This window comes from Lepidothrix coronata, unplaced genomic scaffold, assembly GCF_001604755.1.
Source record: "Lepidothrix coronata isolate B3197 unplaced genomic scaffold, Lepidothrix_coronata-1.0 Scaffold69, whole genome shotgun sequence".
NCBI classification, from domain to species: domain Eukaryota; kingdom Metazoa; phylum Chordata; class Aves; order Passeriformes; family Pipridae; genus Lepidothrix; species Lepidothrix coronata.
This window is the reverse complement of record NW_016690249.1, coordinates 4,520,892-4,589,097: the sequence shown is the minus strand read 5'-3', so window position 1 is coordinate 4,589,097 and position 68,206 is coordinate 4,520,892. Positions and strand designations below refer to the sequence as shown.

Below are 68,206 nucleotides of genomic sequence, written 5' to 3'. Positions count from 1 at the left end.
CCATCTGCCCGGGGGGCTGGGAATCGAACCCGGGTCGCAGCGGTGAGAGTCCTGCACTCTAACCACTAGACCACCAGAGAGACCACCAGAGCAGATGGAGCTCGTCAGCCCTGTAAGGCAATCCATCTAAGAGAAGGTCACTCTAAACAAACCTACGTCCTGGGGACCTCACTGCCACTGTCCAAGTTTGCTTGGCCCCGGCAGATGAACCTCAGGATTAAAGGGTGGGCTCAGTTCAGCGCACGCTGAGTCTCACCTAAAAAATCTACTGCGCAGGCTCGAAGGGTTAATGACCTTTCCCAAATCTTCGCTCGCGAAGACTGGCCATTATTTTTAGCATGATAAGTAAACATCTGGTGATGTCTTCTTAAGAAAAATTCTTCTTTTGAATCATATGCCAAAGGTTGGAAAGAGGGTGCTAAATATATTATTATTTAATTTTTTTTGTAATTTCACAGAATCGCGGGCTAGTTAGGGTTGGAAGGGAACTCTGGAGATCATCTGGTGTTGTGGTCTGCAGGGGCGCTGTGGGATCGCTGGAAGGTGCGGGACCTGCAGTGCCGGCCGTGGTCGGCAGGGGGCGCTGCCGGGCTCCGGCAGTCACCACGTGGCAAACAAAAGGGGTCTGGGGGGGAGCAGTCCCGGTCCGCAGGGGAAAACCGGGAGGGGGAAATAGGGGGGCCCCTTTTGTCCTCAACGGAGGGAAGGGGGTGAGGAGAAAAAAAAGTTCACCCCCCAAGAGGACCCACCGCTCCCAGATGGCAGTGTCTCCAAGGCTCCCCCCCCCTCCTTTCCCTCCCGGCAAGCACCGACCTCTCCGATGAAAAGGGAGCAGAAAACAACACTCGTCGGCCCCGGTGGGAGTCACGAGGCACCGGTGGCGCAGGGCCGGCAGTCAGATCTCGCCAGGATGAAAGAACCAGGGGAAAAAACAGCTGGCTCCCAGACTTTCCTCCAGAAATGCCCGAAAGCAGTTCCCCCCCCACACCCCGTCTCACCTGGCCCGAACACTCTGCCCTCTCTCCAGTCATCCCCCACCCCCTCCCGTGGCAATTAACCTAGGCTAGCCACATCCTTTGACACGCTAATGACCTCCCTTCCCCCTCTGAACTCTGTTTCTCTTACAGGGAAAGCAGGGGAAGAGAAAATTCCTCTTTCAGATTTATAACCCAGGACAGGTTACCTACAGCAGATTACACAGGAATGTATCTGAGTGATGTTTGAATGTCTCTAGAGACTCCATGGCCTCCCTGGTCAGCCTGTTCCAGTGCTCTGCCAGCCTCAATGTAAAGAAGTTCTTCCTCATGTTGAGGTAGAACTTCTTGTGTTTTATTTTATGGTCACTTGAGCATATTCTACAAACTTTTTTCAAAACTTTGCAGATAAACTCTCCAGTAACTCTCTCCTTATTGAGCAGTCTCCTTTAGCAACTGTGCATATGTCAGGCCAACAAAATACTCAATTCCTTCCACTTAGAGATGTAGAAGTAAGACACATTTAGTCTCAGCGCTTTGTGGAGTTGGGTGCTAGAACTTGTTTGCAGGGAATTCTCTTATTGTTTCGGTGGATTCGAGCTGTAGATAAAGGTCACTACATCTCCATAGTCCATAGACTCTGAGGTGGACAGACATGGCACTGGTCACATCCCTATGTCCCTTCTCAGCTGCCTGTCAAAGCAGGCTTGCTTCTTCTAAACTGCCTGCTGGGGATAGTCCTTGACCTGCACTGACCACCACACTGTGCCCAAAAGTATTTTGGGAGCAGAGATAGACAGCTGTGAGACACCTGCTATAGTGTGGCTTGCTTCTATAGGTGTGGTCTGATGCATTCCACTGCAGTGGAGATAAAAGCTGAACTGGAATAAAAAAAGGAGTAAACTGGGACAGAAGGAGAATGCGGAGAAGTAGAAAAGGAGACTGATCTGGGGCTGAGATTGACAGTCAGAGAGTGAAATAGAAGACTTACTTTACCTGAGAAGGATGGTTAGCTTCACCTTCTGTCACTCATGTACCAATCAGAAGTCTTCTAGGTAACATACCTAATTCCTGCCTAGTATTTGGAGCTTATGAAATACAAGACACACAGGCTGTCACAGGTGACCAGGACACCACTAGGCACATGCTCTAACAGAAGTTTAGACTCACACTTGGTTTTAGGTTTTTGCTCTGCTCTGTTCTGTGTTCCTTCAGGCTCAACATACCTCAGCAATCCCAGAATCAAGGGAAGATTATCCTAAGCACCATTTCACAAGCAGATGTACTGGTTTAATTGCACACAGCCATAAAGAGGAGTGTTCCTGCTCCCTCTACACTGTTCTTGGGCTGCTTAGAGGCTCCCTCAAGCCACTTCAGCTCACTAGAATGGCAGGATGCTGTCTTGTTTGCTATTTTTTTCCTTTCTTCTGAGGCAGTTTTCTGCCATTTCAGTGACCCCTGAGTGGTCCAGCAGGCACAGGTGCAGCAGCAAGAGGAGGGCTTCCCCTTCTCACAGACGTGAACTCACCACAAGTTTAAAGACTGACTTGTCACCTGGAAGCTAGTACACTTTTCAAGAACAGGGAATGTGAATTTAAATTCCCCCTTTTTTAAGCCTAGGTAAGACCTGAGGTCTTGTTGCCCTCTTAAAATGAGACTTTTAATTACTAAGCAAGAAAGTCCTGGCTCTGGCTCATGATGTATTCCAGGGCCCCCACTTGATTTTAGAGTGTCACAACATGGAACGGGAGGCTACGCGGACAACTTCCCTGATCACCAAAGCTGTCATTCAAATCAGTTCTCTGCCTAACTGGTCCTCACTCTTCTCTTTATAGATTTGCAGAGATACATTTGTATTTCAGTGGACTCTTAACCTTTACTATTTCTTCCTACCCTTGCATTTGCAGAGGTGACCCAGAGAGGTGAAAGTATTCTATGTTACTGTCCTGCATGATCCAGCCCTCCACAGACACATCAAAACAAATTATTCTCACAAACTTTGAAAAGGAAATAAAAACAAATAGAGAAAATCTACATGATAATTTTGCAACATTCTTACCAACATCAGTGTCTGCATAGTGCTTTCATAAATAGAAATTTCAATGTTTAAAAAAAATATTTTTATATCTCTGCATAAAAGCCTTACTTTTCTGCACCCTTTAACTAATACTTCATAAGAGACTTTTTCAAGGGGTGACTTAATATCAAAGAGCTATCTTTGAAAAACACATGCAGAAAAAGCAAGTTACTGAAAAAGATTCAGTAGTTTACACAAGTTTTCTTCACTATTGTCATTTTTTATCACAACCCAAAGCAACAGCAATGCAGTATCCCTTGATATATGCTTAGCTTTCATCCTTACAAGCTATTTTTTTAACTCATATTTTAAATATGGATTGGGAAACCAGTAAAAATATCTCTTTTTACTCTCAGGCATGTCTGCAGATGTGCAGTATGTTTTCTTTGACAACTCTAGCAGTTAATATCGCAAACAGGTTTCAGAAACACTACAGTATTATCACAAGGCAGGGTAACTCTTAAATGAGTAATAACACAGCTTTAATCAGTTTTAACCTGTATAAAGTTCTCAGAGATCACTGTTGTGAAGTGTAAGCAGTCAAACGTAGAAGATGGCTCCAGCTCATTCTACAGAATTGCATTCAGTAATACATAGATTTGCAACTCTCAGAGCTTCTGTGCGGACCATTCCACCACTGCCAATGTCCAGGATAGTTTTTTCACCATAGGAAATTAAATTATATCAATATGTATAAGCACAGCAACATTTCCAAGCCATTGAATAGTCCCAGACAGTATTTAACTTGAATTCTCTGCTAATGTTTAAGGCTCTGGAGACCTATCCATAATTATTTATGTACCTATTGTCCAAGTGTTCCTTGATTTCACAGTCATAATGCTGACTGCAAACTAAAAATAGTTGAAATGAAGAGACAGGCAAAGACAGAAGGCTGCAATGAAGCTTCTGTATCTCAATGTTTATTACTTAAAATAACATCTAACCTTATTTATGATCCGTGTATGTTTCTTAGGGATGCAGTGGCATGTCTGTAATAGCTCAAGGGGTATGAATTAAAGTAGTGTTCCAGCATTGTTGAAGACTGCACCCTGCCAGTTGAACCATAAGTTATCTACCTCTTTGGGACAGGGATTTAGAGGTTAAGAACTGGATGCTACTACGACCTGCCTATTGCATTAGCCAACGGCACATGAGAGAGTCTTGAGCACACAAGCCCTCAGGGGCTCAGGGGAGAAGCTACAGACAAACCTTTGTTTCTTACTGGGAAAAGAAATGGCATTTTCATATGACCAAGCTTAACTAATAGTTGTGAGATCATAGCTGAGAGTTGTGTGCTAGAATATGATTTCATTTAACAGATCCATCAGAAAAGAAAGAGCTAACTAGCCTCCATTTTCCTGGATATTTTTTAATCTATTTTTCTTTATACTGTTCATCGAGCTGTTCAACTGCCCAAGCTGCATAATTAGGTATTTCCCTGATGTAAGAAAGAAACAAAACTTTTCCAGTCCTGCTTCCTGGACGCAGTCTTCCAAGTACTTGTACACTCTTGCAGGTGTATCAGTCTGTAAATCAGTCTGTAAGTTGTTGGTCTGTCTGCCAGATCCTTAAACTACACACATTTACATACACTAACACAAACACAATATGTTTGTGTTAGTGCAAAAAGTAGACCTGCTTTTTGCTAAAGCAATGTTTTCAATGTTTCCCTTTCTGCAGAAGGAGATGAACTCTTGCTGGATGTGGAATCTGGTGGTAATATCACTCCACACCTGAAGTTAAATGGTCTAGCCTGTTTCAGATCAGCAGCCAGGTCAGCAGTAGCTCTTCAATGCACTGTAAATGCATGACTGCAGTTACTAGAAATATTCTGACTTACTTGAGGCAAACAGCAGCAAGCAAGCTGCAGGAGCACGGGCTGTGGGGCAGCTGGGCATGTTGGCTAATTGCAAAATAAGCATTTCTACAGCAAGGCCCAGGGGAAATGCTTTCAGCTTCTCTTGAGGAAAGCCACTACAAGGAGGGAATACTCCTTTTCAGACTTTCTGCAGCTTCCAGATATTGCATTAAGGCCTCCGAATTCTCAGACCTTTTCTAAGGACAGTCTACCATCAGCAAGCAGTATTCAGTCATAAGAGCTTTAACAGGTTGTGATAGGTTATCCTTTGTCTACATTTACTCTACTACACTTCCCAGCACTCCCATGCAAGCAGCAAATTCTATAATTTACTTGTACTCACATTCTCTTTCTACATATAAACTCAGTCAGTATTCAAGAAACAGCTGCAGACCAAACACCCTCCCAGACTGGCTTAGCCACAGGTGATCCTTCTTACCTACATGACCTTAACTCCCTCTCAGGTCCATGCCTTTGCATCCGTCAGGCTCTGCTTTCCTTGAGTCTTCACGTTTTGCTGTCAAGATCACTTTCCTCCTCTGAATGTTGATCAATTTGTCATTTTAGCAGAGTGAACTTCAACATCTAGACTGAATCCATGCCTTTGTCACTGGCATGTTCTGTGCAATATTCTTGAAGAATGAGGTGACATTAATTCTGGCATTCCCACCTGGTTTTTGCCATGTTCTGATGTTTCATCTGGGATTATTCTGAAGCTGTAGAAAGATCCCATTACAAAACAAAGGGAAATATTGACTGTCCACTTTTGGACTGGACATCAGAAGAGTTATTTGAACCACACAATGATGAAGAATCATTGAGTTCTGCAAACAGTTTTGGCAAATTCACTTTCCATGGTCTCTGGAAAGCAGCCTTCCACATGTGGGACAAATTCTTATCTTCCTGTCTTTGTAGAGTAGAAAAAGGTTTAGCTAGTTATGTCAGACAGACTTCACCCAGTAGCCATATTATAACCTCATTTGTACAGGCTGTCATAAACCACCCACTGCATACTCTGAATCATCTGCTATCAATCTAGGAACAAGGTTAAAACCACAAGAAATTTCTAACTCCATTTGGCTGACTAGGTCTGATGCTATCTAAGGTCGCAAAAACAGAACTTCTGATAACTTTCATATCTTGTTGCCAAAAAAACAAAAACTCAAAACTATATCCATGGCCATCTTCCAGTCTTTAAGCCAAGTCATAAGTTCTGGAAATTGTAATCAACCGTGTCAGCTCTCCCTCTGGTTGTTTTGCAAGTCTGGCTAGGTTCTGCCTGCTAGAAGGTTTCATGACAATGAAAGCTTAAGCACAGACGAGGTTAGAACCTTTACTGTTTTTTCATCAAACAATAAACTTCTGGTCTCACAAAAATGTTTTCTGATGTTATGTCTGATTTTACTATTCTTGACAATTTATTTTCTAAATAAAAAGCTCCATGAGAACAGTAACAGAAGAAAAAAAACAGTTTTCTGCAGGAGTACTGCAATGGGACTAAAAGAAGGATCAATTATTCTCATAAAGGAGACAGCAAGCAATTTTATTCCAGTATTTGCTAGAAAAATAGAAAAAAAGGAGTGGTTGACTGCACAAGAATATATTAGTTTTAAGCAACTGCTGCATGCACTGTTCATGTTTTCATACATTGCCTCAACTTCCATGATACCTCTAAAATTCTTACACCCACACTCATATCTGCATGTAGTGACCCCGTGGCAGAAGAAATCTGGACCTTATCAATTCACTTATAAAATGAATTAATTACTTTAAAAGTCTGTTTACCAAAATAAATAAATACAGCTAGACAACTTAATAGATCCATTCATTTTTAAGTATTAAAAAAGGAATAAGGAATTCTGTGATTTTTCAGATCCTACAGAAATACTACAGAGTGGAGATGTTACTTGCCATTTTGTCTACATGTGTGATGTTTGTCCTTCGCATACTTGACAGTGCCTTCCTAAGTCTCATGATAACCAAGGAATAGTGAACTTCATATCCTGGACATTACCTTCCCCAGAAAATAGAAGAGAATCATCATAAAATCCCAAATACAGGATCACTGCTCAGGTACCCTGGAAATTAGTTACACCTGAACAGTCATTCAAAAGAGAGAGAACGTGGTTGCATCCTACACTGAGAAGACTGAAGGAAGAAAAAATCAGTGTAAGGCCCACTCCATTCCCTGAAACCATGGATGCTCTGCCTCCCATATGGAAAGGTTTTGGAGAAAATAGCAAGGGATGATTATCTTGCTGTGTGCCTCCTCCTACATCATGAAGGAATTTCAGGAGTGGCTTGAACAGACCTGCATGGTTACAGGAATCTAATTTCACGTGTAATGATTTCTCTGGGTTGTAAAATAATGAAGCATTCTTTCTATTCCTGGCTACTCCTGATTTACTCAAGATTATACAGTACATCAGTCTAGCCCTAATCTGGAATATGGGCATGATAATTTATTTACCCTCAAAAAACTCCTACTGAATTTTCCAGGGGTAGGACAAAAGATTTTAATATGTTAGAATAGAATAGAATAGAAGCTCCTTGCTACGAACAGCAAATATTCACAGGGGATATGACATAATTTTGTTGATTGCCTAGGACCCCAATTATCCTGTCTGCAGGCTGCACTAAAAATCCTGGGGTTTAGCTTCTCTCCGCCGAAGATGTTCTCTATTAGTGTAAGCACTAGGCATATAGTTCTGTAGGTGTGCAGTCAACACCAAGCAATCATGTTCCCTGCTTTAAAGAAGCTTTATTATGCACAGTGATTACTTTGGGGAGAATACAGTCTTTGCTACTAAGTGCAAATGTAATGCATAATATCACTGTACAAGTTTGAGCAATGTGCAAGAGCTTTTATTCCCCCATCAAGCAAAATGTTTGGGGAAACCATTTGCAGAATGATCATTTGTAAAGCCTCTACTGCACTCACTTCAGATATTTAAGAACTAGGAAAATTCAGCAGGTAGACTGCTATTCTCAGCTGTGTCTAGATAATAATTTAGGAGGACCCTAAAAGTTTCTTAGGAAACTCACATCCCTACCTCTGCAAAAGGTTTGTTCTTTCCATGTTTCTGCTGCAGACTTGTCAACATTTTGTCCATAATTTAATCTGCATTTATATCCACTCAGAGTTGAATCCCATACAGTCCTTCTAGATGGGACTGTGTCCTTTAGAGACAAATTCTTCATTCTCAAAGAAGAGGATAGACCAAAGTGAGCAATACACCTAAGATGGCTGTTGCCCTTGTAGTCAGTATCACACTAAAGAACTTCAAAATAAATGGACTCACATTTCCCAGGGCTTTGCTTAACACAGCAAAAAAGTTTATGGGGAAACATTCAGTGGATGTAAAGTCAGTGGCAAACATAATCTTTGATATCGGAGAGATAATGTAGTTAAAAAAAAAAAAGGAAAAAAGAAGATATAGTTGTCATTTTGCTAAGATGCAAACCTGACATCAAAATGTTATGTGGCAGCACACCGTTTGTGTTTGATAAGCACCACTAAGTCTGAGGGAACAGACCTTCAAGTAGAAGAAGGTTTGCAGCACAGAAGTAGTTTCACACAAAAAACTCACCAAACTCTGGATTAGAGCCAGAACACAGTAATGCTACTAGTATTTTGTTTTCTATTGCGAGGCATTATACATGCACACAATATTTCAAATATAGCTGTCATTGAGTAGATTGATTACATTAGTGCAAGGCTTCTCAAGTTTTATGATGCCATGGCTTTCTCAACAGCAGGGAACAGTCAGTCTTACAGATCTACTACATTTTTGCCAGAAAATAAGAGGATAATGACTTGAAATACGAATGCCACAGTAAGGCACATGATTAATAGCTACTGAGTAATAAAATCATTGCTGACAAAATATATCCAATGACAAGTTTAAATCTTTTCCAATGAAAAGTTTAAATATCCTCTTGGGAAAGGAGTCCTCTGTCTTGTTTCCAGTGCTGCAGAGGCGTTTTATTCAATGGCTTCTCAGGCGAGTGTTGTGAAGCAGTTTCCAGCACACAGACAAGAACCAAGACTTCCCATTCTCAGACACATTCCTCTGTTAGAAAGGAGGGTGTGTACCTCTTCATTTAGTCTGTATCCTCAAGAGTCTTGCACTCCTTGCTGAACAGTGGCCCAATTTCAAACAGAGTTTGGTGGCCTCATGCTAGACTTTTCCATAACTCAGTGGCTGTTTCAGAAAGGAGGTACCACAGATTAAATTCCTTTAAGCTAAACTGGACTCAGAGCCCCTCTTCTCCATTTTGCTGTAACCATTACATTGCTGTGGTAACGTAGTTCCTACTTCCTACCTTCCTCAGAATATGGTCTGGTGTTCGCTCTCCTACAAAGAGGTGCAAGTCTCTTGTGAAGCCCTGAGTCAACTGCCTCTTGAAGCACACATTTCAAGGGTATTGTGTGTTTTCTATGAGCTGACTCCAAATGACTTTGCTCCTACACACATTAAAACAAACCCAGAAATTGCCATGCAGAGGCATATGGAGCCCCCATACCATGAAGAGGTAGCCTACATAAGGTTCCTGTACTGCTGTAAGGTGGAGTCTTGATCTTCTTGTTTGTCATCCTCATCTCTTCCTTCATGTCACTACCGCAAAACCACACCTACAGCAGCATGTTGCCCAGTTGTCCATTCGAAGCATGCTTCATTTTCAGCAGGACCTTTTACCCGTCAAACTCCCCACATGGAGACTCAATTACAAATGCCTGTGCAAGGGAAGGGACAAGAAGCCACAGCCAAGGGAAGGTGGATTGGTCCCTACTGAGAGCAGTCCTGCATTCATCAGCTGGAGACCACCATGGAGTCACACACACACTTCACTCACCCTCCTGTGGGAGCACCCAGCCTTGTCCATTATGAAGAGCCCGACCACCTGCCTTCCACTGTGAGAATCACCTCACTGTGACCGAGTACCATCTCTTATGCTCAACAACTTTCAACTGAGGGACTAAGGCAAGGAGGGAGAATGCTATTACTATCATCAAAACTTTACCAAAAAGGGATTATACAGCCATGTTGTGGAAATGAGATCTATTCCCCAACTCTTCATTAAGACATAATTAATTGGGATGTTTTGTAGCATAAGACTAAAAGCAACAGAATGATTGGTTACTTCTCCTAGAGAAAATTAGATTGGGAGTATCATGGGAAAATACTGAACAAGGAAATTTTTCTAAAATACACTCAGTCCATGGTCTCATTTCTTCATCCCCTGAACTATGTGGTAGTTGTTTATAGTATTCAGTCTTAAGTCTTGTCTTCACAAGATACACAGTATAATACCCCAGTAAGTGCCACCAGCCCACTGGAAGTACCAAATTACCTTAAAGAAACCTGAAGGGAGAAGTTGCTTCAGCCAAGAAGAATATGGGCCAGGTGATGGACTCCAGCTTTTGGAGTTGCTGCCCCCACCAGCAGTCCTGTCACTATCCATCACGTGGTCAGCCAGAAAACAGCCCTCTAATCCAAGGCAAAGACTCAATCTGACATCTAGAGATGGGGGTATGGGGGGAGTGTGGGCATTACACCACCACACCCTGGCCCCTACCCTCACTATTTTCATGTTCTTAGCATCCTTGACTTGGTACCATCCCAGTTGTAGGCGCAGCTGGGCTATAAAGGGAAAATAGCATCCACCTTTTCTTCTAAAGCTTTTGGTCATTCTTGCTCTTATCATTAGGCCTCCTGGATGTGATATAAGAAGGTACAACAAGCACTAAGTGCCTGTCCCTCATCTTTCCTGTCCATCTCTCTTCCCAGCAAAGCCCGACAAAGCTACACCAGCCCCAGTACTGGTTATTCACAGTGCAAGCAGCCTGGACAAGAATTACTGCTGGATCCTCATTGCTTTCAGTAGACCTCTGCAATGACTGTCACTCTTATTACTGGCCCAAAGCACACAGCTACTGCTCCTGCTGCTCTTCCCACATCAGTGTCTCTGAGTCCTTATTTCCCTAAACTGCAGCCTCTCAACCTGAATTCTCCATGACCTGGAGGCTGCCAGGCAAGACAGCAAATATCTCACACAGGCTGGTGAAGAAAGTCTTCATCAATTTTATCTAAAGCCACAGAGGAAAAGGACAGCCCCATCCAAATGCCAGTTGAAATACACAGCACAGCACATTCACTTGCCCCATTCACATTAGAAGTGCTGCCCTTCTAGGCAGCCCTCTACTTTACAAAACTTCCCCATATAACCTTCAAAAAGCAACTAAACCAAAAATCATTCATCCCCAGAAAACCTTTGAAAATATACCAGCTAAGACACAAATTCCTGCCGATTCTTCAACACCTGCAACCCAGTTTTCCAACACAGCTGGACTGCTGGTGGATTATTAGAGGCCCTAGACACCCTAATGCAGGTACATGTCAGTACAGACTGACACACAAACTGAATTAGATATACAGCCCTTAATGCAGCAAAGAGTAACAGAGCAGTAGTGGTGGTGCTGCAGTATATGTTTAATATAAGGCATCTTTGCCTGCCACCTGGTATTTTACATAGTATTGTGATTTGTTATCCACACCAAGGCAGAGATACCCAGACCACATGATATTTTCTCTCTCACAAGAGCTTAAGAACTCTGGCTTCCCTAAATGTAAATGGAGAGTTTGAGGAAACACAAGCCTTTGATGTGTGTGGGGAGATGTAACGTATTTAGGCAGAATATTTTAATTACGTGAATTACAACAGGACAGCCTCCTCTTTCTTTTTAGCATACTGAGTCATTTCCACTTGGACTCTGCAAACATGGACCCTTGCACTGAGTGTTTAAGTCTTTGGAATAAACAATTAATGTTGTGCTCCAGTTTTCGCAAGCCTTAAGCAGAAAAAAGAAATCACTCCTTTTCTTCTTTATTTCCCTGTGCTTGTTAGTGCCTCCTTTGGCAGAGACTAGACCTAGCTGAACGTCCCAGTTTGAGACACACAGTGCCAAGGACCAATTTGCTGAAACTATCTCATCCTGTTCCCAGAGACTAACTTCTGAGCCTTCTCTGAGGCTTTCGGTTGCCATCCAGTCTCATTTGTGTACAAAATATGGAGTGATGAGTCAGAGTAATTTCTTGCCCTTTATGAAGAAAACCTGATACCTTGTGCATAGTTGTGGTATTTCTATACACAGTTTATATACTTGCCACCAACTTAGTTTTGAGTCTTTTGATTTTTTTCATACAGTAATTGCTCTGCTGAAGTCTGTAGCTAAATGAGGTGTTTATTCAGCATCTGTGCTTTCTAAATATTTACTAATTAAGATCTTTTTTAAAACTTTTTCCCTCAGCCTGCTCACTAGGCAGCGTAACTTTTTCCATTTCTTTGATCCTGAAGCCCCCTTTATTTTTAATCATTCTCCTCTTGGCAGATGAAAGAAAATGTGGCAATATATACCAAGCTCTTCCCCATCTCTCCAGTTAACAAAGATACCAGTTGTACATCAAAGAATCCATCAGAACAAACTACTTCCTATGCAATAAGCCCTCTGTCTCTGGAATAAGCAAGTTTATCTTCATTGTGCATTCCGATAAGATATTATTATAGTAGTGACTTTAATTACATTTCTCGTTATTACATTAGTGTGCAGTAACATAGGGTTTCATTGAATCTAAATGTGTTAGATTGTAGAATATGGTGCCTTTAAGTCTTGTGATGGGGGGAAGTAAAATTCTGGAAGCCACAAAACAACAACAACAACAAAAAAAGGTCCATTTTACAGTTGGGCAGATGTCTCTGTGGAAGGAGTGAGGAAATTTTTCTGGAATATGGTCTGGAGGGTGGAAAAAGATGAAGAGACATCATGAAAAGGCAACAGTATATGCATCGCTGTCTATCTCTGTTATGCAAATGTGGTAAGACTCTAGAAAATAAGTAGCTGCTTTATGACTTAAGGAATAAATACTTTTCTGTCCAAAGTTCATATAGTGATATACCTACAGGTATGTTTTAGTGGCATCTCTTTAAATGTTGATCTATTTTCGTCTATAAGAAATAGCTTCTTCTCCTCCTATTTCTGTTTTGGTTTGGGTTGAGTTTTTTTATTATAAGACTAAAGACTCTAAGACTAATGCACTATCTCAAAGTATTTCATCCTAGGCACTGAGTCGGTTAAAAATATTTGTAGGCATAAAAATAATCTTTTAAATTTCTGTATTTTGGATGCTGATAATCACTGAGCAGATATTCAGTAAAACAGATCTTCACGTGTCTCAGTTTCTCTGATAACTTGATTAAATGTGAGGCTTGGAATTTGGTGCCAGGAGATTCCCAGGGGAGTGAATTTATCACATGCTTAGTTTTGCAATCCTTACTTAATAACTGCTAGATCTATAACCTAATGAAAATGGTGGTAGTTCCTATGAACTACAGTCAACTTTAAATTAGGGTATAAATTACCAAATGCATCTCCCTTTGAAGGGTACAGACCTCCAGATTACTGCTACTGGTCATATGGAGCAGTAATAACTTCATGATCTCCAAGACAACTGCTGTTAACATATTTGCAAGAAGTGGATTGGAGTGCAGTGGTCTCCTTTTTGGAACTCCTAAGCAAAATATTCAGTCAGTACCTAACTTGTGTTAAAGCAAAAAGATGGTAAAATGATGTATTGCTTGACTCCTATTGCTTGAAGCAACTATAAGTTTATGGGGTTCTTTTTACTTCTGCCAGATAATGAAAATACAGATAAATTCGATCCATATAAATCAAGTTTTAATTAAAATATATCCAGTTTTTTAACACAAATGGCACTTTCCCTTCTCACTGCATCCGGCTTTAATGCCAACACTGAACAAATAAGCTGTGCTTATCAGTACAATGTTTTTGTCTGCCAGATATCACTGAGGGTTTTTTCCTCTTTTTATATTTTGAGTTTTAAATAGTCTAGTTTATAAAGATGTCTTTTTTTCCTCCCCTGGCAGGCACACATACAATCTTTGTTTAAACCGTGGGAGTGTTTTAAAACAAAATATTATTAAGGAGATGTTTGCCACTGACATTAATTGCGAACATCTTTTCATGTTTTCATCTGGAGAGGGAAGGTCAAGATGGGCCTTCTCAGAAAGTGATACACATCTTTACAGTCTCTGTTTTGAGACATTTGTTAATGAGTTTGTAAATCCATGAAAAAAAGGAGGGGGGAATTACTGGCCTGTTGTTGTTGTGACCATTCTTTTCCCTTTCTACAGCAATAATATTAAGAAACCATATAAGCATGTGAAAATCCAAATAACCATACTTTCTAAATTAACAGAACACACGAGAGCATTTTAGGGATTACTGCTGCACTACGACAGAAAAAGACAAAACATGGTGAGAGATATGGTTGCACAGGTGGCTAAGGTAATGCTTCTATAACTCCATACCTTGACATTATAAAGACAAAAGTATTTTGTTTCTATTTTGCCCCAAACTTCTGTACATCATGGAATACCAGAATGGTTTGTGTTGAAAGGGATATTAAAGATCATCTAGTTTCAAAGCCCCTGCCATAGGTAGGGACACCTTCCACTAGACCAGGTTGCTCAGAGCCCCATCCAACCAGGCCTTGAACGCTTCCAGGGATGGGGCATCCACAGCTTCTCTGAGCAACCTGTTCCAGTGTCTCACCACCCTCACAGTAAAGAATTTCTTCCTAATATGTAATCTAAACGTACGCTCTGTCAGTTTACAGCTATTCCTTGTCCTATCACTTCATGTCCTTCAAAAAGTCTTCCTCCAGCTTTCTTGAAGGGCCCCTTTAGGTACTGGAAGGTTGCTCTAAGGTCTACCCAGAGACTTCTCTTCTACAGGCTGAACAACTCCAGCTCTCTCAGCCTATCTTCATAGACAAGGTACTCCAGCATTCTGATCTTCTTCAGAGTCCTCCTCTGGGCTTACTCCAACAGCTTCATGTCCTTAATAGACCATGATTCTGAGATCACAGAATCAATAAGGTTGGAAAAGACCTTCAAAATCACCAAATCTAACCTTCAACTGAATACTGCCATGCCCACTAGACCATATCAAAAAGTGCCATGTCTTCTTGGTTTTTGAACACTTCCAGGGATGGTGACTCCACCACTTCCTGGGGAACGTGTTCCAATGGCTAGCCACTCTATTAGTGAAAAAATTTTTTTCTAATATCCAACCTGAACCTCTCCTCATGCAAGGTGATGCCATTCCCCCGTCCTGTCACTAATTTCCTGAGAGAAGAGGCCAACCCTGCTACAGCCTCCTTTCAGGTGCTTGTAGAGAGCCATGGAACTTAAGCTGAGTTTCAAATGGAAGAAGGCGCACCAGAACCGAAATTAGCACATCAAGATGACCCCACTCAGTATTTCCAAAACCTGCTTATCTTCTTCATACCTCTTCTTCACTGTCAACATGGCCAAGAGAATAATCTTTTCACAGACTCACTTTAAATCTGCTTCCAGGAAGGGTCAGGAATGATATCCTATCAGGTTAATAGTTTCTTGTGAAAAGTTCTCCTCACTAAGGAAGGCTTCCCTGGCCTCAAAAATTCAGCATCTAACATGAAAGGAACATGTGTTAGACTTAGTCTTGATTGGTAGAGAAATCTGTCACTAAATTATAAAGATTGCTTAAGTCCAAGGCGTTGTGACTTGATCATATTTGTGATGTGTGACCAGAAGACAGTTCAGACAGCTATACATGTTCTTGGAAATAATAAAAAAAACCCTGCACAAAAAAACCCAGCCATCCAGTCTCACAAAGCTGAAAACAGTTAAAAGCAAAATCAGCTGAAAAGAAAGCAAATAAATAGAAAAGGGAATAATAATTAGGAACTGCTAAAACATTCTAGGGGATGCTTTCAAAACCACAATCCAACTGAGAACGGAGGCTATTCCGGTTAACAGAGAACAGAAGGACTCAGAACAAGTACAAATACAAATATATTCTATAAAACATGGCAGATAACAAAGTAATAGAGATTTTACGAAAAAAAAAACATAATGGAAAAAAGAGGAGGACAAATCCCTGGCTAGAAGAAGTAACAGTAAGAAAGGAGTTAAGCACTCCAGAAGTTAAAGTAATTCAAACAGTTATTTGTATCAGTACTAGGTGGAAATGATAGAACTGAGTATAAAAAAGGAAAGATTTCAAAAAGTATCTGGAAAAGAAAAAAGGTTAAATTATAAATTACTTATACTGCAATATAGTAACATATTTTCTATTTTAACAATAACCAAAGATGATGTTAAAAAGCAAATCCTAACTTAAGACATTTTGAAATCATCGAGTCCTGACACCCTGCTCTCAAGAATTTTAAATATGAGCAATAAGGAGCTCTCTGACCAACACAGGTTACTTCAACAGATTTTGAAAGGCTAGGTACATCAAAGTGGAAGATGGTTAATATTATATCAGCATTTTCAGATATATGGAATAGGCGGTATGATTAGAGGTCTTTCAGAGCTAAAAGCAATTCCAGGGAAAACACTGGAACAGTTAACACAGGTCATAGTAACTACAGAATTAAGGGAGGATAACATAAGTACCACCACTCAACAAATACATCTGGTGAAATTAAAACTGAATTAAAAGATTAGCTGGTAAAGGAAATGAGTTTGATACTACATACCTTTCAGAGGTATTCAGCTTCGCGCTACCTGACATTTTAATTAGGAAATTAATGTAAGCTGTATTGAATTTGCATTATTCTACATTGATTAAAAACTGACTAGTTCCTAGGTCTGAAAATGTCACCATAAATGAGGAAAATTTTATCAGCTTGATGGGTTTTTAATGAGGTTTCAAAGAGATAATTTCTTGACCCAACAGTATTTAACTATGTTTTTAACAATGACGCAAAACAATCCATGAAGTTGCTACTGAGAACTCTGCCAATGACATAAAGTATGGCATTGTTGAAAAGGGAAGAGAAAAAAATTAAAGGGATTATGTAGTTAGATTATCAATAGGGCAGGTGAGGACTTCAAGGTCACTCCATCCCTCCCCATTTCCAAGGAAGGACCAGCTGTTCTGATTGATTTTTGTTTAATCTGCTCTTCAGAGGGAGAGTTTCTTCCCATAGGGAAGTTATTCTAGTACTTCCTTGTAAGCCTGGCACAAGAAAACAGCAGATGTTTCTGCACACTCAAAGTAAGGTGACATGATGGAGTGAAGAATGTTTGCAGGTCAACGTATGAGAAGATGGGGAGTCTAACCTGGAATCTAAATAAATCTTGGGCTTCTCAGCATGAGCCAAAATTATTAAATGCTGATGTGATCTCTATACGTTGAAACAAAGACATACAAGTTTAACAAAGTTTATTGTGCTCTGTGTATGTCCCCTGATGTCTGGTAGAGCTGGAGAAGCCTGAGTTCTTGATGTCCACAATTCAAAAAGATGTTAAGAATTTGGAAAGGGCTCAAAGGAGAGCCCAGTAACTCCTAGGATGGTTTAATCACCTGATACTTAATAGCCATTGCCGAGTGTATGAAGGAAAAGGTAGCACAAACATGGGCTGTAAAGGAACAGACATGTAATAATGAACTCTCAATCTCATGTGTAAAGACACAAGATCAAACTGCTAGTAGCTGAAGCTAGAAAAATTCAGAGCAGACAAAGCCATTTTTCTTCACAACCAAGGATAAGCCTAACCATAGAACAACTTAGCAGGGCTTGTAATGGATTTTCCATCACTAAAGATTTCAAAATCTCTTTATCCAGAAGATTTGCTCTAGCTCAACCATAGCTAGAGCAAATCTAGCTGCTGGCTTTGATGCCACAGTTCAGTGAAATCGTGGGACCTCTGTATGTATGGGAAGTCAGAGGACAGTGGTTCATTCTTACCATTTATGAATCTTTACATACTGTTTTTTTCCATACTGTTTCTTTTCATCCAAGCAAATCATCAACAACAAGAAAACTGCTCACATTAGTAAGATAAAGAGTGGAGTTACATAAAATGGCTGATAATTCATCTGATTCTTCCCAGCACTAGGTGTGAAGTTCAGAAGGTGAAGTGAAGGCAGGGGATTACAGTGGTTCTTGAGCCAGTGCCAGCTGAGCCAGAGGCACATAAATATTTCATCCAGGTGAAGAAAACATCAGGGAACTGATTTACACATTTCAGCTAGTGCTGGCTAAAAAGGGTGGAAATAGAATCCTTCTGGAATTTACCTTCTAAGGTTTATTAAGTCATCAATATTGCTATGCAAAAGGAACAAGAAGTACAAAAGTAGGTTGTGTCTGTCCTCTTCCTCACATGGTCTCATAGTTTTGAGGAGGAAGTAACAGACTCTATCAACTGGAAGATCTTATTCTTCAGACTAAACTCAGCTAGTCTGAGGTTAATCTACATCTCTTGGAGTAAAAAGGCATCTCAACCATCATACCGTTCTGAGCATCTTGAGTCTTATTCTCTGCAGCAGAAAACAAACAGCACGAATAACAAGACAGGTAGCTGGATCCCAATACATTAAAAATTTTGGTGAATTAAAGCCAAGCCTTTGTACATGAATCAAAGAAAAGGAAAAAAAACAGGGGAGTCTATAGAGCTTTGGTATAATACAATGATGACAAATTTCACTGGAATGCCTTAAAATTTATGGGGTTTTAGCTCAGAGCAGAATTTGCCCCCAAAATCTTTAATCGCAAATAATATGATTTCATTCTTGTTCAACTGCTTCAGCAGGTACTTACATACACGCATTAACAAAAATCTTTAGCTCAATTACAGTTCTGGGTAGGAAATTATCTTTTCCACTTCTGAAAACTGTAGTAACCTGGGCAAATGTTTTCCTGATCTTTTTTGGCTAGTAATTCAAAGTTATCAAGACTGCTTTAAGTTCATTTGTCCATATCAGAGTATGCTCTTTCACTTCTTGACACCTCTTTCAACTCCACATGAAAAGTGCCATGAGGTTAAATGATAGATTTTAGATCTTACTGGTCATCTGACCTAAAAGGGTCAGAATCCACACCCTGGTGGCAGTACATGAAGCCACTCAGCCTGGTCACCTCTGTGTCTCCCAGTATTTCTGAACTACTGTTTTACAGTCTTCTCAGGTGATCCTTGTTACCCATCCACTCTGCTGATGATTCTCTTTTTCCCTTCTCTCACTTTAGGCACAGATCTCCAAACCTGCCTGCCTACCTCCTTCTTCTGTCTCTCTGGATTTATAGCTTCACTTTTAGAGTCTGAAGCAAAGAGCAGTAAGATGAGCAATTGTAATGCCTTTGCTGTGACGGAACAGAGAACTCAGCTGCCCAGCACAGACTCTGCAATGCCTCATTCACCAATATGTTGCACAAGATTGCAGCTGCTTTTTCCACCTGCTTTTCTTCTGAGAATTATCATCTTAAGCCACAAACATGCAGGAAAATTGACGCGAGTAGCATGAAATATGTTTGTAAAGAGCAAATGTTTCATCCTGCCGGTGCTGGAAAAGAGGTGCGACAGAAGATTTCCTGATGGTTCAAGTGTTTATTTTTAAACCTGATACAGATGTGTCCAAACTGGCTGGACATTAGTTAGGATACTGAGATAACCAAACTGTCTGTGAATAAGAAGCAGGGTAAACTGAGCAAGCTCCAAGCTTCTAGGCAGCACAAGAGACATCAAACTTAGTCAACCCTGAGGGTGAGGGGCTGGGACTGGCCCAGTCCTATCCTGGAAAGGGGAGCTAAAGGTGTAGAGCTAGGCATCCTGGAAGGGCTTGGGCTCATGGTTCAAGCACCCACTGAAGGAGTGAGATGGTGATTGCTGCTGCTTGAATAGTCAGCTGCTTCTTGGCCACGCTGCCCTGCATGTCTGACTCCACCCTGCAATACAGGAACAGCCCTCACTTTCCAGGGCTCTGGCACAGGCAAAGCGGGCAACAGAACCACAGCTATGTTGCTGTTCTCAAAAATCTGCTGCCAGAGGCAAGTGCCTGCTGTGTCTTCGCCTCGAGAAAGCCCTTGAGGAAAATGTAACTCACTCAGTAAATCCATGATACTGTGGCTAGAAGTCTTCTAGTGCCTGCACCAGCACACTTGGAGCTGTTTGAGCTATCTCCATCACACAGCACATGACATTGCTGTTTTAACAGCTATTTCTTGTTAGGTGGAGGACAGTGCCAGTACTTCAGCGGAGCTCTGGAGCAGTACATACAGAGTCAATGGACTTACAACTCTTAGGAACTTGCAGTTCTCTCCGAGCGGAAAATTCGTGTTATTCTATGTGTTTTACACAGTTTTAATGCTAAAAGGAATTAGAATGCTTCCTTCTCTTTTACAGCTACATCCAATCTTTACTATTTTCTACTTAACCTTTTATTTGATTTTCTTTACATAGCTATCCAGCAAAAAAAGACAAAATAAAGACCAAAATAAGGAGGATACCCTTATATCAGGATTTTGTTTATGATTAAAGAAGTTTGGCCCATGTTTTACAGGACAGGATTTGAGAAGATAAGTTACATCATGTGCAGACGAAGGGAAGGCATTTACAAGGGGCAGGATGGGAAATGAGGCACTCAAGAGGGATAACAGCAAATGAGAAATGGAATTAGCAGAGCCTAGGCGGTGCAGAGGAGGGACAGGTGATGAGTCACCCTGGCAGGAGGAGCAGAGCCTTATAAAGCTGACATAGGCTTTGAAAGCCATGCTGAAGATTTGGAATGAGGAATGGGTCTGAAAGTGTGTGTGGAGAGAAGGGGAAGATGTGGGATATATCAGCCCTGCTCCTGAGAAGACACATAGTTCAAAGGGTTTATCAGATCAGAGGTTACACCAGCAAGTATTCAGCTATCATAATAAAACTTCTATGTGCAAATGCCACATCATCTGAAGTACAACTGTATGCAAAAAAATTGTTGCCTGCTCTATAATCTATAGTATATCAAACTCTAGTAGTATACATACCCATCTAATCTCTGTTAGCTAGACTTTTTTCATAATGGCACAGTTAAAATTAGCACCACACAAATATGAATGCAATTCAGTTATTTCACGAATAGTTTTTGCCTATTTAACGGGAAGCTTCAATCAAAGTAAAGCTTTAGGAACTGATCAATCAATCTCAACAGCGGCTCTGCTGCTATCCCCCACCGTCTGGGATTGCTCCAGTAGCAGTACTGGCATTTTAATGAACACTGCCAATGAAGATGGACTGGAGATAGCACAGCAGGCTCTGCACCAGAGCGGCAATGGGTACAGACCCACCTTGTCCTGCCATCCCTTTGTTGGTAACAGCAACTGTGAGCAGAGGCATGAGAAACTGGTGGTTTCAACACCTGAAAAGATGCAGTGAGACCCAGCAGTGAGGGCCCTCAGATTCATGATCAAGACCCATGCCTCATTAAGTTACATACCACACCTCAGCCAAGCAACCCCAACTGTGTGTGTAGCGTTTACAGTGTGATGTCTTCAGTTAAAAATAAACATCATTATGGATATAAAATCTGAAATCATGCTGAGTTAGAATGTGTGACCAGCACTTTATTAATGTTTACAGTGATTTATAAATAACAGCATCTCTTCTGCCACTCATCTGTCGAGAAGTCTCCTGTAGAAGCCAAACAGCAGTGGAAAAGCTGCTGGTATTTTAAGATGTTTCAGGCCAAAGTGGGAAAGAAAGACATTTTGGGGCATTACATTGTATATCTCCTTATTGCACCACAACCTTCAGGCACGCGTGCTTCGATAAATTTGTGCTGTGGAGCTGTAATTCCATTGTGGCTTTTTGATGTCTACTCAAACAATATTAGCTTTGCTGTCACGTTTACAATGTAAAAAAATTTTGGTGAAAATGTCAGCAGGATTGTATCTTTAATCATATTTATTGATTGACCTCAAAAGGCTCAGCGCCATTTAACTGAAACCCCTCGGTGCAGCCACGGCCGGGTTCAGCTGGTGCCTGTTCCTAGCACTGCCTGGAGCCCCAATTTCACAAGTAGCTTTTATGTGTAGTGTCCTTGAAGCCACTTGACTTCGCTGATATTTCTCTTTCAGCCCTTCCTTATTACAGCTAATACAATATGCTACATAGCTAGAGATGGTCACTCCTAAGTAATATGAGGGCTTAATAGGTAATCTCTGGAGCAGAAAATTCATCTGCTCCCCAGTGCCGGTTGCAGTTTGCTGTTTTCTGACCAGTCCTGTGCAATGATGGAATCCCTGTACAGTCGGTGTGGAAAGGTGCAGCCTGGCCTCCAAACCCCTCTGCAGCTGTGCTGTCCAACCGCTCCAGAGTGACATTGTCCAAGTTTCTCCCCACAGCCGGGGTTTGTCCCTATCCTCAGATGCCGGGGTCCTCAGCAGCACCCACTGCGAAGCAGGACGGAGAAGATGCCCCACGCCCCGCTTGGCCGCTGTGTCCATCCTCGGGGGGCTCGGAGGCTTGCGACAAAGGCCACGGGGAAGGGCCGGCTGCGGGGGCACTGAGCGGAGGCTCTGAGCCGGGGAGACCCGGCGGCCGCACACAAACGCCGCGCCGCCCCCGCACAGCCCCGGGCAGGGCAGGGACCGGAGTGCCCCCTCAGCGGGGAGCCGCGGGGCGGGCACATACCGGCGCCTCAGGGGGCTGCGCTCCCGCGGGGCGCCGGGCTGGGGGAGAGTGGGAGCGTGTATGGGGGTGGGTGTGTGTGTGTGAAGGGCGGGTTCCGCGCCAGGGGGGCGTATGGTTGTGCCTTGCGGTGAACTCTGTCAGAGGGGTGTCCGTGTGCCCGTGCGCCGGAGGGGCAGAACTCGGCGTCTGCGGACGGGTGAGCCGGCGGAGGGGGCGGCGTGCGGTGGGTGCGTGTGCTGGGAGGTGCGCGGTGTGCGAGCGTGTGTGCGAGCGTGTAACCGTGTGAGCGTGTGCGAGCGTGCAAATGTGTGAAAGTGCGTGTGCGCGTGTGTGGATGTGCCTGTGTGGGTGTGTGCGGTTGTGAGTTGGGTGTGCGGGGGCGGCGCGGCCGGGGGGGCGCAGGGGCGGGCCGGCGGCCGCGGCGCTGCTGGCCGCGGTCCAGCCCGGCGCACTAATACAGCCTGGCGGCTCCCGCCTGACTGACGCCGGCCGGGGCTGCTGCTGCTGCTGCTGCTGCCGCTGCCGCTGCGCCCTGGCTCCGCCGCCGCCGCGCAGCTGCAGCCCCGCGGCGCGCCGAGACCCCAGCCCGTGCCCGCTGGCAGGTAAGAGCCGGGGCTCCCGCCCGCGTCCCGGGAAGGGCGGAGGGGGTGGCAGGGGGGACGGAGGACAGTCCCGCCGCCGTCGCCGCCCCAAACTTCGCGCCGGGGCTGCCCCGCGCCGTGTCCCCCCGGCTGGCGGCCCCGGCCCCGCTGGGCTGGGGCGCTGTGCGGGCGGGGGCTGGGGCCGCGGAGCAGCGAGATGAGACAGACCGACGCCAGGGCGGCGAGCGAAAGGAGGAGCGCGGGGAAAAAACATTTTTATGGATGGCTAAACGCTGACAAGTCTTCCCGCTGTCAGGGTTTCTTTCCTCCTCGTTTAAGTAGGAGAGGGAATAAAAGAAAAGAAACAACAGAGCCCCACATGACACGTTTGGAAATACTTTTCCTTTTAGAGGTTATATTCTGTTCAAGAAATCCCACTTCTGGACGCGCTCCCAGGCAAAACGGAGCAGAATTACTGGGATTTGGGGTTTTTATTCCAGCTACGAACGGTGACTCTGATTGTTTTGTTGTTGTGTTCTTTGGGGTTTTTTGGCTCTTAAGTTCAAACGTTATTATTTGGCTCTTAAATTCAAACCCAACATTTCCAAAAACAATAGCCCTCGATATGGCAAATTATAAATCATTGTAATTTTATCTCTATGCCCAGGCAGCTCTAAATGGAGGGAATTCGGAGTTTGGCTCATTTGGAACAATTCGGATATTGTGTGGTAACTTTGATTTTATGGGTAAATTTATTTGATGCTAGCCAGGTCTGGTTTTAAAAGAGGCATTAGTGGGAATGAAAATAAATCACACATGGACGTGCGTGCACACACACACACACACATGCGTGTGCACTGTTAATTACTTGCATTTTATAAACTAGTGAAAAAAAAATTCAGCCTCAAACGATCAACTATTCAGTGAATGAGTTCTCCCTTAGCAGAAGTGAGAAATGATGTGCACCGCTTGGGAATGTATTCAAGTTGGTAGTGGTTTTGGAAGGACACTGCAGACAATGCAGACTACTCTCTGTCTCTGAGGTGTGAAAGTGTACCTCTCTTTACATGGAAATACTTGTGTAGGAGGACTATTAGCTGAAGAAAACGCTGCAAAATTCTTCCCTCAGCAATGGAAGGACAAATGTCATCATTCAAACAAACCTCAGCCGTTTTAATCCAGCCAGACAACTCCTTTCTTTCAGATTTGATAAGTACCAGTGTCTGGCTGGTTCATCTTTGCTTCCTGTTAGATTTTAAAGCAGAGGCTGGGGAGGTTTGTGATTTGTTTGTTGGTTTTTTAAATATTGAGTTAATTTGACTTAGTAGCTAAAATAAACATGCCCAAAAATACATTTGAAGTCAATTGTATCAAGGATATCATGTATTTACTGAGTTTGGCACTGGTTCCCATTCCTGCCTGTTGTTTGTAATGGAATTAGAAACTTTTTTTCTTGACTTGGTTAACTTTTACATAAACTGATAAACGGTAATTCTGCAAAAATTACTAGAGTAAGGGTCAAGTCTATTTTGTCATGAATCCTTATCGTATCCATATGATATACACAAATTGGAAGATTTACCAATTTATGTATCACATCCATATCAAGATTTGTAAATTGATATGAGGTGGAGATAGAATGAATATGAATATGAAATGAATATGCACAAAGCTGTCAACTGCACAACTTTGTGAAGAAGTTGAGTATTAGTATTTTATTAACACACTTGCCCAAGACTAAGAGTCGTGCACACATGTGCCAGATATCTGCAGAAGGTGGGGATGTGTGTAGAGCAACTGGGTAGCACCTCGGGTTTGAAAGCTACTCTCACAGAAACTCGTAGTAGTGTCCCACCTTGCCTTCAGTGGGTACAAGAGGAGACCCAGCTCACTAAAACAGGAGTGTAGTAGTGTCATTATAATGTATCTCATAACATCTGGACAGTTAATCCTCCTTTCTCTCCTTTTATTCTTTTACAGACTTTCTGCATCTCACATGTGAATCCTTAGTTATCTGCTGTTATCAATCTGGGAGATAGTGTTTCTTGTAATCTTCTCTCCTGAATGCTAAAGTGCTGTAATTTTGATGGCCAGGCTAATCTGTCGCTATAAAGTTTTATTTTTCCATTGTTAAATTCAAAGGACAATGACTACTAATTACGAGTGACCTCTAACCAGAACACTAGCTAGAGTTTATCACCAGTGCTGATACTGACTAACAGTAATTCCAGCATCAGCAGTACTAGGCACCCTTTTGAAAGAAACTTTAAAGGGAGCCAGAAGACAAATATATATATGCTCTAGGAAATTTGTCTGCTGCCAAAAATACAGTGAAAGTGTACAGATATTCCATTTGCTGTGCAATATACCCTTTACAAGTAATAATTACAGGGAAGGAAAAAAAACAACCCATCATAAATATTTTAACTGAAAACAACACAGCAAAAACATACATAGGAAAGGTTGTTCTCTTAGACTGCCTGATTTCCTGCTACAGGCATGTATAAAGAATCATTAGTGTTATTATACATGAACACCAAAAGATAGCAATAACAATGACAATTTGAAATAATCATTGCAGCCCTATTACTGTCTTCAAGAACACTGGTTGTAAGGAAGCATTAGACTCTGAATAGAGTACAATAAAATTAATTTTTAAAAAATATCCCAAATTATTTCCCGTCTTATATTTTGTCTATAATGTTTGAATGGTTAATACTGTGGGAATTTTACAGACGGACAGGTGAATTAAAGAGTTTTGGGTCCTGTGTGTTTATTAGCACAGCTGAAAACCTTGCTGTGCTTTTGCAGATGAGTGGATCTAATAGATTGTGGGATCAGAGCCCAGACTGAGATCCTGACTAATACATATTCGCATTTAAATCAAAGCAGGTGAAACATTATCTGCCCAAATGTTGTGCAGATGCGTGTGATTTTTAGACAGATTGTTCTACAGGACCACTTGCAGGTTTCTTCAGGAACTGTTGCAACATCTTAGACAGATGGCAGGTTGAGCAGTTCGCTTTGAAGTTAGGCTCCTCTGGACAAGGGCACATCAAGGACGCGGTGGAGGTGGACATAGAGCAGAGATTTCCCAGTTTATGCAGTCACTCCTACATAAAAAAAAAAAAAAAAAGAAATAAAAGAAGAAAATCTGACAATTGATTTCTGTTTTTCTGAGACAGCATTAAGATTGAGGTGTGTTTCTGATTGGGCGGAGCAATGCCTTGTCTTTCGCACATCCTTCTCTCTAGAACTTGTTTCCTTTCCACTCTTTTTCCTTGTCAGTAGCAACGCCATCCTCCCTTCTGCCAAACTTAGCATCATCTTTGCCTTTTCTGTTTCTCATAGGTCTTGATACTTCCAGATACCTCTTGATGCTTTTTCTTCATGTTGCTTCTTACATTCCTCCTTCCTTTTGTTTGCAGCTGCCAAAGCATTAGTCCCACACAAGCTCTTTTCTCCCACCTACATTCTGCTCCCAGTTAGCATGACCCATGCCAAAATCCTGCATCTTTTGCTTTTCTTTCTGAAACATCCCCTTTTCTGGAGTATCTGTACGCCTGGTCTTTTTATAGGCTTTGAAATTGTTCCCTGCATCCAGAGTTCCCTAGAACTATTGGCCTCAAACTCACTGTCCGTCCATTAAAAGAGAGAAATACAGAGGAAAGAAAATTAACAGATGCCCGGGTCATTAGAGTTTGTTCTGCATCAGGCTTCCTTTCACCCTTGTTACCTGGCTACAGTAGGAGGCAGATTGGCCATTTCTTGATAACGGTGGTTCTGTGTTTGTTCGGTCTGGTGGTGTGCTTGGTCAGGCAGCCGTGCTGTGCAAAACAGCCGGCAGGAGCTGGCAATGGAGAGACTCTTTCCAGAAGGCGACATCTGCAAACAGGAAAGCTCCGCGTAATGAAGACTTCTTTATAACGTGAATAACCCTGATGATGAGGTCAATACATTTCAACAATACTTAATCTTTTTTTGTGTGTTTTCTTGCTGTGCCTTTCCTTAACAAAAATCCTTTTTTTTTTTTTTTTAAAACATTCCTGTGCAGCGTTCCTCATTCAGGAGAGTTCATAGTGCTTTACAAAGCCATCCCTGTCAGGGTGCCTGTAAGACAGATGCAGAAATCAAGGCACCTGAGGGAAAGCCATTCACCCAGAGGCCTGTGGCAGGAGGTGATCCCACACGCTACCCAGTAGACACAGAACTGACTGGAGGCACAAGCAGTTCATGTGGCTTTTCAAGACTCTCTTATGCTTACTTGCTGGTCTTGTCTATCCAAACCTACTTGTCTCTGTCAAATTACTCTGCTACCAATGTGCAGTTTCTTACCCTGCAGCATATATGAGGTATCTAATTTATCTCTCTCATCGGCAGATCTTGAATTACTTCATACAGGGCATGAGGCCTTCACAGAGACATCTAGAGCCGAGAAACCAAAATTCATTCCTGTGGGAGGCTGCAGTTTGTGACTCCCATGCCTGCCCTGCTGCATGTCCTATAGGACCACCTCAGGCTTCTTGGTGGTGGCCTCCTTGGGACCCTTGGGCTGTAGGGGCTGCATGGGGCAGAACTGAGTGCTAGGAGGGGAGAAGAAGGGGAGAAGCAGCCCTGGAGAAAGGGGATATTCCTTGCAGTCCTGGGGTGGATTTACAGAAGAGTGATATGTTTCTTTTAAAGACTCAGGGCCCAATTTGTGCCTTTTGCTCAGTGTTTTCCGAAGCTGGTAGTTAACATGACATGTCATCTTACATGCTGAAGAGAGTCCAGCCCTGGTTTTACACTCCCAGGCTCAAATATAGGCATATGAAGACTGTTTAATCTCATAAGCAAGTGTTCTGGTTTAGAGAATCTGAGCACCCACATCTTCAGCTGAAGTCAGTGGGAATAGCCAGCCATCTCCTCCTTTGCCCCCACAGAAGGGAACTAGATAGGCAAGTTCTTGCTCCTTTTGTTCTTAGTCCTGTCCTTGTGAAATAACTTCCGTAGAAAGTCCAAGCATATCCAGATATTTTTCATAGAAAATGCCTCAGTGCTGTTGCTTAGGAGCATTGGTCCTTCGTCCAAGGCAATCCCTGCCACTGAATCAGATCTTTATGTGGATAAAGCACACTAATATTAGTGCGTGCCTGTCCTCCACACTTATTTGTTGCAGTTCTCCAAGATGTAAGCCCTGTGGATGCTCCACCCTTCCTCCCCCCCCTACAGGGTTTCACAAGCCACTGAGAGCTCAATTAGCACAGATTACTGCGGATGTTCATGCAGGAGAACCTATATGTCAATCTTATTGCATTAGCAATTTCCCACAGTGATGTACAATGAAAACCTTTTAGGAAAAACAGATTTGAATGTGATATGGTTTGAACACAATGAAATGCTAATGCAATTCCATGGAAAACTGCTAACATGATGTATATGGAAAGTCTTTTGTGTGTGAAACCTATCCCCCTGTATGCAGTTGGCCAGGCTGTCTCACCTGCAAAGCCAGCTGGCCAGCAGTACTGTTGCTCCCCCTCCAGGCCTGCTGCCAGTCAGAGCGGAAGCACTTCTGGAAGTTCTTCCTTTTGAGTATTTTATTGATGATCTGTATTTCACTTGCCTAACTGTGTAATGCTAAATGGCCAGCAAAAGATGTCTGCTGTGTTAATACCATAAGTAAGTAACTCTTCAGGCAGACCTCCCCGATGTGTGTCTCTCTGGGACCTTGCGTGTTACGCAAGGGAGCGTCTTTGCCAGGCTACAGCCAGGAGCGTGCCTCAGGGTGCCCCGTAAGCGTGGGGTGCTGGAGACAACAGACTCCACAGCTAATGCTCAGTGCCATAGGTTATTTCTGACTTTGTGGCATTAGATTCCTGGCACAATTAGGCAGCAGATCTCAGAAACACGAGATGTAGTCCTTGCATGGATAGAACCTGGCGCCAGGTTTCATTGCTGGGATCAGACCTTGCAGGTCTGCCAGTGGGAGCCAGCCTCCCAGTTCCGTGTATTCTCTCAGGAAATGAAGGTATTTGACACGGTGCTCACTCAGCTGGCCCTCAGGTCTCCTGTAAGTAGGTGGATGTGCTACCTTGCAACATGAGGAGAGTGTTTGTTTTACCCTTCTTCCCTGTGTGTACCATAAATTCACAACCAGAGCTCCAAAATGTATTCTCTTCTAACAGCTTAAAACACTAAACTTCCAGAATAGGTTTCCATCAGACTTCCATCAGGTGAAGTAATTGTTCTTTAGATGTATCCTTGTTCACAACGTTCTTAACATCTAACTCTAAGGAAATCCTTTTCCTAAAATGGGTATTTGGGAATGACTCCAAGAATGCCAGTGATTGATAACGAGGGTTAAAGCATCTGATTAGTGTGGATATAAACTTCAGGCCAGCACTGAAGGTGAAATTCTTTTCAAGTCGCCTGCTTCCTTTGTGAAGTGTTTGTTCTGGAGGCACTTGGCTGCATGTTTTGTATTAGAGACGAGTCAGCTTTTATTTTAAAAGCAGGAATTCTATTTTTTGGGCATTTCTAACCGTTCCATTTTTAGAAACACCAATGGGCTTTGCTACAGTTTCTCTGGGAATGGTGGGTATGTGGAGAATGTAGGACTGACTGGCTACAAAATGGGGATAACCAGAGCCATGAGAAGACATTCTGGCTTCCCAGAGCAGGTTGATGTGGCTCCCCATCACCCCACTGCCTCCTGCCTTCTCCCACAAATACGCACTCAAAGCTCCTCCATGGCATATGTGCTCCTTAGCCTTCAGCTCTGCTGGTGGAAAGCAGCAGGGAGAGGGGCTCTTCCTCAGAGGTGCTGGTCTGAGGCTGAGCAAGGTAACCACAGGAAGGGGTGAGACAGGGGCTGGGTGAATGAGTCTTCCTTCTGCCTGCAGGGAGCAGGGTGTGAGGCAGAGAAGAGGATGTGTCCCTGTGCAATTGGATCTTAGAAACTTGAGTGTGGCCCAGCCAGGGAACACAGTGCAGTTCACTCCTTATAAACATCACAGTCACTGGTTTCCTTTAAGAATTAATATCAAGGAAGGAAGTGCAGTCAAAGAGAGATCATAGTGATAAAGTGGTCTGGTTTAATGTTTTTGCACAGACATTGGTTGTGGTAATTTTGTGGGGTACCTTTAAATATTGTGGGAGATTTTTGAAGGCAAAAATCAGTGATAACATCCAGCCCTCTGGTTTGGGTTTACCCTCAGCAATTGGATGCAAGTAGCCCAGGGGCCGAAGCCAGCATAGCCACGTTAGCCTAGTGCTGCACCTGAAGAGAGGGGCTCTTTTGCTTGGTCATAGTAGGGGATGTAGGGTCATAAGGGCTCATCTCAAGGGGTTTTCCGGTCCCTTCTTCCTCCCCAAGGTCAGCACAGTTGTTCTTGAAGCAAGCTGTGTAATATGCACTCACAGACTTCCAGCAGCAGCTATCCTAACATGTATCTGTTCTATTCATATGCTCTCCCTGTTTCTCAAGTGGACATGAAAGACAGATTACCCCTATCCTACCTGCAACAGCCTTTTGCACATAGGTGAACTGTTACCATGTCCATGCCCCTCTGCTCTCCCCATCTTATGCCACACCAATGAAGCTTTGTTGAAACATCAATGTGCTCACCCAGAGTAGTCCCACTGTGGGAGTTGGTACATCCCTTCTTCCTAGTCAGGCATCATGGGCATACCAAAAGTGACCTTGGTGCTTAATTTTCTTTTGTGACAGAATTTATGCATCTTAAACATTTCCACAAGTGTTTGGCCTATGGAAGTGCCTGCAGCTGTGCTAAGGTGTGCGGCTTATATACCTGAATCTTTCCCTCTTTATATCAAAGGAGAATGTGTTATTCCTGTCAAGAGAAGCTAAATGATGCAGAGCAGATGGGGTAATATTTGAGTAATTACACTCAAAATTCAAAGTTCAGAGAAATTATTTGGATGTCACAGATTTTTAGGCACTAGCATCAAATTTTGTCCTTGCTTTATTTGGAGGGCAGTGAGTTCCGGTGAAAGCTCCACAGGGTAGATGACTGGTTGGAGAGGCATGAGGTGCTGTGGGATTTTCTATTTGATATTGATGCCTGCATGTAAAGTTCATTGTAGAAGGGTTTTCAGAACAAACTTGAAAAGACTCAAGAAAATGAGTTTGACAAGTTTGTATTATTCATTTAAGTTTATAGGAATAAACAACAAGATGTTGCCAGGGCTGTGTGAAACATGGATATATTTAAATCCCAAGCACTCTATCTCATATCATTGCAGCTGTTTCCAGTTGAAGCAAACCACGGTCAAATCAAGAAGAAATTTAGTTTCTTAATTAAAAAAAACACAAACAACCCAACCTCCTTTATGTCCCATGTAATTAAAATGCTGGCTATCAGGTCTGTGGTTGTCAGTAAGAAGAAGAAGGTAACATTGTAATGAATAATTCATTCACTGTATTTTCTTGGGTGTGAAAGACAGTGGTTTCAGATAGGTTCATAACAGCACCCTTGTCTGGCAGGTCCCAAGCACAGCAAGAAGCCTCGGGGGATCCCAAATGATGTTGTGGGTGCCACGAGTGGAACACGAGTCTTCAAATGATTTACATGTGTCAAGAGTAACATGTGGCCACCGTTCCCAAGCCATGAGCTGGTTACTCATGACTGTGCAGCTCAGATGTGTGCTTCCACACTGCTCTTCCAGAGTGAGTGCACGTGTGAAACTCCTGCCTAACTCTGAGCTGCTGTGCTTGCAAAAAAACCAAAAAGGGTTGTGCATGAGACCCAAAGCAAGGTTGGTGAGGTTCCTCGCTCATTTGAGGCCCAAGTATTTGTACGCACTTCTGTTAGTTTATTTATTTATTTATTTATTTATTTATTTTAAAGCCCTTTCCCCTTCTGATGTGTGGAACATCCCCATAAGCGAATGGCAGTGCTGATGAAAACCAGGACGTTCTTTGCCATCCCTGAGTGTGTGCTGGCTGCTGCCATCTGGCCACATTTGAAAACATATCAAGACTCAGCTTTAAGAAAACTTGCCTGCTTCTCTCTTTCATAGTAGGTAGAAGTAACTGAATCAGTGCTAGGTAAAAATAACTAACCAAGAGCATGTTCACGGCATTCCTTTTTACACTGATTGACTGAAATTATTTTCTCCCTTCCAATTCTGTTGTGATTTAGTCGCCGAGCGGCAGACTCCAGCTATAATTGTCACACTACTCCATTTTCCAGCCGCATTCATCTCCAAGAACTGCACAGCTTATGTCTAGACAACCCTCTGAGGAATCTCCTTCTGTGGCCTTACATAGCTTTTGCAGTGACACCAAGACTGATGTCAGCCATTTTCGAGACAGATAGCCCTGCCTCTGCCTCTCATGGCGCAGTTAGCCCAGACAAGCGCTTCCAGTGGAGGCAGCACGTTGACTCTTTATTCCAAAGCATACACAATCTGCATACACGTGTGCTTACACACACATGCACAGATATGCTTTTGAGGGAGACTGGACCCTTTGCTTTTTATACAGTTGTGTTTTAAGTCTGGTTTGTTAGCATCCATGCAGTTTTCCTTTTTGACTTCTGCGGAAAACTTTGGGTGAAATGTAACAAGGACTGGTACTGGTACTGCTGTGCCTATGGTAGGGAAATTCCCCCAGCCTGAGGGAATGGTATGAAGCTTTGTCTGGGGAGGTGTAGATTAAACATTAGGAAAAACCTGCCTTATACTGTTCCTTGACTTGAGGCTTACTTCCATGCAATGGCTGTCTCAACCTCCAAAACAGGGTGGCTCTGTGCAGGCTTATCAGGAGTGACCCCTGTTCCCTGCTAACTCTTGAACTACACACAAGAGTGATTTGGAGGTGTGCTACTGTAACAGACCAAAGCTATTCCAGATGCTGTGGTAATAAAGTTCCAGTTTCCCACCACTATTGTGCCATAACTAAGGTAGGCACCCCGTGCTTAGGGGGAATGGAGCCAGTGAACTGAGCTAGTGCATTTCCAGTCCCACCTTCTCCTGCAGGCCCTACAGAAGCGAAAGGTCCATGCTCACATACCATATGTCTTCTGCCTCTTCCCTAAATCGAGCTTCAGACCTTAGGCTAAACTTGGTGATGGAATAAAGATCTATGGCATGGAAGACTGACCATGTTTAGTGTTGACCAGTCACTTAGCTGACAGGCAGATAAAGCCTTCCTTATAGTCCCAGAGGAGAGGGAATCATGTTAGGAATGTACCCTGAATGATGCAGGGTACAGGATAGCACATCATGCTGTCACTGAGGGAGATAGAGGTGATCAGACCAGAACTACCATCATGGTATGGCTTTACACATGTGGTGGGGATATGGATCAAAACTGTAACGCTTGCCTCCCCACTGCCACTCTAAATTGTTGAGCATCAAGAAGCACGCTGGATCATCGGCACAGAAAATACATCAAGCATGGTTTTGAAACATTTCAGTGTTGGAAGTTTCCAGTTGGGTAGGCACATTGCCTGTTACCAAAGGCACGGAGCTGAAGCAACTGCTTCAGTCCTAAAAGACTGTTAAAATTAAATTGTGAATTTACATCCCTGTCATTGCAGCCCTGGAGCAGAGTGGGTGCCTAGGTATTTCATAATGGAGAATCTAAGTGTAGCAACACAGGACTTAGTCTGCTGAATAGTATGCAGTATTATGTAATTTAATAACATTAAACTAGGATGTTCAGATAATGTTATTTGAAATCTGTTTGTTTAATACCATTTATATTTTATGTGTCAGTTGAATTTGGGGAGAAAAAGATTTTAGAAGAAACTGGGGGGGAGCACAGTAGGAAATTGTGCAAAGTACTTATCTGAGACTACATCACATGGTCTGCAAAGCATGGCTTTTGCTTTCATACACATAGTCTTGGCTACTCTCCCACTAGCAACAATAGCGCTCAGACTCATACTGATGTCACTGTTGAGTTATTTAATTTGACTGTACGAGATTAATGTGTTTATTTAAAACCTTAGTCAAAATGGAAAAGAAAATCTTGGGACAATACTTTTACGTGAACATGTATGTTTTCATATCTGATGATTGTATGTTGCATTAACTTATCAGAAGCAGTTGTTTACACATGCCAATGCCCAAGAGACCTCCTCAGATAAGAAGCGTGAGTCATTTTCCCTCTCAGCGTGGAGGAGAGACTTCACTGCTGCTGGTCCAGTGGGCTTTCATCCCAGGCTTTCCTTGCTTCCTGTTGCTGCTTTCAGTGCTTATCCACAGCGATCCCAGCATTGATTCATTTTCTATGTGAGGATGGGATTTGGTGCCGCCAAGCAGTGATGGCAGTGTGGTGGTGGATCCTCCAGAGATTCTCACTGGGGCAGTGAGGGACAGACACCTCCACTGCACAGGATGTCGAGATGCGGCTGGTGCTGTAGTCTCTGTAGGCTGAGCCTGCTCCTGCAAAGGCTGGAGCTTGCCTGCCTAAATTTTATCCACATTATGTTTTATAAGCATCTTGAGGGTTTTTTTCCTGTGATAAATCATTCTGAATTTACTTCATTCTCACATGTACCCTCTAAGTGTTTGAAATAGACTTTGGTTTTTACTAAGAAGCATTATTAAGTGTCCAGTTAAATAGTCCAGGTCATTGGATTTTTACTAATACAGAGCAGGGAAAAAATCTCGAATATGAAGTTTCTCTTGGTGTGAAGGGACAAGTTTGGGCAGTTCTGTGGAATCAATTGGTCATTGACTGATGAATGGCATGAGCAAGAGGGTTTCTGCTGTGCTCTGTCAGGAACCTCTCTTGATAGTTGAGGACAAATGGACACACACATAGATTGATAATGTAGAAATTGCGTAAGCCACAGCTCAATACTGTGGTAGGTGCCTGAAGCAAGGTGGGCCTGCTCTGCCTTTCAGTTTTGTAGTCCTTCTGTGCATACTTTCATGCAGCCTTCTGTTCACTGGTTCTTGGAATATTAATCTCTCGGGGAATAGCAACTACTGGTGGGGTTTGTGGTGTGCCAGGGTGTTGCTTTTATGCTGCTTCCGTCTTCCTAGTGCAGTAGAAGGCATTTGGGCATTTGAGCCCCCGCCGTCACCATTGCCACTGTTGTGGAAGAAGGGAAAAAGCTTGTTGTGCGTCCGTGTACCTGCATTTCTTAGAGTGCTTGGTGTCTTAAAGGGTAATGCAGTGGGGCAGAGGGGTGGGCATGGGAACAGAAGAGCTGGTAGAAAAAACAGCTCCAGGCAATCCTTGGTCCTCAGATTGTCTAAGAGGCTCTGATGCCCTGGGCTGTGTGTGCTTACTCTACAGCATGCTCCAGAGCTGTATGGTGCCGAAGGTATCAGACTATGCCAAATCTTCAGGATTGGCCTCCTGTATCAATGTGTTGTACCTGTGCCTGCACATGGTGTCCCCAGGTGCCCTTTGAACTCTTACAAGAACTGTACATTTAAGGAAATTGCAGAATAATATGGTTTGTGAAGCTCTGCTGCTCCCCGAACTGGGCGACATGTGTCTCCTCAGTGGCTGCATATAAGTAGCGCTGAGGACTATGAGCAGGCCTTTACTGGATGGGGGGAAAGGTCCACAAGAGTGGACCAGGGCAGTCATGGAGCTGCTTTTCTAGAAGCATCCATTTAGAAGCTGTTCCCATCTTCTCTTTTAAGTGCCCTCTCTATATATAGTTCAGACCTTTGGACTACCTATGCACAGGGGGTCCATGAAGTTTATTTAAAGCAGTAAATAGCTTGACATACGAGGACATCTTTCCTCGACAGGGTTCCAGTCAGTGGAAATATGTCATTTACAGCTAAAATTAGACTGTCTCCAGCTACATGAAGGAAAAAAAATAAAAACCCTCAAGAACTAAACTCTTTCTGTTGGACTTTTTCAGATATAGCAACTCCTAGCAAAACTAACTGAGGATCCACAAACTGTGTCCAAAAGTATGTGATTTGGATCCAGAAAGCTGTGAATTGTTGAAGAGAGAGAAAGAGACTGTCTAGACAAAAAAGGTTTTTCTCTTCCATGTGAGAAAATATAAATAAGCTTAGAGAATACTAATAAATCTTTCAAAGGCCCTAAATGAAACCTGAGAGTAGTAATTTTAAATTAGTTTTGCAGTTAATATTGTACAGCTCTTGACAGTACACTGTGAGACTGGAGTGGCAGAGAGGGAGTTGAAATCAGTACAATATTCTACTCCTTGCTTCCATAAAATTTGATATTACAGATTTAGTTTCATAGAAGATGCTTTGAGCTGAACCCACAGATACTAGCATATAAAAAAGAGCTACATTTTGTTTTCTAGTAAATATAACCCTAGTCGTGCAACAATTTGCCTGATGCATTGAACTCTAAAGAGAGCTGAAGTGGCTGGATGCTTAACAATTTCCATCATCCAACTCTAAAAGGAGTGGGGAGGGTAATGGGGAGGAGAAGCTTGGACCCAAAATAAACATCAAAAACCAAACAGAAAACCATTGCAAATTAACTACACATTTTGAATAATTTCTCTTTCAAAATATTTTATTGAAGGAACAATGAAAATAGTGTGTGAAGCCTAACTATGTATTGTGTTGCTGTTCCAGGCTTCATCAGCAGTTTCTTGATGTTTGGAAAGTTCTGAGACCCACCCTGTCGGACCACTTGTAACCAGTGCCTAAGACTACAGGAACGTATGTGTGGAAGAACCTTTCCTTGAAGGAAGTGTCCCTTGCTATACTGTGGAAACGCCTTGCAAGCCTTGCCAGGCAGGAGAGTAATTTGTGCTTCCATTGGCGCTTGTCTGTAATCTCTGCTTCTTATGCACTCCAGCACCCCTATCAGTTCCTTGTTCTCCTTCACCAGCCCTGCAGTGAAGAGGCTGCTGGGCTGGAAACAAGGAGATGAAGAAGAAAAATGGGCAGAAAAAGCTGTTGATTCCTTAGTGAAGAAGTTAAAGAAGAAAAAGGGTGCCATGGAAGAACTGGAAAGGGCTCTGAGCTGCCCGGGTCAGCCCAGTAAATGTGTCACTATCCCACGTTCCTTGGATGGGCGGCTGCAGGTGTCTCACCGCAAGGGGCTTCCCCACGTCATATATTGCAGAGTGTGGCGCTGGCCTGATTTACAATCTCACCATGAGTTGAAACCACTGGAATGTTGTGAATTCCCATTTGGCTCAAAACAAAAAGAAGTGTGCATTAACCCCTACCATTACCGGCGGGTGGAAACCCCAGGTAATTATGTCATCTGCCAATGATTCACATCTCTCTATTAGCTCTTGCTCTAGCAGGTTTAGTCTTGGTGCATCCTACGAGTTGTGCTCTGAAATGTGAAAAGGCAGGCTCCATCTAATGGAAGGATCTTGGGTCTTACCCTGCCCTGTGGCATCATAGCTCTGGCAGCCAGGAGTAAGGAGGGAGTAAGGAGCCTGTTGCCCTGTGGGGTCTGCATCCCATCAGACCACCAAGGGTGCCCGGATCTTGTCCAGGGTGCTGAAAACAGCTTCCTCTCCATGGATATGGGTGCAGAATCCTTCCCTTGTGAACTGGTGTCCATTTGCATTAAGTCTAGGCACCAGCCCAGACCTACCACCCTGGCAAGATTTACGTCTCATTGTCTCAAAATCAACAATTGACTCATTAACCCACAGGAAACACTAGCTCTCCCTTTAAAGATAAGAGTTGCAGTAAGATCGCATATTTTGCAGTGGATATGAAACCAGATCAGTTGATTCTTCCTAAAATGCCTGGTGGCCTGCCTTAAGTGGAATTTACTTACCTAAAGGGAGAGTTTATGTGAAATAAATCCCCCAAGTTCTCATAAAACTTTGAAATTTTCCCTGATGATCCTCTTTAGACTGGACTTGGCCAGCACTAAAACACTGAAGGGTCATTTAATTGGGCTTTATGTCAATGAAACAGCTGTTAAAAAATCATAGTGTTCAGTGTTGACTTCTATAGAGACGTTAGAAAGCAGGGCTGACAGAGATCTCAAGCAGTCATCCTGTTTTCCTCTGCCCAGACCAACAAACCAAAACAAATGACAGGGTACATTCCTGACGGATCTTTTTCTAATGAGCTCTAAAAATCCCATGTGATATAGGCTCTACAATCTCCCCAGGCAAGTGAATCTATTGCTTTGCTCTTCTTACAGTTCAAAATGATTTCTAATGTCTAACCTAGCTCTCCCTTGCTGCCAAAAATCACACTAATTTAATTTACTAATGGATATGGTTGGTAAGTGTATTATTCTGTGATTACTCTTTGTCTGGCATGAACTTTACTCTGAGGTGACATTAGGATCAGATAAGTGAACTGTGGGGATGCTTCTTTTCACATAGATGAAATAAGGGAAAGACATTTGTTAACATTTGTTAAACAACGGGGGCCGCTTCCTGCTCTGATAGTCCTTCCACTGCAGCAGAACTGTTGCTGTGAAGTTGTATCTGAACTGCTGTAAACATTGTCACAACTTTTAAATTTTACAGCTATACCGAGTGCTGCTTGCTGTCAACAGTTCTCAGTGGAAAAAGCTGATTGCCTGCCTTGCTAAATAAACTCTTCAGTAATCTACAAGAAGATGCTCATAAAGTATCCCATTTTGTGTATCTTTCTGTTTGAAGGCTGCAGTCTTAAGTGTCTTTTCATTTCTTCTGGTGTAACTCCTGTGTAGTTAACAGAGTCTCCTCTGCAGTAGCTGACAGCACTGCACAGTGCTGTTTTCAACCCTATTGTCATCTGTTCAGTGTCAGCTAACAAACACTTGTACTGGAATAGTACAGCAGCTGCTAAATGGCAGCCAAATGTTTTATAATCTACATGCCAGTATTATTTTCATTTTAATGTCCATCCTTCTGCGGACCACTTTGCATCACTGCAGTCTTTCTTACTGAGTCAGCCACTCTATGACCAGACCTGTTGACTTTTATCCAGAATGAATGAGTTGTGTCAAAGATGGGAGGGCCTCACCCTTTCTTCAGTGGCCTGGCAGATCCCTAGACCTCTGTTACTAGAGAGCAGCTTTAGGCTCTGGTTGAAGATTCAGCGGTTTCATTGCTTCTGCTATGTCCTCAGGCTGCCCAGCCACATTTTAGGTTATGCTGACCAATACTGCACAGACTATGCATAGCTTTTGTTGCTGCTACCAGTGTCCCCAGCAGATTTCTTATCAGGTCTGCCTGGTATCAGGTGCCAGTTAGAAAAAAGCAGCAAATATTTCCTCTATTTGTGCAACATCCCACTGCAGAGAGGGGTTAGGCCACCTAGTCTGAAGGAGATAGGTGTGGTGGTTATGCTCTACTTCCCCCTTAATTGTTTTCTTCAAACAGCTCGTCAGAAATCTGAATTGTTTGTTGTCAGAAGAAGCCTCAGTTTCAGAAAAATCTCAAAGCTGCCTAAACATGTACCCTGTTATTTTTATGAGATCATTCATGTGTAGATATTGCAAATTTGAGGGTGCACCATTGCTCTAGACAGCAGGAGACTAAATGAATTTTTCACTTAGATTAACTGACTGCTTTCATCAAGCCTGAGTAGGACTAAGATGTGATAGCCTCCCAGGTGGAAGACTGCCCAATTATCTCACTGTTGATCATGTGTTTGGTGTTTGGAAATAGTTGTGGGCACAGGGAGTAGGTGGATCTCACCAGAGGGTAGATCTCCAAAGGTAGTAAACTCTGCGGAGATGGACTGATGTGTGAGAAATCGCAGTGTGGATGTTGTACCTGGAACTAAACTGAGACAGGTAGTTTGCTTGTGAGCCTCTGAAGTCAGAGGCTCTGGGCACAGCCAGGTTTCCAGCAAGAACTGCTGAAGCTAAAGGGAAGAGGAGAAAGCCCTGTGCATGAAAGGCAGTAGCAGGACTTTGGACATGACCGTATATGTCTTCAGTTAAACAAAGATCATCAACACTTGAGCACGCATAGAAGGAAGGATCCACCTCTGGCTCTTGGTAGACAATAGCAGGTAGAAGAAAAGGACCCCCGTTGAGTGAAGAAAGTGCAGGTAATTTATGAGGGCAGACAAGTCCAAATACACTCAGTTACTTAGTTTTGAGCCTCTGATCACACTTCCTTCAGAGTGGTTGAGCCCTGGAGAGTGGCATGTTACCAAAAGAACAAGGAGAACAAGGCCCTCAGGGGTACTCTTAGCCACAAACCAGAAAATTTCTGAATTCCTCACCACCACAGAGGCTTTAGCCCTCTAGGCAGTCACAGAACAGTCAGTGGAAAGATTAAGTGAGGTGGCAAAAACTGTACAGTAGAGCAGAAATTAAGAGTACCCAGGTCAGAGCTGGGAAGAAGTTCAAGGCTTGAAAATTCTTCTAGCATGCTGACTCACTCAAGGCAAATCAAAGGCTTTCCCTGGCAAGCGTTATTCACACATCCGAATCCTCAGCTTTCATTTAGAGGAGTTATGTTGAGTTCTCAAAGGGCTGAAGAAAGCATGTGGTACCCACAGTGAGGTGCCAGCCTCTCAATGCTGCATGACATTGCTGTAGCATAGCTGTCCCTTGCTCAGCACCTCTGCTGGGTGCAAAGGGATCACCAGCTCCCCATTTTCTAAGGCTGCTGGTCAGAGCTGGCTGAGCAGCAGCAGACCTGGCAAGCATCATACCAGTTTCATGGAGCAGCAGAGGAAAACTCCAGAAGCAGCAAGAGCTCACAGCCTGGGGCTAGCCCACAAGAGCATGGGATGGGAGCAATCCAGCTCACCAAAAACACATCTGCAGTGGTTGTACTGGTCTTGTCCCAACGTATAGCAGATGAACTTAGCAGTAAAAGAGTCTGTTTCTCTCCACTAGCTACGAAGAGATCCACGTGAATAAGATGTGAATACTTGTATGAGTCCTACCTGAAGAGTCTAGGAAATCCATAAAACTAATAACGCAGTAAAGAAGCAGAAACACCTTTCTCTACCAAAGGACTTAAGAAAGTGGTGGCAGAATTTTTACACCACAGATAGGGGCATATCAGATCCAGAAGGAAAGAAAGTAGTCTCCCAAGCAGACTCCTTGTCCTGGCCAAAAGCTAATTAGAAATGCATTGGGCCAGAGAAGGGTCTATGTCCAGTCTCTTAATAGGTATCCCAGTGCCTGTGTTTCCAGGCAGATAAGAAGACTTCTGCAGTGAACTCCCTGACATCAGTCCAATCTTTTGTATGGTTTTAAGGCTCAGTTCTTCATCTTATGGGTGACTGACAAATTCCCAAATGGTATATGCTAGTGGGTAGGCAGATGCGTGGTTTAATCCTACCCCAGCTGCAGCATAGTGCTACATCAAGCAAGAAGCTGTAAAGCTGTCCTTGTTACCAGGCACTAGTAAGTGCCCCAGCTCTCTGAGCTGTTGATGTGCATTTCAAGGGGAGTGTTCCTGCAGCCTCTTCTCATGCACATGTTTTGCATTATCTATATATTACTTGCTTTATAGCAATTATTCCATGCTTTCATTAAGCTGGATAAATGAGAGTTTGCTATAATTAAAAGGTGTTAGCTAACCTGCCTAAAAAGGATTTGCCTTACCTAAGCAGAGCTTTTGGGCCCAAGCAGTATGTTAAAACATGTTCAAACCATATATTCCCAAGAACATTTAAGACCAAGGGTGCCCATTGCTCTTTGTTTCTATAAACTATTAAGAGTAGACTGAAAGATTACATGCTGCTGGGTTTTAAGCCAGAGGAACTCTGCACACTAGGTCAATCAATACAAGCCTGCTGAATTGTCCCTGCTGTTGGGACAATTCATGCTTGTCACAATAGCTCAAATTGCCTCCTTATCTCTTCTGGTGGCTTTTAGATCTGCAGGACAACTTAAGGCTACATGAATTGCCCACTGTAGGTGCTGTTCTCCCCCCAGGGACTATGGGGGATCCAATTAAAGCCTCAAGTTGAACTCTCATATGTAGTCCTACTTAGCAAGCTCCTTTGTGTTCCAGCCTAGGGACTTCATCTTTATAGGTAACTCACTAGTCAGGATTTTTACAGTGTTTTGACTCCAATTCTGCTCTTGCTCTTCATGTCAGAATCCATAGTAATTCGGATCTGTTTTGGATCTCTCAGAGGAGCAATGGTGTTAACAGCACTGACAGTATGAGATGTAAGTGAAGAGAGTTTGTGAAGAGAGGTGCTATCTTCTACTAGACCAATTTTTACATTGGTTAATTTGGATTTCAGTTTTCTGACCTGTATTTTTCATGTCTTAAATACCAACCATTGACATATGCCTTTTTATGCTAGATCTTTTCTAACTATATTGCAAGAGCTAAATTGATATTGCTGCAATATTTTAATTGCCATTTATATTTCCTTTTAAAAATCCCACTGTCTGGCTGGTAGCATTTTCAAGTACCTGAGAACATTTTAAATCTGGTGTCTAGCTTTGGGTCTGTACTTCTTTTTGCCCATCTGTGACTCAATGGTAGTAAAATATGTTGTGTATTGCAGAGTACTATTAGTTGTTACTAAACGTGGCTGTGAATTTGGCACATCCTGGTGATAATATTTAGCAAAATCCTGACATGGTCAGTCTTTGAAGAAGGAAAGAATAAATAATTTTGAGATGGAGAGATGTGCCACTTGCATTTCTGTAAGAGGACTGTGTGCTCATGCTGTACCTGTGAATTTTTTGGTACTTTGCTGAAGTCAGGATTCCATGTTTTGCATATGGAACTGCTATAACTGGCTGCAAATCTGCAGAAAAAAAGTCCCAAGAATCAGCTTTTGATTCTTGATTTTGAACAAGTTTGTTGCCTTTCGATGACTTATCTATAGATAGCAGTATTTGAGCAGCATGGAATATGCCTCTTTTTAACTTACAAAGAGATATACTTTCAAGAATGCAGTTTTAACCATTTTATTTCTTGTTGTTATTTTTATTTGCAGTCCTGCCTCCTGTACTCGTTCCAAGACACAGTGAGTTTAACCCTCACCTCAGCCTCCTTGCCAAGTTTCGAAACACTTCTCTGCACAGTGAGCCACTGATGCCGCACAATGCCACCTATCCTGATTCTTTCCAGCATCCTCCATGCACCCCTTTTCCATCATCACCCAGCCACATGTTTTCCCAGTCACCTAACAGCATCAGCTATCCCAACTCACCAGAAAGCTCTTCTGGACCAGGAAGTCCCTATCAGCTCACAGGTAATAATGAGCTTTTAGACATTCTGACTGAGGCAGTCGAGGTTCTTACCAGAGCCTGGAGTCAGGTGACAATTCTGTATGCTTCCCTTAGGCTGTAGTTATGGATTGAACTGTTGGACAGAGTGGACTTGGAATGTGATTTCTTGTTACTGCTTCTTGTGTATTTGACTCCCAGTCCTTCTGAGGGATGCTCAAGGGACTAAGAATTGTAGTCATTCCACTCCTAGAAGTGCCTGGGTGAGATTTCATGATTACTGTAAGGAAGAAGTTGAGGAGAGAAGCAAGTGTGCCAGGCCACCTTCTGTCTAAAGCTGTCCATCCAAGCTTCCAATACAATTCATGGAAAAGAGCACTTGCAAGACCCAAGTAAGGGACCTAAGATGGTCAGAGTAGGAACCTTCAGAAACTCCATCAAGAGAGAGGATAAAATGGGGAAATTGGTGTGCAGAAATATTTTTAAATGTGTGGTGATCCCACTGACTGTATAAATTAAGGTGTTTACCAATCTGGCCCAACTTGTGGAAGCCACTAGGCACATTCCTGTGACTTTGAAACATGTTCCACAGTTCTGAGGTTGGGAGGGTTATGTCACTCAGATTGTTTGTGTTGTAAACTCCTTACTTAGTACTGCTCTAATTACCTGAAAATTTAACTATGCATTTGCTGTTAATGCAACACAGCTGAGAGATAGTTTTAATATCAAAACATGTTTCAGATTCACTTCTACTCTTTAACTTTCAAATAGCTTCATTATTCTCAGCTTTTTTCCACAAAGATGAATTCAGATCAGAAACTTGTAGCTTAAAATTTTAGTATCTCAACTGCAAAGTGTTTAAATGCATGTCCTTAATGACATCCCTGTTTTCACTTTAAGTGCAAGAAGGTTATTTTTACAAGGTATTTGTAGTATTTGAACTTCCTTTTAAGCTGGATACTTTCAATACAGTGTGATGTTTTTCCTTCTCTCTCCATTCATTGAATATGTCTTCATTAATTTCTTCTCTAGATCTATATTTCAGATTAAGTCATATTTAGCAACACTGAAACATTTCATCGAGTAGTAAGACTTGTTTGTCTTCTCCTGTATTTTTTCTTTCACCTCTGTGTAACCAAGCTGGATTCAGTGGAGCTGGTCCTGACAGGTAAATCAGGCCCATTCCAGCTATGTAATGACTCTGACTCGTGCATTTAACTGAACTTGGGACCTTGCAAAGCTACTTAAAAATGGAAGTGGCTCAACCTGAGCTTCATTATATCACAGCACATGGCATGCTGATAAGCATAATTTGCCTATGTAACAATCAAGGATGGAAGGGTATCTAAAGCAAACTGGAGTTACATCAAGAACCTTGAGCAGGATTGCTGTGACCAAATATAGATGTCAGCTATGCTAATTTCTGCATCTCATGCAATTCTCTTTCTAATCAATGGAGGAAAACAGGGACTCCTACAACAGGATTCATTGCATCTTCTTGTATACGTTTAAAGTACCTGAGATACACTGTCTCTGTGGATGCCTATGTTTCTCTTGTGGATATAAGGAGAGCTTATGGTGACTAGCTTAGGCATAGACATCAAAAATAGCCATATAGCCACATGATTGTGTCATTATATTCCTTTCTGTGACTTGTTTTCTCTTCCACTATTTCTTGGTATTGTTTTACCATTCTAGCTTGTTGTATTTTATATGGGAGGCTTATGTCACCTATATGTTAGAAATATCATGTGGTGTATGAAATTCCTAAATCCTGAACAGTGCTTAAGTAAAATTACATTCCTGTTCAGTACTTACTTGGAAGATTCAATGGTTCATTGTCATCCACTTCCAGATGAAGTTGCTCTGTTTTGAGGGCCAGCCAACAGACCCCAAACACAACAGGGAATTTCAAATTGGAACCAAATTAAACAGTGCTTCAAGAGATCCATAGTCCTACAAGCTTGTATATGGCTATAATTAGCACATAAGCTCACAGAGTTTCTGTTCAAATGAACAAAGCTACATGCTTTGAGTGCTTATGCAGTGAATGTTGACATTTTTTAATTTGAAAATTAAGACCTTTTTTCTTTGGCTTTTTGAAGCCTTCTGTCTTTCTTGAGAATTGCTGCTATAGAGTAACCTATTTTCTAGCTCATGTTGCTGGAAATGGAACAAATCAGGAGCTGGGCAGGTTGTGAGTTGATACTTTTTCTCCTAATGTTTTCAACACATCCATTGCTCCTTGACGGGAGACTGAACAAACCAGGAGAGGACAGACTTCCCTTGTAGGACAGAGGTAAAAAAAATAAATCTGGAGGGAGATTTGCCAAGTCTGATTTTAGAGTGTAAATGCTTTCCATAGGCTTTTTTTTATAGACTGTGAAGAGAGCTTTCTTCCAGAGGATCATTTAAAGTTAGCTTCTGCTCTTAAATCATCTCCTTAAGTTTTAAATTCATGAGAGAAGTCTGGAACTGAAGGATCAAACTTCATTACTTTTGTAGGGTAACAGCTGGTGTTAAGAGAGAACTTGGCACGGGTCTAGGCCTGAGGCACTGTTGTGACTGTCCCTCTCTCAGGTGCTGCATGTCCAACATGACAGCCCTTCCTTCCCATCTTCTCTGAACACACAGTGGTCTTAATCTAGAGACTGAAGGGAGGTCAGGTTCAGATTTGTGCTGTTTCCAGCCCTTCTCTAGCTAAACAATGCCAAAGAGGTATAATATTCACCAGGAAAAGCCAAGAAGGAATTTACCAACATACTGATTTAGGCTTCTTTCTTTCTTTTTTTCTCTTTCTTTCTTGCTTTCTTTTTCTTTCTTTCTTTCTTTCTTTGCTTTCTTGCTTTCCTTCTTTGCTTTCCTTCCCTCCCTCCCTCCCTGTCTCTCTCTCTCTCTGTCTGTCTCTCTCTCTCTCCCTCCATCTCCCTTCCCTTCCATCCCCTTCCCTTCCCTCCCTCCTTCCACTCCCTCACTCCTTCCATTCCCTCCCTTCCCTTCCTTCTCTCTTTCTTTCTTCCAGTGGAAACTCCACCTCCGCCCTACCACACAAGAGAACCTGCAGGAATGCACAATGGACGGTCAATGGATGCAATAGCTGAAAGTCAACTAGTGCTGTCTTTGCCGAATGGAGGTAAATCTGCCGATGGAGAACCTGAAAGTAAATAACCATTTGTACTATTTTTTACATAAAAACTGTTAAGAAAAAGAATTGTCATTTGAACAAAAGGGTTCAGTGATGTATAATAATAGGTTTCAGGCAGTTTTGCAGTAAGGCTCTGTGCTAGACCCACCCATTACCTAGCAGAATAGGTTGATGTAAGAATACCGTGTATTATGTGCAAAGTTACAGAGTTTAGACTCTGTATTTTGTATTTTTATTTGTATTTTTGTACTTTAACTACTTTATGTAGTCAACTACTTTACTACTATTACTTTACTTTTGTACTTTAGCTACTTTATGTAGTTTATTTGTATTCATGTACTATTACATTTAGAAGTTGTTAATGAAAGCAAGCACTGTTATCTACATCATAAAGATAAATATATCAAATCAAGCATGGTGGGGCAGTATAACACACAAAAAGCATTATCAATATCAGAAGTCTTTTTTTTTTATCACCTTCAGCTCTGGGTTTCAAGTACTTTAAAGTCTTATGGTAGGAACCTTTCTGCTGCCATCTTTGTATAAATGTTACATTACTGTCTGGCTAGAAAAGAAAAGTTCTAGTTAAGTACAAAGTTCTTAACTAGTTCTTAACATGTTCTAGTTAAGTACAAAGAAATTTTTACAGAAGACCAACCTCTGTCCTCTTATGAGAATGCTTTAGTGGGAGAGGGCATGGATGGTCAGAGAAGAAGGGTCTGGGATCCTCCTTGCACCCCTCAAAGCAACTTGATGTCATCTTCATCATGGTCCCTGCTACCTTTGCACCAGTACTGGCAATTAATGTCTCCACTATTCAAAGCCCATTGCTGGAGAGTACCAAGGGCAAATGGGAGTTCCTCTGCTGGGTTTTACTTTGGCTTCCTGCTACTGCAAAGGAAAAATCACCATTGTTCTTTTAGTCCATCATATTGTAAAGAAATGTGGTTTATAGAATGAGGACTGAACACTGTACACACACATGCACATTAAAAAATTACTGCCAGTTCTTCTGAAAAAATGAGAAGGCTGTATGTAGCATGGAACTGGAGCAGAAGGAAGATGAGTGGGATGGTGCTAATTACACAGAATGACCAGATAATAATAAGTTATCAGACACCAATACTTTAAAATAAATTGTCAAGCTACTTTAATCTCTTTATCATAGTTTACCACCCTGATCACTATCCTACTGAATATTAGTTAGGAGTTTATTAGAGGTTACGCACAGAGGCTCTGGGGGCAGGCAGGCTTACATGCCTGTGGTGAGCAGGCAGGATAAGGTTTCCTTCTAATTTCTGTAGGAAAAATGAGGCTCAGAGATTCTGTTACATTTTTCAGTCTGTCTCTGACTTAGAAAACCTGGGCATGGGTAGATCCAGAAGAAATGACCTTGCTGACATTTCTGCTTACGATCCCACATGGAAGCAGAAAGCCTGAAAGCATCTAAAAATTGAGAATGGGGGATGGGAGGTGGGGGTAGTGATTTATTACTTCTGAACTACAGAGTTTGGTATTAGGCTGAAGGCTTGCCTTAGTTTTGACTTGCTTTGAGCCCATCTGTCATCCCTAGCTCCTGCTGGTGTGTAGAGCAGATGTATCCCTTACTATTTTCAGTGTATAATTTGGGCCCCAGTTCAGCAAGGAATGTCAATGTGTTAGAGTTAAGCTGGTGCATCAAACTTTTGCATGTTTGGGACTTCAGTAAAAAAAGTTAAGAAGCAAGGGAAGCTGCTGTTGAGATAAAGCATGACATAAGTGACTGTTTAGATGAAGAGATGGGGGGCTGAGAATGGGAGGGAGGAAAGAAAACAGAGAAGGATTGTTTAAAAAATATTACTGAGACCTGAGCAGCTGACTAACTTTTATTTCCTACAGACTTTCGGCCTGTTTGTTATGAGGAACCCCAACACTGGTGCTCAGTTGCCTACTATGAACTCAACAACCGTGTAGGGGAGACTTTCCAGGCTTCCTCTCGAAGCATCCTTATAGATGGATTTACAGATCCCTCAAATAACAAAAACAGGTTTTGCCTGGGTCTGCTGTCAAATGTAAACCGCAACTCTACTATAGAAAACACCAGGAGACACATAGGAAAAGGTAAGAGGAAATGCCTTCTCCTCAGGAATATTCAGAACTCAAAAGATCCACATATTGCATTAACAAACCTATCTGATTTGTCAAATGCGCTTGTCTTAAAATAAAATCTCTGAGATTATTCTGAAATAGAAGAAAAGCAGCTGATTCTTTTCTGACTGGATAACAATCAGCAGAGTAACTCCTTACAAAAGCTATTTACTTGGCCAGTGAAGAGAAAAATGTTGTTTATAGTTATGTGTTCTGATTTAGCAGTACGTATTTTCATTTTATTTATTAGAGCTTCTGGCAACTGGGAATATTGCCATTGAAATGCCACTACAAGGATAGTTGCTGGTGCCTGAGGGCTGATTCTCCTCCCACCAAATAACAAAGGGAAATGGATGAAACACTTAGTAGTTGAGTTACTTAGCTGAAGAACTCTACCAGAGTTGTCTTTGTAGCTCCCCCCCCTCGCTGCCACCACCAGTCTGATTCCCTGCTTTGCCAACTTTTCACCAGTAAAACTAAGGCTTCCGTTCTCCCACCGGTGGTTCTCTTTGTATGCTCCACTTCTGGTGTACAGCGTGCAGAATCATATGCTGCTGGTGAGACCACACCTGGACATACGTGACCACACACAATCTGTCCCAGCTCACTGGGGCTGTGTAGGGCTTGATATTCTCGCAGAATTTACTGTTGTTTGTGATGGTGAGTCAGAAGCCCTGTGCCAGCCACTTCTCCATGCAGATGAAGCTTTTCATGTTCTGGTATATCCAGTCTAGACTCATTATCTTGCCAACCCAGCCTCGCACCAGTAGCTACTTGGGAATGTATTTCCCACTGGGCTAATTAACCGTAATTGTTCCACTGCTATTATCTTGTCAACCTCACCTTATTTCCCAGGCCTAGAGCAATATTTTAATTGGCTCTTGATAGTCTAGTGTTGAATGACTGAATAAAAGGAAGCTCTGAGACAAATGTGATACAGTTTTTGCAAACAGCAGTGAACCTGAAGGCTGGTGCAGGACATGTGCTTTGCTCTTGCACTTTTCTCTGGGAGGAAAGGCACTTGTGTTGCAGATGTGCTGTGTGAAGCCAGTGTGATGCTACAAGTGTCCGTCATAGTGGTTCATTGTGAGAGGTGCAAATGTGTTGTACATCTAGTTCTAACTTAGTAAATAAAGCAAAGCTTCCCTATCAGTGTAAGTTGTCAGAGGGATGTAGATGAAAGATGAGCCTGGCCCTAAAAGAATGACAAAAGATCCCAGCTGTCATTTGAGGATGTTACATCCTGTGACTTTCTGCGCCAAAAGAGGAAGAGACAGAACAAAAATAAAATTAGGGAAATGCTAATGGTCTTTATCCATTTAAATCTGAAGATCTGTCTTCATTGCTTAAAAGTCCTTTAAAGTCCTACACTAGGAATCTGCCCAAAGGAAGGGAGCAGGTTGCCCAGAGAGGAGTTTAGTGTATCAGAGATCCATGATTCTACTGTTCTTGCCTGTTTATGTAAATCTTAAAAGAACATATACAAGTGGAGTATAAGTGGCACCAGTACAGGCCTGCAGAAGAGCACAGAGCAGCTCCAAAATGTGTAGTTCAAAAGCATGGTGGACAGATGAAAGCTACTGAAATGGATACAATTGTCACATGTTAACAGGGGAGAAAAAAGAGTGAGTAAACAAGATTAGCTCAGTAGGATAAGGATATGCGATTGAATTGTCATCTAGTGTATCAGCGTGAAACGGTTTCCTGGAAATACCACATCAAAGCTAAAAACAATCCAGAACACAATGCAACATCTACTAGCAATTGGACCTGTTTCAGCAGTTAGACTTCAAGGATAAAAAGGGGACTTTTGATCAGTGTCAAGACGATGTGGGTGCTTGGAGACTGCTGAATTTCCAGCTTCTGCGTGGAGCAATGAAATCCCACTAAAACATATGGAGCCTTGATTTGGTCTTCTACAAATATGTATCTAGCAGCTTGGTTTCCTTGAGGGTGCTTTCCTCTGATGAATGCATACTAGAAGAATAGAAATACATACTGATATTTCATTACTGCTGTATTTACTGCTTTTAAAAAGTCCACAAGGAAAAAGCAATTTGTAGCATCTGCTTTTGGGACTAACGGTGGTTTTGTTACTATAGCAGACAGATTGGGTGATGCCTTTGAAAGAATTAATTTTTTCCAGAAAATGGGTTACTCAATATACTTCAAAAACCCAGCCTTAAAAATTTTTCACCTTAGTACCACAAAGTGTGGTGACCCTAAATCAGTAGCCACACTTTAAGATTTGAAATGTGGTGAATTTTTATGTCCTTATTCTTCTCTCCTTACCCTCTGTTCTCACTCTATCTGATTATTTCAGAAAATTATACGGACTCCATCAAGGTCCTTCCTGTTTTTAGTCCTTCCCTTTTATGCATTTCCAAGGTAAGGAAAGGAGAGTAGGTCAAGTAATAGCAGTCACAGTGTGCAGCACCCCACAGTGTCTGGCGTAGTCAGAGCAGACCTGAAGACTGGTGGAATGGGGCTGTCCCCTTGCTTGTGTTCCCAGTGCAGCACCAGCGTGTATTTCACGCCACACCCCGTCACTCGCATCTCATTTGAGATCTTGTGGGTGCATAGAAGTCAAGTGGTGGCTTGAAGACAGACTTAAAGGTTCCTGTCTGAGTCACCCTGGAAAACTGTGGGAGAACATAATCTTCCCAGATTCCTTTGCCACTCAACCTGCTTTTCCCTGAGCCTTTCTCACTTCTGTTTAGAGGCTAGTTTTGTCATGGGGATGTGCTGCTACCCCTTGTTGTTATGACCACAGAATGATGAACAGACTGGGAATATGTAACCAGTCTTTTTATGAAAGACACCAGGAATAAAAGTAATTTCAACTGCATTATTAAAGCATAGTTATCACTAGGTTTGGAGGCAGTCCACTGGGGCTCTGTGAAAATGTGCATTTGTATGTAAGTGTTTGAATGCCATACCTGGGAATAGAGAGGAGGATTTTACTTTTATTTAGTGGTGGTTTTTATGAGAACAAAGAATTGAGTTCTTCCACCTCTCTTGACTGTGGGAGGGGTTCATTTCCCCTAATCCAGCCATGGGAAAGGTGACTGCCTGGGCATTTTCACAGGATGACTTGGCCCCTTTTAGGGTGTGGCTTCATGCTCACGTTTAAGCAGGCTGGGTCCCCATTGCCATGCTTGCACTGATGAAGATCTCACTGCAAATAGATTTGGTTTGGTTTGGTTTGGTTTGAAGTTTATTAGCTGGTTCCCGATCCTCAGCCATTGCTGCCAGCATGAAAGCAGGTGTGAGAAGAAACAGCAGGGGTAGGGAATGGGAGAGCCTTTACAGCACCTACACAGACTTCCATGGGGTTAAACTGGCTGTAAGCCTGCACTCTGTAGCGGATGGAATGAATCATCTGGTCACAATGCCTCTCATCATCTATCAGCTAGGGAAGGTGTCTACACAATTAGCTTACACAAGATCCCTAACTTTAAGGTTACTGAATTAGGCTAAGATAAATTCTCACACCAGTTTAGGTATATTTTCATGCAAGCAGATATCCTGAGGGGATCAGAGTATTTGAATGGATAGAAGTGCTTCCACCTTCATTTCCCCAAGGCACAGTCAAAATTTGAAGATTGGTGTTGGTAAGTCACTTGGGCACTGGAAAATTCAGAATAAAATCAGTCCTTTTCTTGCTAAAGGTCACTTGGAACAGGATCTGACGAGTCAGTCACATCATGTAAATGCAAATACTCGGTTCTGATGTGATGGATAAAGAAAAATACAGAAAAGCTATTTTAAGTATACACTATGCTGTGTTTTAACTGTATGACGTAGGATCCTGTAGTAAAATAACAGCATGCAGTGAAGTGGGTCTTGGTCAGCGTGCATGTTCTCAACAGAGAAAATACACTTCAACGTGTAATGTAATACTGATTTTTCAGTTCTTGGATAGTTTTGATTCATGCTTTGTATATGGTTGACATGTGTTTGATACTTATGTATGTGTGTCTGTCATAAAATACTGTGCTGTTGGGTAAACCAAGAAGTAAACCAAGTTTTACTGAGAAACAAAGAAAAATACGGCCTTCCAAAACTTTTTTTTTCTAGACCAGTACTTCAAAATAGTGTTTATGATATTTTCTTCTTAATATTAGTGGCCTCTTGTACAGTACATAGATATGCACACATTTTACTGTCTTCTAAAAGGTAATGTATAGGTACCAGGTATCTGGAATGATCCTGGGTTTGTATGCCAGGATAAAAGAAAAAATTATTGGTATAAAGTGTGTTGTGAACAATGAAGAAATGATACACATTACGTTTTCTTTTTCAAGGTGTTCATCTTTACTACGTTGGTGGGGAAGTTTATGCCGAATGTGTCAGTGACAGCAGTATTTTTGTGCAAAGCCGCAACTGTAACTACCAGCATGGTTTCCACCCAGCCACTGTCTGCAAGATCCCCAGTGGCTGCAGCCTCAAGATCTTCAACAACCAGCTCTTCGCCCAGCTGCTTGCCCAGTCAGTCAATCATGGTTTTGAAGTGGTGTATGAGCTGACCAAGATGTGTACTATTCGAATGAGCTTTGTTAAAGTAAGGATTCTTTGTTTTCTCTTGCATTTCTGAAAAGGCAAATCCCATTACTTTCTAGCTCCCATCAAATCCTTTCTGAAGCAATTCAGACTGCCTCTTTTCCAGTATTGCCTTAAACTTCTAGGTGCTTACAATCATTAGTTTTGAGGTCAACCTCGAAATTTCTTAGATTCCAAAATTTGGGTATTCCATAGGCTCTCTGTGGAAAATAGGCAGAGAATGCATGGTGGAGTTCCCCCACTGATTGCACAAAAAGCTCAACTTGGAAGGGCTTAGCAAAATGTAAATGTCTTAGGCAGTTGTGATCTCTCATATTGTTACAGGTTTGCAATAGAGCTTGATAGAGCCATAGGTCTGAAAAGAATGTCCTTATGTCTCTAGGCTAATTTACAGTCTCACCAGTACTGATATATATGGTCTCAGTCAAGAAACACTGGATCCTTCTTCATCTCTCACTTAGCTTGCAGGGAGTTGTTGTTTGCCATCTGCCTGATCCCTGGCTAAAGATTGTCGTAATTTCTGATGACATTCCCTCTGGCCAGCCACAGGATCAGAAGGGCTTCTTGCAAGCAGAATAGAAAAAGAATATCTGATCTTCTCTCTGTTACTTGGAAGAGACAGAAGGCCACCAAAGCAATTACTGTTTCGATGTCTTTTGTATCTGAACTTCACAGTCTGACTGCTCTGTGTGATATCTGTGTGATATTTGTGGGAGTTTCTCAAATTTTCTGAATGGCCTTCTCACCAGAATGAGATCTCTTGACTCCTTTTAGCACTTAGAATTTACTTAGGTGCCTATTGTAGCATCTAAACCCCAAAGAATGGTGGGTATTTAAAGATTGTTTGCAGATATGCTAGACTGACTTGCTATAGTGCTGCTGGGGAGAGCTGGCAGCAATGTTCAGCCTGCAAACTAGAGGAGCTGCACCATTAGAAGCCAGTTGGTCCTGCTAGGTACCATAAAAAATGGCTTGTGTATGTGCTTTCGTCTTGCAGATTTGTTTCTATACAAATGACTGAATCAAGATGATTGAATTCTAAGATACTGAAAAATTGCTTGAGGCTTGAGCCCAGTTACCTTATGTTCTACAGAGCAGATGAGTTGAGTCCTACACATCTTTCTGAATTTTTCAAGCCATCCTTGGGGACCCATCTCCTTAAGTCTCTGAGAGCATTAAGAATGCTCTATAACTTCTCCCAGGAGTCCAAGCCAAAATCTCCATGCCCATCACGATGCCGCTGCTTTGTTCTTGTGAAGGAGCTGACATCTTGTTCACATGCAAACTTTAGGGGGAAAAAGGAAAGCAAGAAACTCAACAAACATTTTCTTTAATTAATGGAAGACATGAATGGGCATGTTGTTTGTAAAGGCAGTGTAGCCAGTTACGCAATATTTTCATTATCTCAGCAACTTGGGAACAGTCTGTTTGATGTGTTATCTGCCTCCATGCTCAGCATGGCAGCAGAAATGGTGATGTTGATGCACTCTATATTGCTGCTGCCATATTATCATCTTGCTTTGTTGAAACAATAGCAGCTACTATAGTGCCTCAGGCACCAGAAGACCAGTGCAAGGAGTTCTTTTGAAACCTTTCCCATGACCTTTGGGAAATTGCTATGCAAATCTCATCTAGGTTCTTTGTTCCTGGCCTACGAATACCTTTTCCTGTACTCAGTCTTCTCAAAATAGTTCTCTCCCAAGGTGTGAGCCCCTGTGTGTTCAGTCTGAGGTCAGGAGTGCCGCTGGATGTTGGGTATGCAGTTGCAGATAGGGGCATGCTGTCTGTCAGAGAGCCCCCAAGAGAGCCCCCAGGTGCAGGGTGATGCTGTGGCTTCTCCCCTGATTCATGTCCAGATGCTACTGGTCACCTACAACCCACAGGACAAGCACAGCTAAAGGGCTGGAGACCCTGTCTCCTACCCCACCAATGCTTGAGCTACCAGCTGGGAGACAGTAATGGGGAGGGACCAAGACATGAGAAACTTGCCAGGACTGTGTTGTCTTCTGGAGGCAGGACATGGGACAGAGGGAGGTAAATGTCTTGTCCCCTCTGATGTCCTTTGTGTGCCCACAGAGCAGCTAGGAGCTCAGCTGTGGATGTACCATTAGTGAGAGCAGTTTTCATCCATTGAGCACTTCTGATAACCAAAGCAGGATGGTGTTCTCCCCTCTCCACAGCTGAGGCAGCTGAAGCACAAAGGGTAGAGATGAAGAGTTTCTCTAAGCTGAGGTCTGAACCCAGCACAACCCCTCACACATTTTCCCAGGTCTTGGGGCTAAGGGGAAGACCCAGCAGACTCGACTGTGTTCCATGGCATGAGGTAACTCAGTACTCTGGGACATGGCTGGAGCCTGGGCTGGAGAGAGCTGTTGCCCACAGGAGGCAGGGAGGGCTGGCAGGAGCAGCAGGACCCTGTGGGGGTACTAGTATCCTCTTCCTACCATCTGTGCAAAACACCGTCACAGCTTTGCAAGTTGTGCTCATCTTATTCCCTCATTAAGAGAGTCCGAGTTCATTTTGACCCTGGGGATAAAGGAGGCTACCTGCAACCCTAGAGTGATATACAGGGGGCCACAGGGGCCTTGTCCTCCTACTGTTTCCCCTGGCAGGGCTCCAGCCAGAGACGGCATCACTGGGAGTGTTTGGGAGTTGCCAGCAGAGGGAGATGGCCAGCCGCCTGCATGCGCTGCCAGAGTCCCCCAAATCTGGCAGGTTGTACTTTCAACCTGCAATTGCCATTCCTCTGGCTTTTCCATTCTGCCAGTCAGCAGAGGTGCGTCGGCTCCTCTAATGCCCTTCTGGCTGTGTATCTTCATTGCAGCTGAGTACTTGCAACTTCATCATCTCAGGAGTGTGACGGCACTGGCATTTTATGCAAACATTTACAGAACATCAGTCTGAGGTCCTGTGAACACAGGCCCTTTCTAGCTTGATAAATGCTCTGCAGTTCAGAAAAATGCTGCCTGTTTAGAAGTACTCTGGGCTTTTGTGGGTCCATATTTTACTCTTCTGCTTTCTTTCCCCTTTTCATCATTTAGTAGCAATGGATTTTATCCAGACCACTTATTATGGCATCTTGTTTCGGTGTTGATCTTAATTTTGCAGCTGAACATCTAAAGAAGTGGGCTCTAGCACCTTCACTTGTCGGAGTTGTTCAGCAGTCTACAATTTAAGTGCCTTTGGCAGGCATCATTCTTAATATACCTCCACATCCTTTTTCCATGACAAGAATACCAACCTGCCTGACTAGCATAATGATAGGTAAGACTCAGTGTCTGATCAGCATCCCACAAATGAAGATCCTCATCCTGTAGTGGGACCATGTTTTACACATTGCCCTGTGGAAATCCCAGTTCAGTTCTGCCAGTGAGACAGCCGGTGAGCTGCAAGACTTTGGGCTGTGACTCGGAGGCCCTGTGTTGCTGTGAAATCAGGCTTGCCTGCTTAGGGAGCAGACACTGAGCCTGCTTGAATCATAGAATCACAGAATATACTGAATTGGAAGGGACCCATGAGGATCATCGGGTTCAACTCCTGGCCCTTCACAGGAGAATTATACTATGTGCCTGAAAGTGTTGTCCAAACACTTCTTGAACTCAGACAGGCTTGGTGCTGTGACCGCTTCCCTGGGGTGCCTGTTCTACTGCTCAACCACCCTCTGGGTGAAAAACCTTTTCCTCATATGTAACCTAAACCTGTCCCTTGAGGCATGGGGGCTCCAGGCTCTTTTCTCCCTGCCAGCACCACATCCCCATCTTCTGTCAGATAGATACTCTGTATCCCTTGTCACACCAAAAGAGCTGGAGAAATTACTGCAGGACTTCCCACAGCAGACAGCTGGGAACTCCTGTGGGAAAAGAGGACATGTTCAAGGATAGAAAACCTATGGAAAAGATCTATACATAGGCTAGGTATGGTACATAGGAACTGCTGAAAGTTTCCAGAGGTTTAGATAAATACCTAGAACTTCTAGGGTCTCAGACTCATAGAATGCATCCCTACCAATACATGAAGCAGTGCCCAGGATCATACCCAGTTCCTGTTAAAATGTTATGAAAGAGCCTGGCCTGCTTTTTATCTCTACCAGACAGCAGTTTGCCAGACTTTCCTGGGCATGTCTCTGGGGTGCAAACAGCAGGGACCGTTGCCCATGGGCTGTTTGCAGGCAACAAGCTTGGAAACAGGCCTTTCCATGCCAGTTGTTTTCAGCACTTGGAAGTGTGAAGAGATTTTTAATTTAATACCATAGAGTAACCATATATGTAACTGTGATAACAATGACCTTAAAAAGTAGCAAAGTTTCTAGAGAAAATTATCCTTAGGACAAAGCATTACATCTTGGGAACTTGGGTGGTGTACTACCTGTAGTTGTGTTAGACTGTCAGCACTGGAGTTGTGATTTAATGTTTTGGTTTTCTTAAAAAAAAACACTCACTTTTTGATCCTTTTGTAGGGCTGGGGAGCAGAGTATCATCGCCAAGATATTACAAGCACGCCCTGCTGGATTGAGATCCACCTGCATGGACCGTTGCAATGGCTGGATAAGGTGCTGACACAGATGGGCTCACCTCACAACCCCATCTCCTCAGTCTCTTAAGAATCATCTCTAGAATTTCTGTAGGATGGATGCTATTGCAGGCAGTGGCTTATAGAATTCCCAGTGAACAGAAGCTTCTATATGTAGATGTATGTAGATGTAAATATATCTATACATAGTCTACTCTCTTTTTTTTTTTCCATGCTGCATTTTGTGGTTTCTAGTTACTCTGATGCCAGTACAACAAGTTTAGAAATTCAGGTATAGCATATCTGTTCTCTAGTGCAAAATAAGCCAAATTCCTGCATAAGTGTCAAACATTTCCTGTGAGCATCTTCATTCCCCAGCCAAGCCAGTAAATGGTGCGAATTCTCAGCACTTTCATGTGGGTTCGGAAAACTGGCTGTAGCTGTTCCTAGTAGGTGAAATTCACCCCTCTGCAGGCAACCAAAGTCAGATCTCAATGCCATTTATATCCATTTTACATCCTAATTTCAGGTCTAAAAGTGGACCTTAGATGGTGCACAGGACTTAAATGCATAGAGATGACTTTTATCTAGTGAACTGAAGGACTAAATTGCAATTCCAGTCTGACTCCCTACTGCAAAGCATGATGGGACAACAAATCCTCTGAGGAGCTGAGGCACCTGCATCTCCCCTAGGATTTGGCAGGGGGAGAGAGCCCTCAGGACATACTCAGCACTGGAGCCTTATCAGAGCATTCTGGACACCTCCAAGTAATCTGTTACTGTTGACACAGTAGGGTACGGTATTGCTGCACTGAAAAGCAACAAGCTCCTAAGAAAAAAATAATAATTGAAATATAGGTCTATGAGTTAAAAAACTAATTAACTTCCAGTGCTTTTTTGCAAAGTACATACATACTTGCATATGTATCCGGCATGTAAACTGAATCCTATCCATGATACAGTATTGATGTAGTTTGTTTTAAAGTTAGGACTGTCTGTAGATAGAATACTGTGCTGATATCAAGGGTACACCTCAAAGGGGCTTGAACTGTGATTCAGAAAAGGGAAATGAAGTGTGCATTGAAGAAGCAAATGCACTTTATCATTCTTGGGATAGTCTCCATACTGGGAGCAGGAAGCCCCATGCCCACAGGATGCAATGAGAAGGAGATGGGAGTCAGCCACCTCCATCCCCTGTACTGGACCAATCCTTGGGATCTGACTGCATCACTCGGGTCTGACAGAGAGAGGGCTTCCCTGCCAGTCACTCCATACATCCCCACAAATGGTTTCTCGTCTTAAATACAGGTTCTATCATTTGCTGTGCTTTTGCCTTGCCTGCAGGTGATGGTGAGGTAGTGTAAGTCATGAAGAAGCAAAGAGTGAATCGATGTGCAGAACCTTGTCTATGTTCCTTCTGTAAGCAGGGAAACCTATTGCCCATACCCTCATCCACAGAGCCAGCCTTACAAAAAGGTTCACTTTGTAACCTTTTCTGAGGAGACAGGTGAAACTCTTAATACATTTTGATTGTCTCCATCATTTTGCTGAAAGAATCAAGTATTATTTCTTTCAAGGCATAACAGTTCATTGAAAATTGTTTTGCTTTAAGGATCAGAAAGAGTGATAACTTCTCCAATCTCATTCCTCCATGGAATACACTAGAAGTATCATGAGGAAAAAAGAATGTTTTACAGAATGTTTCTTTTCTTCTCACACAATATCTGGTGCTACACATTTTGCTGCATAAGTCGAAGAGGATGCCTGAAATCTTCAGCTATATCACATATGCAAAGGAAATAATATTCACTGGAAAGACAGTAAGTAAAGTAACAGTGTTATTTCATTTCAGTGCATCTGCAGCTGCCTGTGGAATTTGCAGGACACAGAAGGATAAATTATTGTTAAGTTTGAGCAGTAATAGCAAGTTGTATATGAAATTTGTACATGCGAAGAAACCTGTTCTGTCACCATTTGATGCCAGGGGTGTCACTGTGAGATAGGAAAAGCTTTACAGTCTCTTGCAGCAATGAAATACAATAGTAATATTACACAGAAATTCCAGGTGTGCCATTTACTGTTTAGCAGACTTGAGAGACATCAGTTTGGAAAAATGTGTTTTCCTCAGCTCCCTCTGTCATCAGTGACCCTGTACCAAGGTACTGGTAACATGTTTTTTAGCATGTTTATTGCACCTCTTCTCCAGTAGCACCTTTGCTCTAGGATGAGCACCTTTTCATGTAGCTCATTTCTTTGCTTTCTTAGCAGCTAAGGACAGAGAAAATCACCTCTCCTGTCTAGGATCTAGCTCTGTCCTTTATCCTAGGTTCCCCCTTGTCTTTCAGGCTGAAACTTCCTTCCCTTCTAATATAGAGAGAAACTTTTATAGAGAGAAGACATTCTTAGCATTGTCATCTTCCTCACAGAGAGCAAAAAGGAGATGTTCTGAGGTGTATCTGCTCTTGCGCAGCTCCAGAACCCAGTTTCTGCCAATGCTGAAAAATAGGCCAGTGAAGAGAAGCAGGTCCTTTTGGGACATCATTCATTTCATCATAAGACAGGCATTTCAAGTAGGTGAAAATGTACTTTGGGCATGCTTATGTTTTCCCACTGAGTATAAGGGGAACTTGTGTCTCTAGTGCAAATGTGGACTGCTACACTGGACATTCCAAAAGTAGATGAGGTGGACCCTAAGGAAGATGTGGTAGCTTTCCCAGCCTAATAACGATGCTTGCTCAGTTAAGTGTCTGTGTTGTTTGAATAAAAGTTGGTAAAATCAGAGCAGTTCTTTCTTTCCTGTATGTCTACTTTTATAGTAATCCTTATATGAATGGAATTTGGCTTCCATGCAGTCCATACATGCATCTCATTTAAGGCAGTCACCTTAATACTACCTTACTAATAAGTAAAGAGGAATCTCTGAAGCATGATTCTTCTGACCTATTTAAAACATCTGTATTAGAATGAAATGAATTTCAGCAAATATAACTATTTGTCAGAAATTGGATCAAAGCACTTGATTCTGGACAATTGAAGCCAATGGCCATCACAATGGCCAATGGCTGTTATCACTGTGTCAACTATTTCTTCCTGTTTTGGTGGCCTCTGGGGACTTATCCCACCATGTGGAATGCTGTGCAAACACAGAGAAGCTGACAGCTCCTTCCCAAGTGAAGCGGAGAGCTCGCAGAGAAGTGATAATAGTGAATGAGGAAAACAAGTAAATAGGAAGATAATCCCTGCCCAGATGCAGAGATAAAAAGTAAGGTAATTAAACCATTTATTTCCCTTTCTTTTTGAACAAAAGTTTCTTTTACAGGCTTCTCTAATATATGTGAATTGAACTTTGTTAAAAATTCAGGTTTCTCTTAATTTACAGCAATGTAACTTTGTATCTTAATGTCTCCCCATTTTGGAAGGAGATATTTGCTGCTGAAAGGTCTTCATAAACCTATCCAGCTGTAGTCAATTTAAGGCCTTTAAATGTACTCACTAATAGTCAAGCTTTGGAGGTAGTCTTCCTGAGAGATTTAAACTCACTCACGGGAGACTACAATTAGCTGACCAGGGGGTGGAGCCAAGGTAGTTTCCTGGAGATTTAAACTGCTCCAGGGAGTGTAAGTGACCTGGAGCAGGCAAACAGGGATGTGGCACATCAGTGAGGTTGTGGCATGGCAGTTTGCACAGGCAGGGGAAGCAGGAAGGGCACAGCCACCCTCCCAGCTCTCTCTGGTGGATTGTGATGTAGGTGGGTGGCTGTGGTTTGTTTGTTTTTTCCTGCAAGTCAACTAGACCCAGCAATGGTTTACAAATGAGCAAAAACTGCTGGTGCTGCTATCAAGGGGAGTGCTAACCCAGACAGAACCCCCTGAGAAGGATGTGGCTGTTCAGGTCTCTGGCTGCATGGAGTGTCTGAGCCTGGTACCAGAGGACAGTGTGAGAGACACCTGTGTACGATGTGAGCAGGTGAATGATTTGCTGTGCTTAGTGGCAGAGCTCAAGGAAGAAGTAGAGAGGCTAAGTAGTATTAGGGAGCGTGAAAGGGAAATAGGCTGGTGGAGTCATACCCTTTCAACCCCAAACAAAGTCCAGCAGGAGACAGCGAAGCCCTGGCCCTCTTGCCATCAGGCAGATGGAGCAAACCAAGTAGATGGGGGGGAATGGAAACCGGAGAGACCACTATCACCTCCCCGGGTGCCCTTAAAGAACAGGTGTGAGACCCTGGACCCAGAGAGTCAGGCAGAGGGCAGTCAAGAAGAGAATCTGTCTGGAGGGTCTCCTGGTTGCACCCCATCTACTAGATGGATCACAACCAGAGCTATAAAGAAAAAAAGAAGGGTAGTTGTAGTAGGCGGCTCCCTTCTGAGGGGAATGGAAGGCCCTATATGCTGACCGGACCCATCCCCTAGGCATGTCTGCTGCCTTCCCGGGGCCTGGGCAAGGGATATTAGTAGGAGACTCCCTGAGCTAATCCGGCCCTCTGATTATTGTACACTGCTGGTCGTGGTCCAGGCCAGCAGTGATGACATAAATGAAAGAGGTACCAGGCTAATTAAAAAGGACTTCAAGGCACTGGGTCGATTAGTTAATGGGACAGGAGCACAGGTGGTGTTCGCCTCAGTTCCTGCAGTAGCAGAGATGAATGAGGAGTAGGAAAACCTGTCTTATCAATAGGTGGCTAAAGGGTTGGTGCCACCAGCAGAATTTTGGTTTCTTTGACCATGGGGCAAATTCTATGGTACCTAGCCTTCTAGAGTCAGACGAGCTTCATCTATCTAGCAAGGGCAAAAGGACTCTAGCCCATAAGTTGTTGGGGCTGATTAGGAGGGCTTTAAACTAGGTTTGAAAGGGGAAGGGTTTGAAACCAGGCTCTCCAGAGATGAGCCTAAGGGTAGAAAGCCAGGGTTAGGAGTGATATCAGCAGCCCGGGTGAAATGCATGTACACCAATGCACACAGTATGGGTAACAAACAAGAGGAGCTGGAAGTCATCATGCAGCAGGAAAGCTATGACGTAGTCGCCATCACAGAAACATGGTGGGATGACTTGCATGACTGGAGTGCTGCCATGGGTGGCTACAAGCTCTTCATAAGGGATGGGTGAGGTGGAGGGGTGGCTCTATATGTTAGAGAGTCTCTTGACACTCTAGAACTTTAAGTCAGTAACGATAAGGTTGAGTGCCTGTGGATCAGAATCAGAGGGAAGGCCAACAAGGCTGACATCCCAGTGGGAGTCTGTTTGTTATAGACCCCCCAATCAGGATGACGAGGGTGATGAATTATTCTACAAGCAGCTGGCAGATGTCTCAAAATCGCCAGCCCTTGTTCTTGTGGGTGACTTCAACCTGCTGGATGTCTGCTGGGAACTCAACACAGTGGGGAAGAGGCAGTCTAGGAGATTCCTAGAGTGTATAGAGGATAATTTCCTGCTTCAGCTGATAAATGAGCCTACCAGGGATGGGGCCCCACTAGACCTTCTGTTCCCAAACAGAGAGGGGCTGGTGGGAGATGTGGTGGTCGGAGGCCATCTGGGGCACAATGACCATGAAATAATAGAGTTTTCAGTACTCAGGGACACAAAGAGGGCCATCAATAAAACATCTACCCTGGAATTCCAGAGGGCAGATTTCGGCCTACTCAGAAGACTGGTTCAGAGGGTACCTTGGGAAACAGCCCTTGAAAACAAGGGGGTCCAGGAGAAATGGACATGCTTCTAGAAGGAAGTCTGGAACACACGGGAGCAGGCTGTCCCAGTGTGCCAAAAGGCGAGCTGGCGGGAAAGACGACCGGCCTGGCTGAACGGGGAGATTATGAAGGAAATAAGGGGAAAAAAGAGAGCTTACCGACTATGGAAAAAAGGGCTGGCTACTCATGAAGAGTTTAGGAATATAGTTAGGTCATGTAGAAAGAAAATTAGACAAAGGCACAATTTGAACTCAGTCTGGCCACTTCTGTGAAGGACAACAAAAAGTGCTTCTACAAATACATAATAGCAAAAGGAGGGGCAAGGAAAACCTCCGTTCTTTTTTGGACATATGGGGGAACAAAGTCACCAAAGATGAGGAGAAGGCTGAGGTACTTAACACCTTCTTTGCCTCAGTTTTCAACAAGAAGGCAGGCTGTCCTCAGGACAACTGGCCTCCAGAGCTGGTAGACAGAGACAGGAAGCTGAATAGCCCCTCTTTAATCCAGGAGGAAACAGCCACCTGCTGAGCCATTTGGATCCTCACAGGTCTATGGGACCAGATGGGATCCATCCTAGAGTGATGAGGGAGCTAGTGGAAGAGCTCACCAAGCCGCTCTCCATCATCTACCAACAGTCCTGGCTCACTGGGGAGGTCCCAGATGATTGGAAGTTGGCGAATGTCACGCCAATCCACAAAAGGGCTGCAAGGAGGACCTGGGAAACTACAATAGCCGGCAAGGTTATGGAGCAGTTCATCCTAAGTGCAATCACACACCACTTACAGGATGGACAGGGGATCAGACCCAGTCAGCACGGGTTTAGGAAGTGCAGGTCCTGTCTGACCAACCTGATCTCCTTTTATGATCAGGTGACCTACCTGGTAGATGAGGGGAAGGTTGTGGATATAGTCTGTCCGGACTTCAGCAAAGCCTTTGACACTGTCTCCCATAGCATTCTCCTGGAAAAGCTGGCAGCCCACGGCTTGGACAGGGGCACTCTCTGCTGAGTTAAGAACTGGCTGGATGGCCGGGCCCAGAGAGTGGTGGGGAACGGTGCTGCATCCAGTTGGCGGCTGGTCACTAGTTTAATATCTTTATTGATGATCTGGATGAGGGGATTGAGTGTACCATTAGCAAATTTGCAGATGACACACAGCTGGGGGGGAGTGTTGATCTGCTGGAAGGCAGGAGGGCTCTTCAGAGGGACCTGGGCAGACTGGAGAGACAGTCTGATTCCAACAGGATGAGGTTCAACAAGGCCAAGTGCCGGGCCCTCCACTTTGGCCACAACAACCCTCTGCAGTGCTACAGGATGGGCACAGAGTGGCTGGAGAGCAGCCAGGCAGAAAGGTACTAGGGAATTTGGATTGAAAGGAAGCTGAACATGAGCCAGCAGTGTGCCTAGGTGGCCAAGGCGGCCAATAGCATCCTGGCCTGTATCAGGAACAGTGTGGCCAGCAGGACCAGGGAAGTGATTCTTCCCCTGTACTCAGCACTAGAACAGGTTGCCCAGAGAAGCTGTGCATGCCCCATCCCTGGAAGTGTTCAAGGCCAGGTTGGATGGGGCTTTGAGCAACCTGGTCTAGTGGAAGGTGTCCCTGCCCATAGCAGGGTGTTAGGACTTGATCATCTTTAAAGGTCCCTTCCAACCCAAACCATTTGATGATGATGATGTCCCAGGTGCTCTCCAAGCCAAAGGCAAGAGTTCCTTGCTCTGGAGAAAGCTGGAGAGCAGACTGTTACTGGGACAGCTGAAACCAAGCCCTTTTGAGTGAGGGGAAGCCCCACTGAAGGGGCTGAGATTTTTATAGAGGATTTACAGTTCGTGGTTGTTTAAGTAGCCAAAAATGCACTGAGATGCTGAAGAGACTGAGGAGGAGAGAGCATATGACCAGCTAAACTCAGTGGTCATTACTGCAGGTATCAAGGCAGTACGTGCTTGGGCAGCTATTGTGTTCACTAGAGCTTTTTACATTCACATCTAACCAAATTGTCAAGACCTGCTTTTAGAGCAGCTTGGAGTATGACAATCCTTGCTGTGGTTCTTCCTGTACATCCAGCCTGAGTGTGCCAGGTTCCTGATTAAGCCATTCGATAGTTGGGGCAAATGGTGTCCTATGTGATCCAGAAAGTAGGCTCTGGTTGCATCTGGGAACTGCACTTGAAAGATTACCCTCTGCCTTGCTGCAAAACTAATGAGTTCAGTTTTGGGGCAAATGTTCAAGGACACTACAAGCACATCCAGTGTGTGCTCCTCAAAGAAAGATGCAGTCTGAACAGAAACTGCACAACTGAAAGACGTGGTCTGTATAAGAGCATCTACCTGGGAATTGTGATAAACTAGCTCACTTCATGCATAGGTGGGAAATTGCAGTGCCCAAAGGAAAACGGAGTCAGCAGGAGCTTTCATGGGGACTCATATTTTTATCAGTACTTCAGAATGGACAAATGTGCTTCCTTGAGAGCAACTAAGAGGTCAGGTCACCATCAAAAAAGAGCTTGACAAGAGTTGGTCCCATCTTGCAGCAGGGAGAGAGGTTATATGAGACTTTAGATCTGTGAATGAAAAGCTTCTCAATCTGCAGGTTTCACTGCACTCATTGAAACAGGGCTTCTTCCTCATCGCAGCTTCAGGAGTACCTTACTGCAAGATACAGGAAGCCTGAGAGGGCATTTAGTCTTTGTTCAGCTGCGAGAAATCCTTTTGTGTCTCTAGTGCAGACAGACACTTCTACATGTTGGGCACCAGCACACACAACAGCCTTTGGTTTGTATCCATTATCTATTAATGGAAAGCTCCAAATGGGCAGGAGCAGCCAGAATCCTGTTACCTGTTCACCCCAGGGCTTTCCAGACAGCTTGCCCAGCCGTGCCTTACATTACATTGCCATATTGGTGCCCCACTTCCCTGTCAGGGAGGTGAGGTGCATGAGAGTCCTACCAAGAGGACACCTGCACTTGCACCTGGGCCATGCTTGCAAACGGTGCCTGTACAGATAACAAATCTAATTTGCAGGCCGTGTCTCTTACACAAGTTAGACATAACCACTACATCCTCCAGAGTCAGCTACTCTTCCGTTATAGTCAATGTGAACATTTGCAGCTAATTGTGAACAGATTTTAGATCTTCAGTCATGGTGTTTTTATTATCCATGGATGCTGCTATTTTATATTGTGTGTTAGTATTCAAATAATATTGCGTATGAATAGCATAGGATGAAACAGACCAACCACTTAATAATTTTAAATACAGACCTCATCAGCAAAGAAAAGCTAAAAAAAACTTGGTAAAGTCTGACCCCTTGCACTTTCACAGTAGTGAGTGAGCAAATTGTATTTCAAAGTGGTTTATTTGATGCTAAAGTGTGTGTTGTCTTATTAGTTCACAGTTATGTCCATGAGAAGCTTTGCAAACGAGAGCAAGGGAACAAACATAATGATGAGCAGAGATAATGCACATTTAGATAAATTTTCTTCACTTACTCAAGCAATTGGGAGTTTTTAATGATTTAAAATACTTCTAAAGTACAAGCTAAATGTACCACAGCACACTTTCTGCAAATAAGTCAGTGTTAGCAATTTAAACCCTCACTTCAGCATCACCTCTGTGATATAAATGGGGCTGAGAAGTGAGACAAGAAAGTGAAGAAACAGGCCTTTTAGTGTGGAACAATGAAGCCATAAGGTTGCAAAGTTCTACGCAGTCAAGGGGTTGAAATGGTGGATTTGAGCAAGGTGTGTGTGTGGGGGGGTTGTGTTAAATACAAGCTATCAGTCTGGTGCAGAAAAGCACTGTGAGTCTTGCATAGATTTAACAGAGTCGCTTCTGTCTATGAACAATTCTGCCCTCTCTTTTCCACCAGAAGCAAAGCAAAACATCTGCACCATCCACAAGTATTATTCACCGTTCATGATATTCTGTAAACCAGCATAGATTGCTGTATAAAGAACAATACTTGGACTCTTCCTTCTTGAGAATGAAAAATCTCAGACATAGCTTCAGGAGCCCGAGAGATCAGGGCAGCTCCGAGTACTCCACTCAGCCCCAGAGTAGTCTATTCCATGCTGTGTCGTATCAAGAAAGATGTAATGACTGCTAACCAAGTGAACATTTTCACAACCATTCCTTCTGCTGCATTTGATTTGAGGCATTCTGAAGTCAACACATTTAGTCTGATGTTTGAACAATACACTTTTTAACACACTCCATTTTCTTTGGCTGAAATTATTCTATTGTAAAAGGGATTATTCACGTCTTGTGTTTTACTGTTAATAAAGAAATTTCTGATTTAAGAGCTCTTTCCCTTGTCATCTGCCATTCTTCTCTTTGAAAGAGATTGGCCATAGAAAACTCTATGTCCCAGTCAGACCACAAGTGACTGTGGGAACTGGAGCATTTAGAAAGCCCTTATTCATACAAGTCCGTCTTCGGCAAGAGAATCAGTGATTGCACTAAGTGAGTAATGGTATGCTAGACACAGGAAAATGTACTGAAAATTAATATGGCATAAAATCTGGATGTATAGTATATGAATCCTTCACTGTTCTGTGGTAGATTTGGTGATTTAAGAGGATGGCTCAGCTTACTTTTGAAGGAGACAGCTCTGATCTGAGAGGCAGTCAATGAGCAGTGATGCTGCCCTATGACAGAGACCCTTGCTCTGCACCAGACTGACATTAGTGTAAAGACAGACTTGCAGCTGCACAGTTCTTGAAATGCTCAAGGAAAAAGACAAATACAGTAAGAATGCACTGTTACAGAAGTGTCATGTTTTAATCTTCCTAAAATTCAGATTTTGTTCTGCAATAAAAGAAGCAAGGGAGTAGACAACATAATGAGTCTCAGAGCCATGCAGGCACTGCCCAGTTCACACACAGCTTGGGAATCCCATCTGGAACTCTGCGCAAACAGGACAGCCCTGCTGCCAGCACATCTCCCAACACCTGCACTAACCTGTAAGGCACTGGTATCACAGACCACCAAAAGTACAGGATAGGTGAGCTGCACTGTACCGAACATCTGTATGCACATCTTCAGCAAGTTGCATTTGTTTTGACGTAACCAACTTGTTCAGCACTGTCTTAACAAACACTTCCTGTGCCACCTTTCTGCCGTGAGGGTTT

General features: G+C 43.1%; 1 protein-coding gene across 3 annotated transcripts; it reads left to right on the top strand.

The window, feature by feature from the left end:
* Positions 1 to 22,950: 22,950 nt before the first annotated feature.
* On the top strand, positions 22,951 to 62,716 carry SMAD9 (SMAD family member 9). Of its 3 annotated transcripts, none has more exons than XM_017818667.1 (7): positions 22,951 to 23,037; positions 36,553 to 37,179; positions 42,823 to 43,080; positions 46,077 to 46,187; positions 48,078 to 48,299; positions 52,634 to 52,890; positions 57,346 to 62,716. In XM_017818667.1, the coding sequence occupies exons 2-7, from the start codon at positions 36,768 to 36,770 to the stop codon at positions 57,487 to 57,489; spliced, it is 1,404 nt and encodes a 467-aa protein (XP_017674156.1). In that variant the 5' UTR covers positions 22,951 to 23,037; positions 36,553 to 36,767; the 3' UTR covers positions 57,490 to 62,716. The 3 variants fall into 3 exon arrangements, with proteins under 3 accessions (XP_017674156.1, XP_017674154.1, XP_017674155.1); XM_017818665.1 differs by having other exon boundaries at positions 46,077 to 46,214; XM_017818666.1 differs by lacking the exon at positions 22,951 to 23,037 and adding an exon at positions 35,878 to 35,991 and having other exon boundaries at positions 46,077 to 46,214.
* The last annotated feature ends 5,490 nt before the right edge of the window (positions 62,717 to 68,206 follow it).

What these genes read in the sequence shown, in the direction of transcription:
- SMAD9 (XM_017818665.1), top strand. Translation starts at nt 36,768, where the DNA reads ATGCACTCCAGCACCCCTATCAGTTCCTTGTTCTCCTTCACCAGCCCT. An exon ending in CAGGAGACACATAGGAAAAG is followed by an intron (nt 48,300 to 52,633) that starts GTAAGAGGAAAT and finishes TTCTTTTTCAAG; the next exon opens with GTGTTCATCTTTACTACGTT. An exon ending in TTCGAATGAGCTTTGTTAAA is followed by an intron (nt 52,891 to 57,345) that starts GTAAGGATTCTT and finishes ATCCTTTTGTAG; the next exon opens with GGCTGGGGAGCAGAGTATCA.